The sequence below is a fragment of the Micropterus salmoides genome, unplaced genomic scaffold (assembly GCF_014851395.1).
Source record: "Micropterus salmoides isolate LMB-PRFRI ecotype aquatic unplaced genomic scaffold, ASM1485139v1 Ms_hic_scaffold_7, whole genome shotgun sequence".
Taxonomy (NCBI): domain Eukaryota; kingdom Metazoa; phylum Chordata; class Actinopteri; order Centrarchiformes; family Centrarchidae; genus Micropterus; species Micropterus salmoides.
In genome coordinates, this window is record NW_024044459.1 from 23,636,488 (window position 1) to 23,708,576 (window position 72,089).

Consider the following 72,089-nt stretch of genomic DNA (forward strand, 5'->3'; position numbering starts at 1 on the left):
AGCCTCTTTTTCCTATTTGTAGTGGAGAAGAGTGGTACCCGGTGGGGTCTTCTGCTGTTGTAGCCCATCCGCCTCAAGGTTGTGCGTGTTGTGGCTTCACAAATGCTTTGCTGCATACCTCGGTTGTAACGAGGTAACACGAGGTGTTATTTCAGTCAAAGTTGCTCTTCTATCAGCTTGAATCAGTCGGCCCATTCTCCTCTGACCTCTAGCATCAACAAGACATTTTCGCCCACAGGACTGCCGCATACTGGATGTTTTTCCCTTTTCACACCATTCTTTGCAAACCCTAGAAATGGTTGTGCGTGAAAATCCCAGTAACTGAGCAGATTGTGAAATACTCAGACCGGCCCATCTGGCACCAACAACCATGCCACACACAAAATTGCTTAAATCACCTTTCTTTCCCATTCTGACATTCAGTTTGGAGTTCAGGAGATTGTCTTGACCAGGACCACACCCCTAAATGCATTGAAGCAACTGCCATGTGATTGGTTGATTAGATAATTGCATTAATGAGAAATTGAACAGGTGTTCCTAATAATCCTTTAGGTGAGTGTATTTCTGAACTTTTAGTCCCATACACACCAGCACGTACCTTGAGATCCTCGGGCAGAGGTCTGCTATCTGTTCCAGAGTCTCGACTGGAAACTAAAGGGGACAGAGCGTTTGCTGTCAGGGCCCCGAGGCTCTGGAACAGCCTGCCTGAGGAAATCAGGTCGGCTGAGTCAGTGAACTCTTTTAAATTCCTTCTTAAAACATACTTTTATAGGAGTGCCTTTCCCGATTTTATTTGACTTTATTTTATCCCTTTTATTTTATTCTATTTTACTTATTTTATATTTATCTTAAACGTGTATTTTAGTCTTTTCAATGTTTTCTTGCTTTTATCTTGTATTGTTTTTGTATTATTGTTTTTGGGGTATTATTGTCTTTACACTTGTTAAAGCACTTTGTAACTTGTTTTTGAAAAGTGCTCTACAAATAAAGATTATTATTATTATTATTATTATTATTATTTTCATTCACAAACTATGCATGCTGTGCCCTGATCACCCACCCTGACTGCCGAACCACTCAACTGACTGCTCAGCTGACTATGTCTGCCAAAACTGTCAGGCACAATATTTACTGTATTTAACACTCTGCTAACAGCATGCTTTCAGAAGTTAGGCTGCTGTATATCTGAATATAAAATGCCAATCCAAATTTTTTCAGCAGCAGTGCTATTATGTACATGAGCAAGTGATGCATATCAGAATAGCTTAAAATGTCAGTGACAATGACAATTTCACATCATTTAGGACCATTATTTTTACCATATCTATGAACAAATATTTGAAAAAGTTAGAGCAGATAATAAATAAACAACAACCAGAAAAGATAATGACTAAATTTGTTAAAGACATTGTCTGGGTAGGGACTATAACCATTGGATTTTGGAAAAGTTGTTAAGTTTTAGTTTCTATCCTCTCTCCATAGTGATTTTACCTTCACTGAACAGCACCCAAGCTGTTTTGGGGCTTACCTTAAGCCTTTACCTGCAGGGAAAACTTGTTAATATGACCTCATAATCATTATAGATTAGATTTTTCATGTTTGTCTTTTGTGTCTTCATTTACAGCTTTTGACATTTAGCCTATCTGTAGAAATTAATATGAAAAATAGGCAACATGAGAACCGCGTCCCTTAATTACCAAGCATTTCATTTGCACAATAAAATCCAAAAGAAACGTCTCCGCATTACCTTAAAAGAGACAAATTTGCATCACTGACTTGCTTTACTAACCTCAGCTCCTTCACAGTCACCACCATCCTTTCACAACAAAACTGGAAATAGTTAACTCTTAGGATGTAGGCTACACCATTTTAGTCTAAGCTTGTAATGTTGTCAATACACTGTACATTTACTGGCAGAATATTTTCCTCCGCTCGCGTTCACCATCACTTGCCGCTTGGACAAACACTCGCTACACACCTCCCGATTCATTACAGGAGTCAAGCTGCTCTTTTGACAGCACCTTTCACGTAGATGTTCTTTGAAGAAAGAGGAGAGGAAGTTAGCCAAGCATTGAGTGTTACTGTGCTTGTACAGTGTGCGACTGAAAACATTAGTAGCATATAGTTTAATGGGAAATTTTAGCAGTGGCGCTCCTGAATGAATGTAGGGGAAACACTGGACAGTCAGCATATCAAACCCCATGGGAAACTTAGCAAAATAGTGTTTGCTTTAATTATCTATTTATTTTAATTTCTTGTTTTATTTATTTATATAAATAAGTTTTTTGTACTGAAGTGTTCAATGCAGTCAACTGCATCTTAATTGTCGGCAGCTGACTTAAACATCATACTGTGCCTTCAACTGAATTACCACACAATCAATCAACATAACGTTGGTAAAAAAAATTAAACCTGTAAGTTCTCTTTATTTGTAGAGCACTTTTCAAAAACAAGTTACAAAGTGCTTTAACAAGTGTAAAGACAATAATACCCAAAAGACAATAATACAGAAACAATACAAGATAAAAGCAAGAAAACATTGAAAAGACTAAAATACACGTTTAAGATAAATATAAAATTTGTAAAATAGAATAAAATAAAAGGGATATAATAAAGTCAAATAAGATCGGGAAAGGCTCTCCTATAAAAGTATGTTTTAAGAAGGGACTTAAAAGAGTTCACTGACTCAGCCGACCTGATTTCCTCGGGCAGGCTGTTCCAGAGCCTCAGGGCCCTGACAGCAAACGCTCTGTCCCCTTTAGTTTTCAGTCGAGACAGACCTCTGCCCGAGGATCTCAAGGTACGTGCTGGTGTGTATGGGACTAAAAGTTCAGAAATATAACAAGGCGAGAGGCCATGAAGAGCTTTAAAAGTGATCAATAAAATTTTAAAGTCAATTCTAAAACACACTAGTAGGCTGGTAGTAGTAGGCTTGGGTGGTATCTATTGTTTCATAACAACATACCTTCCTGAAATTTCACCAGGGTATATACGGTATACGACGGTATTTGTTTAAAAAAAGAAGCTGAGAAGCTGGTGATAGAAGTCACTGTAGCATATATGACATTGCCTAGCCTACAATGATGTGTGTCTAATATGTAGTTAGCCTACTTAGACAAGTCGCCAGGTGAATGTAGCGGAGAACAGGAAAAGGTGAGCAGTGAAGTTTAGCAGTAAATGCAGTGTGTCAGTTAGGTTTTCCAGCGAATAAAGGTTGCAGCAGAATGTCCTAAAAGTGTGTTATTTATAAACTAATGGAATAGTGAAGTGGGTTGTGGCATTGTAGATAATGTCAGACAGTTTCATGTGGCGTCGCCCACCTACGTTCAGGGCCTACAGTACCGTACATCAGCTCAATCCAGCATCTGCTTGTTAGCTTTATAGAAAGAGGAGTGTCTTGTTGACGGTATTGAAAGTCATACTGTCTGGATTTGTAAATACCCTGGTATATTGTGATCCAGCCCAAGCCTTTTTGTGAGTCTCTGTCAGTTTTAATACTGTAATGAAAACAACCGGGATACATATCTTAATAATAATTTTAACCTTCAAAAAAACAAATAAACAATCTCTCTGTCAGATCACATTTTGTTTGTATCTCGGTCATGTGAAACATTTACAAAGTACAGCCTCCTTTGATGTTATTTGAATTTATGTTGCACTCCTTTTCCCGGTCCCTCCCTCTGTTCATCTCTGTCTGTGTACAGTACAGTAGTGGTCATTTGCAAGGCCAAGCATCAGCACACAAGGTATTTCACCAAAGTAACACCACTGCTCCTGATAAAGACAAAATGAAAAACCTTCACGTGATAAGTCAATTCATCCTCTGCCGTTAACTGTAAACGGACTAATTTGACAAAGAAGTGATTCCCTTGCAAGCATTGATAACTTAATATTTCTTTATCTTGGCTGCATTAGTAAAGAAGCAACAGCTGTAATCAGTTGGCAGGTTGCTGAAAATGTATAATGAGAGTACAGAGAAAGAGTTAGCTGATGCTACCTCATTACCTCACAGCTTATGCTGATCTGCAAAAGCATACCTGCCAAGTTTACTTGCTTTTTTGGTTTAAGCTTTTATCTAGGGAGGGTTGACTAATATGATTTTTCCAGACTCTACATCTCTACTTGAAATAAAATCATTAAGTTGTGCACATTCACACCTGGGAGCTGAGCAGTCCAGCCACAGGTCTCTATTAGCCTCTGAATAAGTATATTGTGCTTTGGCAGTTGGGGTTGAGAGATTTAATGCTCGCTTCCACATTTTTTATTTCTGTTACATTCAGAAGACAGCACATTGCCAGCCATTCATCCCTCTCTGTCTGTGTGTTTTAAATTATTATCCCAATACATTTTGAATATAGCTTGAATCCGTGACATGAACAAAGAAAATGTGCAGGTGACTAAAATTAATTCACATACCTGTGCTTATATTAAAACACAAAATACCCATTTTCCAGCAGTTGTTGATTATAGTTAAGCAATTTTCAGAATACTCATCTTCCACATATTGATCAATGTTGGTACTAATCAATGCTGATAATAGTTTTTTTACCCTTCCTTTGCACAAAATCGATGGAAAATAGACGGCAGATCCTGCTCGAGTTCATCCATAACTGCCATGCAGAGCATTTATTCAAACGCAATAACACTCCGCCCCTATATCGAACAAGATGATTAATCTGCTTCAAATACGCTATAAAATGCCTCAATCAATAAAGGATTGATGGTATGAGAAGTTACAATTTTGCTCAAGCATTTATGGAATGAACAATTAAGCTGAACCAATTTTTAGACTGTCTGTGACATTCAGGTTCATTTTTATGTTTTTGTTTGTGTTATCATGGCTAGTACCACATACCATAACCGTTAAGAGCACATACATAATTTCAAACACGGTGCATGAAGTGCACAAACATAGTGTGTAATTACTTTCTCAATCAATGAATCGCTACAAACAAGGCTCTCAACAGGAGCAGACCTTTGCAAAAACCTAACAATCTCACCACCCAGCCACTGCTGCCTCATATAGACCACAAAGTTTTACTTTTACATACAAAACCTGTGATCAATTCATCAAAGTGAAGTCACTGGTTAGAATAAACTAACCAAAAAATATTCAAAGCCATTAAAATTTGCTCCATTTCGACCGACTACAACATTAAACTACATGTTCATGCATGCAATAATAATGATTCAATAATGTAACAATACCGTAAAACTTTGAATAATAGCCTGGGCTTTGATTTGCTAAAATCACTGAACTGACTTTTGTCCCATTGAAGAATGGGACTATTGAATCGTGGAGAATCTAACCGATCTAACGATGTGTAGCATGTTCATACGGACATTTTGATAATACGTTTAAACATTAATGTTTGTTAACGATCTAAGCAGCTTAGAAGCAGGTAAAGCAGGCGACCCTGCGGGGTTTAAGAGGTTTTATACATCCAAAGAACTTCTATAAAAACTAGACCAGGCGTTAAATTGGGGCAGGCGTTTATTTGTCAAAATGTTTTCCCACACCAGGCCAGTAAACGGGATAGTCGGCTATTTGGGACTCGGCAATTAATTGAAGTTTTACGGTATAACACTGACGGGAGCCAAGGACAGGAGTTCTGTACAATTATACAGACAAAATAGTTTTACTTTTGTCACTTTAAAGTACATTTTGTTGCTCATACCTCTATACTTTTAGTTCACTAAAATCTTGAATGCAGGATTTTTACTTTTACTAATGGACAGAAAGGTTTGGCAAAGGTGGTGTTTGGTAAAAGGTTGAGGAATTACCAAAATCAAGATATGGCGTGAACAAAATCATGCCATACAATGAATGCGTGAACGAAGAGAAAGAGTGAGTAAGAGTCAGCTGACCAAATGTCATGAATGTCTGCCCATTTTTAAGATAGGTTGACTGCGGACAAACAAACTCTGATGAAGATGATCAAATAAACCTTAAAAGGAGGTGCACAGTCAGAGTTGAGGCATGGTAAGACATCCAGTTAATTGACTAATTAGGCTCCTATTCCCGGGTAACAGAAACAGCCATGTAACCACCAATTATCCACGGACAATTAACTGTCATCTTTGACGGACTAAAGGGTGAATTACTAAAGTATGTGGAAGTTAACTGCTCTGTGGTTTGGTCAGTTGAAAGTTAGTAGTGGCATCTTTATGCTTCCAGTGTGGCAACATTTTTCTTCCAACACTCCTTGACCTGAACAGGATAGGAACAGCCCCTTCTGATTCCCTCTCACTTGAGGAGCAGCTGCTCTAATGACATATCAGTTTTAGAACCATGAATACATGGACTGTAAAATTGAAGCAAGTGCCATCACATTTATTTCCCCCGGTTTCTTCTTCAGGCTTCAAGCGTCTGTGTCCCCCTGTAGTTAATTGCGGCTCTAAGCCGAAGCAATGCCCTCCCTGTCTATTACGTCGCGCCTGGCTATGTCTGAATTGTCTGTGTTGATGTGAGTCACTCTAGGAGAGAAATTCAATTACCTCCCCTCTCTACCCAGTCATGGCCCTGCCCAGCCAAGCTGAAGTATGACTGATATCTGAACGAGAGGAGAGAGAGAGGGAGCAAAGTGAATGTGTGTGCATCTGAGAGAAAGAGAGAGGGAGAAATGAAGATAGGTAAAATACAGAGAGACTGGTAAACAGATGGATACAGTAAGAAGGAGAGACCATTTGGAAGAGTGAGATGGAGATGTATGGGGAGAAACAGGGGATGTAGAATATAAAGATGCATTTCCGTGAAAACATAATCTGACATTCACCATCCAAGCAATTTGTCCTTGATGGAGCTCTGAATGATATGGGCGTCACATCCTGGAAACACGATTATTGGAAGCCGTTTGGTTTTATGAGATATCAAATAAAATTCCAAACAAATGGATCTCCTCGTTGTGCTCTGGGTTCAGGACTCCTAAAAAGATCAAATTTCTTAGCATGTAAATCTTTTTTTTATGATTTTTACACAACATTCTATGGCTAATTGGCTAATAAAAGGTGTCTCAATATCAACACCAATCACTGTCAGACATCATTTACAACGTATGCAAAATTATTCCTGGCTATATAGTCACACCACCTATTTTTTTAAGTAATATAACACATTGTCACTGAGTTGTATTAGATTTCAGGGAAAAGTTTCGTATTCTGTTTCAAACACAAAGCCATCAAAGTTTAACAAGTCATCCCACCTTTCTCCAATATACTATAATATTCATTACTGTCCTGATGAAGACAAGACAGTCAAAAACACTTGGGGAATAAAGCACTGTATGTTGGAGAAAAGCTGTGTCCTTGTTTTAATGGACACAACCTAGAATTCCCAGTGCAATCAGGGAAAAGTACGAGATGCAATCAGGGTAGGTTTTTAAGTATGCAAATAGTTTTTTTTCGTAATTGCACATTGTATTCAAAAAGTCTTGGAGGAAAACGTAAGAGACAAGCAATAACAGAGTGTTGTTATTACTTCTGTTAAAACGCGCTCATATTTTATAAGCATTTTAAGACGATGCACCATTATAGAAAAAATGTCACAATGCTACAAATAATACTAGGGCTGGGAGATATGGACAAATGTTATAATCACTTAATATCGATAATTATCACTATAAATATCAAATCATTATTTCTATTCAATTAAAAGGTTGATTTTCGCTCCTTAGTGAAAGTTGAAGAAACCAGACAATCAATAAAGGAAAACTATATTGAGGTAATTATTTTTTTTATCGCCTAGGCCTTTACAACAATTAGCTTGTTAGCTGCACTCATTGCCTCATATTTATACCACAATAACAGTAAGTTGACAGTAGAAAGAAAGGGGCATTACAAAGTGGAATAATCACAGTTTCAATTTCATGTCATTGCAAATGAGTCGTGTAGGTGACAATATTTTCTTTCTTCTGCCAACACTGGGACAAATAATACCAAGGCGAGGGCACATATAACTGTGTGACAGTTCTTGACGTTACCTTTGACAATTAACTTTTATATGTAAACAGGCAGCAACAATTGTGTCATTTGTCATTTCTCTTGACATATAACTGATGAGGGCATCTAGCTAAGAAGTGGGAATGAAGCCTTCTAATGACCTTGGTAACAGAACTAAAGAACTAAGAGCTAAGGGAGAGGGTGTGCAAAAGAGACATATTGATACAAAGGTAGTGCACATGCCAGTACCCTCATTTCTGTATTTTCCAATTCCATGAGAGTATAACTCAGTGACCAAAAGGTCTTGATCTCATTTTTTTTTAAGACATTCAAGAGGAACAAAAGGAAATTCAAGTAGAGGAAGAGAAGATACCTGATGATAAAGATGACAAAAAGTACCACCCAGAGCACACTGAGTCATCTTCAGATAATGCAGACACCCCTGAAGACCATCAGGGTGAAGAGGGGACAGTTTGTCCAAGAATGAAAAGATAACCTGGTGCTCTTCATAGTGTGGCAGTCAGGGCCGAATGACAGATCAAGATGACCTTGGGGCCTGTTAGATTGGCAGTTTCCCATGGTCAGGGCATTGTCTCAGTATTACATCTTTCCAGCCCACCAATGTAGGGGCAAGTCCATTAGAGTTATGTGAGCAGAATGCTGATATGCCCCCACATGACCAGTGTTTTGAACAGACTCCCCATGGTGTTAACAGAGAGCAGCACTCTACCGCCTGTATAACCAGACCAATGGTCCTCATGATCTCTTCCATGGCCAGCAGACTTCCTTTGAAAATGCAACCTCCTACAGTGAGCAGCTAGCCATTTAAAATAGCTCAACTGAGCTCATTGTCCATGCTGTGGGATGATTCTCTGAGGTCCACACTAACCAGCTAGCTTGTTATTTTGTAAAAAAAAAAAAAGAAAAAAAGAAAACAAATCCATTGTGCTAGCCAAATAGTTAATGTTAATCTTAAAAGTATGAACATGTTGCACATTAAAAGTCAAATTAAGCTGTAGTTCTAAATTTGATGTGGTGCTCATGAAATTTTTAGTGGGACGCACCAGTGCTTCTTGTAAAGAAAAAAGACTTGTTTGGAGCCCCTCAATTGAGCCATTGTATCACAAACGATTTCTCAATGGAGTTTACAGTCTCACATCAGCAGACAGCCTGAGCCCCTCTAAAAACTCCCCCAAAACCTAAGCAAAAATGAAAAATGGTGAAAAAACCTCAGGAGAGGCAATTCAAAGAGAGATATCCTCTTCATGGGAGTGCAAAAGAAACAGGAAAGGCAGATATTGATATACAGAGAAGTCACAAAGTATAAGGACAGTAATGATTTTCATTGTTTAGTCTCTACCCAAGCACACTGGATTTAAAATGAAAAAGTGGCTATGGGTTTAAACTGTTGAATTTCAACTCTAAAGGTGTTCACTTCCGTACTGGGTGAGAAATATAGCCACTTTTATATATAGTACCCCGCATTCAAGATGATGCATTACAGAACTTCAAACATAGCAAGCAAAGGTTGACTGGAAGGAGAATATTCTTGGCCCTTCATGATTTTCCAATTGTTCCAGTTTGGGAAGAAAGACCAATCACAGCCCAGTGAGTGGCACATGTCTAATCAGGTATAAGAAGAGCTTGTGTTGATGAGTCAGTGAAGGAGAGATTATCAATTAAATACTTGAGATGACGTCTGTACCAAGTACCACAATAAGTACAGGTTTTAGACTGTTTACAGGCCAATTCACACCCAAGGAAAAGGCAACAAGCAACAATGCACACGTTTCCTCAGTCTGGTATGGTGCTGATCTATTCAGCTAAAGCTCAAATTTTACTCAACTTGACACACACTTTGGTGATAAGGTTTGGATAAGGTCATATTGACAAATGGGAGAGAAGTCATTACTGGACAAATACACAACAGTTACATCTCCTGTGGCTGCCAAAGAGATGTCACTTAATAGTTTTCCTCATATTTCATAGCTCTTTAGCGGTGAATTTAGATAATCAAAATGGCAGACTGCCAGCTTGTCAAAAGCTCGTCTTGGAGCAGCCTGCCATTTGCCTTGGTGTTTTTATTCATAAGTATTCCCACTAAGTGCTTTTTGTTGTATGACAAGGCTAAGCTGAGGCCCATTTTCACCCTGCTGAGAGAGCAGTTACTGGAATCAAAGCTAGATCACAGTTGTCACAATGCCATTTCACTGTGTTTTACCATAGCATGCCACTAGCTCGAACACTCACTCCTCTGTCAATGAAAGGCTCCAGCTCAAGGCTCACAATCCACACAATGAAGTGATCCATTTATTCAAGTGGGACAATGGAAAACGTGGCTAGGTATGTTTTTATTTTCAGAAAATCACCCGTTACACGAATGGGATTCATGTATTGTGTGTAAACGTGGGATGTCTGTGATTCCACATCTCACCCCAATTCAAATCAACATATTTACACTATCGGATGTGTTGTAGCCGAAGCCTATCACTCAGTCATCTAAGAGTGTCTCTTCTATCTACATTTCACTGTCACGGAAAATCCACCAGGGATACCAGTAATACAAGCAAGCTGTGCACATCTGATTGTTGTTGTCATTATGGCAAAGAATCCAATCTGGTATGTCCAATGTTTGTTGTAATAGAAAGAGCAGAGAGCAGAGATATACTGCTTTAAATACAACCTCCTATTCTGGATGTAGCTTTGTAACGTGTGCTTCAGTAATTGTAGGCTGTACTGTACTGTGTAACTGTTCTACATGGAGATTCAGCCCTACCCGTGTATTGTCACCATTATGAAAATAAAATTGAGCATTTGTCTCTTGTGTGAGTGGTGGGAGTTGTGACCCAGCAATAAGCCTCCGAGAATATGTCTTGCTGGATTATTAAAGTCTGTTGCTGTCTATATTGATTGGTCCTGATGCCCTTGAGGGAGTCAGGCTGTTTAGTGGTGTGACGGGCGCAGTGAGTCATAAACACAGCGACAGGATGTCAATGAGCCATAAACACTTCTATAAAAACTATCTCTCCCTGGTGCTGCAGAAATTTGTTTCACATCACATAAACATAGAGGTGAAGTGACAACGTTTTTCAGTGCATGTAATTTTCCATCATCCCATTTGGCTCAAATAATAACTCTACTGTATATAAGAACAGAATAAAATAGAAAAATAGAACAACCTTTTTTTAAAGTGTCACCATACAAACCAAACAATACAAAATATATAGAGGACCATTGGGACAATACAAATGTGTTGTGGAATAAAAATTTTAAAAAATACAAAGAGTACTACATGACCGTATAACCTCAGACACATTGAATGACAAGGCAGAACGCCACACCAGAACATTGGATTCAGCAAAGTTGTTCACTCATATAATATTTTCTGTGACAAGAAGTGGATACAACACTACAAACTACACCGAGTTAGCTAGCCAATGTTAAAAAGAGAGTAAGAAAGAGAGAGAGCAGGGTAGTGAGGCCAGATACCACAGCACCTGAGGTGTAGTTGGGGGATGAAGTGAGACCAACACTTGAGTAAAAAACATAAAGGTTAAGTTATCCCTAAGTTAAGCAGATATTAGTCCTGGCAGTGCTAACACCTTAACACCACACCAAACCATGTGTGCTGAGACAGGTTAGGGCAAGAACTGTATAAATTGGGGTAGTAAAAATATCAATTTTTTTGATACATATCAATTCTGAATATAATGGTTTTAATATTCATTTTCTACAGTATTGATCATGAAAATGTGCTTCTCCTCTCCCCGACAGCGAGCTGATACACACCACTGCAGCGCCCACACAGCCATCACTCACAGCACTTTCTTCTCATCTTATTCACTCCATTTGAATCGCGTTTTTTTTTCCTGCGAGAGATTTGACAAGTCCCTGTGTTGTGATTGGCTAGTACTTGTCACTTGTGATTGGATGCTGGCAAAGAATACAAGCAAGCCCATATGAAAGTGACGACACAGAGAGGTGCTAACGAAAGAGGAAAGCACCTGCAGGACCGACACGCCGTCCTCTATAAAGAACCTGCAGAGGTTGGAGATGTCTCCCCTTTCAACATCAACAAGATGGCCCAGTAAACTGTAAGATAGTTGTCCTGCTGTCTGCTTAACTGAAAATAATTCTCTAAACTCAGCTAATCCCCCACAAAGCTATCAGATCTGAGGAATCTCAGAAAGCTGAGTTTCAGTTGATAGAAAATACTTTGATTAAGGTCAGAAGTAAATTAACTTATTCTGCTTAACACACAGTACTATTAACTTTACCTACTAAGATAAGTTGATAACATAATTTAGTAATTATATTCAATGTAATTCAATCAATGTTGTGTCAATTTTCACCTGTGATATCGAAAATGGTATTGAATATGTATACTTTTCATGGTATTGTATCGAAGTTATAAATGCCAGAATTGTGACAACACTAGGGCAGGGCTCTACGCTAACCTTTTTCCCAACCTTTTTCCCAAAGTGACCATTAAGTTAAATCAAAGCACCTCTCTAAAACAGTTTCAACAAAAACAGCATTGAACTTTTACGAGTGTAAGGTTTATTGTGGGGCTTGTTATGTTACAGATTTAGCTACAAAATGGAGGATGTATATAGAAATATATGTATGTATCTATAGTTCACTACTCTACATAGGTTTTGTAAAGACACTAAATATCATAAGAAATTGCCCTAGACTGGGATCAGACACTAAGTTGCATATTCAACAAAAACTGGCATGTGTCACAATGGGCTTTGACAAACACTATTTTGGAACTGCAACTTAGCTATTTCAGCACCCTTTGATTCATTAATTTTATTAATTTACATTTCAATGACCATGAATTTTGTCACTCTTCGTACTTGGGTGTAATGATGGTTATAGAGTTGCACATTTCTTTTCATTATGTGACATTTTCTATAAAATATGTCTGAAATTCAGAAATAAAATATATCATTCATAGGCCCTAGCACAGTTCAGCCAGTTTGTATTCATGAATTTTCAGTCCAGAAGCATTAACTTAATAGGTTCATAGTAGCGCAGTATGCTTGATATTAAACAAAAATGAGCACAGTTACAGCAAAGTACTTCAACATTATAATAAAAAAAATCTACATATTCACACCAGCTGGATTGTTTTGTATGTTTCTAACCTCAGTTTTCTGCCACTTTGTAAAACAAGATTCTCTGTACACTACAGTCTTTGTCAATGTTAACTCTACTGTTGGCCTGGGAAGGCCATAGACAACCACACGCGCCTGCATGACACATGGTCTCAGCTGCTTATTTACAGCCCACTTGCCAGCCACGAGTATTACCAATGAGGGGTAATTTGAAGTTTCAATCCCTCTCTCATACAGATTCATCCCACCCGATCTGCAGGTGTACCTTCACACTATTGTAACTGACTACTTAAGCTGCTCCTTGACTCAGCATTGTGTTAGATTTGTTATTGTCTGAATAATAGCACACTATAAAAGACCAACAAGTGTTTTTAGCATCACGCCTAGCCTACTTTGTTTACCAAGTGCACTATCCCACATTACATGACCAATTGAGCGCTATGAAATGCATTAGACCCATTCAGTTCATTTAATGTGGAAACCCATTAGTAGAGTTTCAAGCTACAACATTAGCATGCACATACGTGGGGCATATTGCAATGAATTTGCTACATTTGCGCAGAGTGCTGAGCTAAACAACCTACCTCAGGCATATCTATCATGAACTGGCAAAGTTACAAGGATACCAATGGCATTAACTGTACTGTACCCAGTACTGTACCCTGGGAGAGCCGCCCATGCCCACTAAGCCAACCCTGCTGGATACAACACGTTGAATCACACTCTGTAAGAAGCCTTTTATACAGGCACCCTGACGAAACAGTAGAAGTCACCAGTGAACTTGCAAAGATAGGAACCATAGAGCTGGCGACAAGTTCAGTTGTGTTCGCTGATGAACTAGTGATGCAGACCACACATAAACCCATAAAACCTTTAAAATACACAGTATATTCTGGTTATGTCGCACCTTTCACTGTTGTGTGTTGCTGTTGGTATGTCTGAACTCCAAGTATACCTTTAAAAAAAAAAAACTAAACCCAGGCAGCCCTTTGGAAATCCATACACAAAGAAGAATTAAAAATATCAACACAGACAACATTCTGTAAGAGAAAAGACACACACATGCACATGAACAAGGAGAACAAAACAAACAGTGTGTCTTCATTTGTAATCACTGTAGAGTCACAAGTGGTGCCAAGCCTCATGCTGAGGGAGCTCCCGTAAGGATAAGGTCTTGGCAGACACAATATACTGGCAGAAGGTGTCCCAGACCTCTGTCTTAGTCTCTCCCCTTGCTCCCCATAGCTTTCCGCCTCAGTGGCAAGCAGACAAGAGTCCGAAGTCAATGTGTAATCTGCTCAGCAGCGTACAACTACCAGTGCGTCATGAATGAACATTGTGTGGTTAAAGATAGATTTTTGTTGAATTATTTCTTTAGAATCAGAAAATCAGAGGTCGATTAAAGTTCTGTGGGAAAGTAAAGGAGAGCTAAAAGCTGCAACATCTCTTACCACATCATGTTCAGTGGATTTTTTTTTTTTTGTGGTTTTAAAATGATTCCTTCCAAGTATATACTACTTCTTTTCATAGGAAATGAGGATTCCCCTCCATCTCCATTTGATTTTAAATTGCTGATAATTAGTGTATCTGATATTGTGTTTGTTGTATATGTAATAAATAAAATGAAGACAACACAAACATTACAAGAAAACCCATAGCCTTTTCTTGATCATCAAGCTAGCCTCAGACACCACAGTACCCTAATTGTCACAAATGTCATTACTGGCCTACATGACAAGCATGTCACAGACAGAAATGTTTCTGAAATAGTAAATTATGATGTAGGCCTAACACAGAATGAACAACTTGATCATTAGCTAAGCGATGTCAACCTTTGTGACTTTTGCTAAGCTTTCCATTCCAGTACTGTATTTAAAATAGGAAGCCTGCTATGTGGTATCAAATATGCACTTGATGGCAATGTAGGTCTACATGATACCATGGTACAAGACTGAAGCGAGTCTCAATTCGAATACTTCCATTAGTACACTAACATGTAAGTTACTTGCAGGGTAGTGTTGTCTGAAATCAAACACGGCCGTTGTGCACTTACTAGAAATGATAATCGCACATTTGACCGCTTCTTCTTCTTTTTAATGGCAATTTGTAATTGGGCGGATGTCACGATTCTGCCTGTTTACGCTGTCTTAGTTTGTTTCATCTGCCTGTTTTGTTGTTTTGATTTTTTTCAGTAGTTTGGTGATTCCTGTTTTTAGTCGGTTTCCCTGTCTTGTTTGGTTAGGGTATGTGTCTGCTTGTGCTTATGATTATTCTGGTATATTCTTCATTATTCCAATCTGTTCCTTTTTAATTTCATGGTCTGTCTTGCCATCCTGTCAATCACCCTGCTTGCCTGTGTCTGTGTGCTGCCCTTATTTGTATCACTGGTTTGTGCCCCCGCCCTCCTCGTTAGCCATGTTCTGTCCTTGCTGGTCCGTTGTTCATCACTCTCGTGTGAATCTTCTTGTTGTCCTGCCTGTCTGACTGATAATTATACCTCTTCCTGCCTTACTGCTTCGAGTATTTTCTGTTACTGAACTTTTGCTGCTCATTGGATTGCTTTGGTAGTTTGGTGGATTCCCTTGGTTTCGTTTGGACTGTGTTTGTTGAGTTAGGACACGGCCGTAAGTTTGGTCAATTCTTTTGTTATTAAATGCTGAGAAACAGTACCTGTTCTGCCTTTGTGTCCTGCATTTGGGTCCTGAACCTGTACCCACACAGCACTTTCTGATAGCGGATCATTATCGCCAACATTTGACCGCAATTGTCGCCTGCCAAAATAACTGCCAACTTGTTTGCTCACTTGACTTCAATTCTAATAAAAATTAATGTACTTTTACTTTCTTGTATGTGCAGTCACAACCACTGGAGCTTCCTCTACTGCCATTTCACAAGTTTGAAAATAGGTTGTAGGTCCCTCCCCCTCTGCTATGTCACCAAGGTGGTGAGAAGAGTCCAGCGACTGTCATGTGTACACTATCTGGGTATTCATAGTGCATTGCATTTTGCCATACTTGTCAGTGCACTTAATTTTGCACTCAAACTATCAAGATGGGGGTGTGAAAGGTCAATTGTTAGGTTTTTGTTTTTTTTAAACCTAATCCTACCTGAGCTGATCAGTTCAGCAGTTTTAGGTGTGCCAAATCAAAAAGTTAACTCCCCTGTCTCAACACAATGGTTGCATGTGAAAGGTCCTCGGTCAACATTAAAATAGACACTGACAGAGACACAAAATACAACAAAGCATAGACATCATGAGGCAAAAAGGTGGGACTCCAGCCAGAGCACCTGTGTCCACGGCTGGGTGTAATCACTGCATGTGACAGTGAATAAAGGAGAGGACAAACAAGCAGACAATCTGTAATTGTAATGGTGCCACAACATATTGAAAGCCCAACGCAGCTGGTTCATATCTAAAAGCATTATAACATCCAGAAGGCCTGTTTATTTAATTCCTCAAAGGGCTGGATGGATAGGTTTGTTAGCTCATCCTATGTCTGCAAGATTTAACAGAACAGTTAATAAACAATTTCCTGCCTCCAAGTGAAAATTGCCGGTAGCACATTGAGCATAATACTGGAATCCAAAACCTGTAATTTATTCACCCAATGTGGCTGCAAGGGGTTTAATCTATTTATTTTTCCCACTGAATCAAATGTAGAGGTGACTATTTTATTGTATTATCATCGTATCTATGATGTTGCATTGTACTATACTGTATGCATAATAATAAGAGGATTTATAGTAGGAACACAGGGAGGACTTAGATTGTACTTTCTACTGGAATGATAAACATAAGAAAACAAAGAAAAAACAGGTTGCCGTTGAGCTTTTGCACCTCTGAAGCATTCGTTGTAGTAATTGTTAACATAATTTCAGACATCCTATATATGGTAATAAGATTACATGCATTTTAGGGAATTAAAATGCTTTGCAGTTGCATAAGTTAACATCTACCGTATCACTGAAATGTTGCTAAACTGTAATCACCTCATTTATGTAAATTAAGCTGTTCTACACAACTTGACACACAGCTAATTCATGTATAAGGGAATGAATAGTGACAATACTGTACAAATGACTGACCTCACTGCTGAATGCTGTTTTCATGGATAAAAATAATAAATAGATGGATAGATAAATGAGTAAATTAGATATGATGGGTCCGATTCTTACTGTATGCGTTTGTATGTGTTTGCATACAGCATACATACAGATTGTTCACCCAGTGCCTCCTACTCTGAGTTAGACTGATCTGTGTGTGAATTACAATGATACATTCATGTGTTGGGAAAAATTTGCTTTCCCCATGTGAGCATTGCACTTGCCCTGAGAGGAGGGTAAACAATTTCTACTTAATGGATCCTTATAATGTTGCAGTCATTTAGGGACTCCGACAGGCACCATATTTAGAGGAAATTTTCAAGTAATTAAAGGAACCGTTTGCAATTGTGTGAAGGGGGCTGGCTTTAATGGGAAGTTCTATTAGTCTGTCATGGTGAAGCCTAATGGCTGACCACCATACTATCATTAGAAACTCTGCCTGTTTGTGTGTGTGTGTGTGTGTGTTGGCTAATCGTATAATTAAATGGACTATGATTTATCAGACAAGAAATGGGAATACAAACCTTTTCTTCCTACTTCTCCTCATTATCTATGTCCTTTTGTGTTTTCATTTCAGCTGAGCTTAGCTTCTGTCTCTTTATGATTTACACACTGACTATTGGTGCTGTTGCTCACCGCAGCACCGTTATTCCTCATTTCTTCATCCATCCGTTTCCACTTTAGTCTGGGATTCCTTGTTTCCTTCACCCCCTCTTTCATTCTGTCACTTTGCATCTCTCTCACTCCCCTCTTGTCACTTCTTCTATTCTCCTTCTATCGTTATCCTAATGCTTTCATCTTCCCTCCTCTGCCCATTCATTCAATTTGTCTTTCTCTCGAGTGCTGTCAGCAATTTCTTTTTCCCATCACTCCAACTCCCATTGTCCCCTCTCCTTTTTCAGTCCCTCTCACCTCATTTTTATCTTAGAGCAATGCTCCTCTAACGTATTTGCCAAGTATGATGTTTTCATATTCTGTTAGCATATGGTGAACTTCCTTTACTATACAGAAGTCATCAGTATTTGTATCGCCCCGTCAATCCTATAACATCTAAGCAGATGGTTTCTTACTATGAACTGCTGACAAAGGTGTTCTTGCCCAAAGGCTACAAGTGTGTTAGATAGTTTTAACTTCCTAGGCGTGTTAATGAGGAACTTTTTTTTTTACTACAGGTTTGAGGGTTATTTTTTCTCAGGCGCAAGTGTAGCATGTATATTCACCACTTCAGTACATTACCTACACTGCAGGTCTGTAATATGTTTATTTGCTTTACCAAACACGTTTGTGAAGAAGCCTGGATTTTAGCATGTTTTGTTGTGACATCGTTACACTGCACACGAGTTGTGGATATTGATTCAAGGTGACTTTTTCAATATCTAACCAGGATCCCAAACTTTCTCTAACCTTAGCCAAGTGCTCCCACTAGCCTAAACATTACCATAAAATCAGTAATCATGGCTAAGTTTTTAGAAGCTGATATTGCAGGAAAATCATATGAAATCGGTTCAGTATGTATATTTAGTGGCAGAAGTGGCAGCTCATTTGGACAAACTCATCTTAACTCTGGAAACGTGATTTAGTCATAAGAAAACACATATCATTAAGAAAATATTCTTGCATCAAAAAAGATTTAGAAAACTGACCTACATCTTCAAATAATCAAGTTAGGAACCAAGAAAAGCGTGGTGAAAGTTTTTCCCATTAACCTGAAATTTACAGGCATCCATCTTGAAATTAGGCTATACAGTGCATTTCTTGAAGTTAAAGTTAGAAAACCAGGACTAAATTTTCAGAACCGTGATTTTTACAGAATCCTGTCAGTCTGCTCCCCGCAGAGTGTTCAGTATCATCCCACAGCCATCTTGTAAAATCTGTCTGAGCAGATGGCCTCTCCTCATGAAACTCTGATGACAGCACAGTAATCTGATTCAACAAAGAAAAGGCTACCGGATTAACAACTAACTCCATTCAAGTGGAATACCAACATAGGTGCTCAGCACTAAGCTGGAATGTGCTTCCTGTGAGAGTCCCTGCGTAAAATAAAAGGTTTGACTCAAGTCTACATACTGTATGATGGGCCTTATCATTACACTTTTCCTCATTTCTTAGTTTTTGATGCAGATCACAAAGAACAAAAAAAACAAACTAAACGTTAAACTAAAGTAACGAGTGTTGAGGTTTGAAATAGTTTAAGGGACCAAAAACAATGTAGTCAGCATATGCAAACATATGCATTGGGCTGCAACGGCTGGCTAGTTGGCCAGCTGTCAAATTGGTTGCCATGGCTGTTATGAGAGCCCTGGGCAGAGGTGATTGGGTCGCAGAATCCGTAGCGACTGTGGTCAAGAGTTACACTGAAGGGCCAGATGGGGCAGCAGTGGGGGGGTGAGAGTTGCCATCCTCAGTGCTTCATCACAGCAAAACCAGAGCAGAGACAAGATGCATGTGTGAAAATGATGACTTAACTAAACCATTTTTGAAGAAAATTCAACATGACATATTATGGAAGCAAGTATGGACATAATCGATCCCGTACCACCCTGTATTCATCCATCACATTTACTGGCTTATAATGGTCATTTTCTTTTTGATATTGTGTCACCAACTATCAGACAAAACATCATGTATTGTTCAATGTATAGCATTCTCAATTCACTGTACATGGCTACTTTTTCGTCAATTAATAAAAGTCGTCAGATGAATCAGAACTCCGTTATTATTTTGAAAGTGCTTTCAAAAATCAGACAGGAGGTAGTGTGACAGTGGTCGGATGATTTTCACACACCATGTGAAACCAAGTAAATTAGTTACTTTGAGTTTTAATTTAAATAGCATTACTGACTTGTGTTAAGGACGTCTGTCACATGATTTATGTAATTTACTTACTTTAACCCAAACCATGACATTTTCCTAAGCCTAAGTAGTTTTTGTTGCCTAAACCTAATCAAACTGTGGGCGTTTCATAACATTGACCACGCATTTAATGTCATGTGACGTAGGTCACGTGAGTTACACAACGTAGTTAATGCTCATATGCGTCGTTTTAGGAGGCAAGGATAAACAAGCCTAATGTCTGCCCACAATTCAATGCGAGAGAGCAATGTTGCAACATAACAACTTAAGGCCAGAAAATCAATCTGTAATTTTGTGTAGGCCGCTAACTTCAGATTATGTACTGTCACTGCACTGATGCAAAATCTTCAGTCTGAATCGCAATGCTTCTGACAATGGAGAAATTTCGACACCTCTAGTATTGTTTCAAGCTTGTCACCAGACATTTTAGTAATAAGAGTGTGTTAGTCCATTATTACTAAAATTGCATTGCATGATAGCAATTTCTCGTCATGGCCAACAAATGCTGCATGTTAAAGTGAATAATTGATGTTCCCCCGAAAAATGGCTTTTGAAGTGCCCTTGAGCAGCCGTGGAGTTTCTCATAGGTCAACAACCCACATGGATGTAATGGGATTTGTGAGTATTTATAAGGTACACTTTTTTTACGCGTATTTTTGAGGAGGAGAAAAACAAATCTAAATGGACATCATTTATTCTACTTGTTTTCAGATTTTACCCTCATTTTCTTTCCAATTCAGATTTCCAAAGCAAATTATAACAGAAACCATTGCTGGATTTCCAACCTGTGAACACAAACACAAACTAACTGGGAGCATATAGCTACTGGGAATTGAGTCTCTGTGGAGGTGAGCGATATCCACTCTGCACCACATGTTTGCCACCTCCCGTTAATGTACTTTAAGCTTTTAGGTTGGTCCATGCTGAAAGACCTACATTAAATTCAAATATACACAAATTAAATAAATAAAGCACCTGATACATGAAGCACTTGATATTCTGTCTGTTGGGAAATAGTACTGGGACCTTAACAATGAGCTGTGGGCTCTTTGTCTCTATGGGAGCAAGATATTTTAATTAGCACAGGAGCTCAAGGCAAAATGTGTTATGTGAGTTGTATACTAACAAGTCTGAGGAACCCCTGGATCTATGGCTGTTTTGCTTTGGAGCTTTTTCATATGTCATGTCATAAACAACTGGTTTTCAACAATGTTATTCTCTTCTTTCGCACAACCTACACCTGAGTGCACTTTTTAGGCAGACAAAATAACCACCTCTAATAAAAAAAGTAAACAATCCAACAGTAATTAGTCTGCATACATTACGCTCAAGAAGTATGAGGAAGCTTTGACAACATAACAAGCCGTGTGTGTGTGTGTGTGTGACAGCATGTGAGACTTGTGCTGCACTGGCCCAGTGTGTCCTCAGTAAACCTGTCAGTCCCAGTCATCTTTACCTGAACGATGCCACCATGGCTCCATCTGTCACCAGAAACCCAGTCCAGAAGATGAAAAATGAAAAAAGGATTGAGAGAGAAGAGAGAGGAAGGAATGAAAATGGGTGTAATGAGACAGAGGGTGGAAGCAAAGTTGCTTGGAACTAAATTAACAGGATATAGAAAAATATAGGCTACAAACTTTTAAAAAATATTAGAAAAATGAGAAAAGGGTGAGAACATGATTTAGATGAAGACATATTAAAGGGAAGATGGAAGAGACACGAATGGAAATGTAAACAGACACACCAATTTTATTGCAATAGCATCCATTGGTATGAGTTGCTTATTGACTGTCTGTAAAGCTTATTTGAAGCCTATCTATTCTAAGGTAGAAAGACAGCTTTCAAATGATTTCATTTCAGATATCAAATCAGCGGTGAGCAAAGACATCTGAATGCATATGTGAAAAAAATATGCTTTTGAAAATCCCCTGCTTTGCTGTGTTGCTGACTGACACTAGCAAAGAACATGCTTTTTGAAGCACGACAGCCAAAAGCATATCATAAAATAACGTGAGACATTATTGATTTCTCTGTACATCTTTGAAAAGGTGCTATGTGTAAGAATTGATACAACTCTCCAATTGTCTAATTCATGCTCCAAAATTATAGGAGGCAGCATATCACACATCGGGTCACAACTGCTGCATAACTGCAGAGAGGCAGAGACAGTGTGTAGAGCCAGATTATCTTCACTTCTAACTCAGTGAATTAAGGGTTCATTTCCACCAAACCAGAGTTGGAGATTGTTGGAACAGGAGAAAGACTAACCGAGATGGTTTTGGTGAGTTTTACTTTGTTTCTGTTGAGTTTGAGTGAAGTGTGTTTTACGATTTGACGAGTTAACAAGGCAATTAGTCTGGTGAAAGAGAGAAACTTACATTCAGAAGGTGCATGGTTATAATTTTCGATTTGGAAAGGAAAGGAAAATAGGTGGGAGAATATTTCCTTACTTGACATTTTGTGATTTAAGAGAGCTTGTGTAACGCAGTGAACACACTGGACGGACACATATCCCAGCTGAAACTATGGGGGAGGCCTGAGCTATACTATCAGTGGTAAGTGGTAATTACGGGACAGGCTAGCTGGCTGGCATGCTGACTCCAGTACATATCTCTGGGACACAATGCATAGACGTCTTTGACATAACGTCTTCTTCTCATTCTGTTGATAATGTTAGTTAATTTTTTAATGTTTAATGTAAACTCTTAAAATATCTAAAATTCTAACACATCACACCTTTAAAGTCAAACAGTGTTCATATAAGAGACACTTCTGAATCGACTGTCAGCATTTCGATGCAGCAATGAGACCTGATCAGTGTAATGTGATCAATAAAGAATGAAATAAATATTTCTCTGTAAAAAAAAACAGGTACTGACAAAAGTACAATATGTCATACCTTTGTGACCACCATGTTGTCTCAGAGTATCTCTATAGAAGTTCACATGCAAATGTGACCTCACTAGTGATCCTGAGTGAATCCTTTAGTTCTTAGAAGCTTTGCACACACACAGGCCCAGATTTTCTGTACCGTCTAAATCCCGCCTGGGCTCCCTTGTCTGTAGATCTTAGACAGAATCTCAAGGATCTGGCTGTGAAGCTCAAAAGCTGAGCTCACTGATGTGAATCAGCACCATCTGGATAATGTGGGTCATGGCATTCAGTCAGTATTATGTTACTATAAATGAGAAGATATACTCATGTTACACATGCACTCACAATCACGCTGAATGTACACAAACGACCTATCCTACCTTCTCATAATGCAGGAGGCTACGTAAAAAGATAAGCACACTTTTTAGAATTATTGTAGCAAGGTTCAGTGACCTGAAAAGTTCACCAGAACACACACCATTTGTTCTTTTTCATCACACTTTCTCTCAAATACAAACACATTGCTTAATATGTAATTTACTCACAAATGTTTTGACCTTTGTGAAAGCAGAGTTCATGGTTGTTACACTCAGTATTTTTATGGAAGCAGGGGAGGGTGAAATTAATTTGGCGGGGTTAATGACAGGAAGAGTTATGAAGTCACTTAACTTAGCTCTTTCCTCTTTCTTAGCAACAATAATCAATAAAAGAGTAAAAAGATACCACTGCTACCTATGCTTAATAGTTATAATAACATCCAATGAATACACACATTCTATACCTAGTCAGATCTGAAACATCGTCAAAGCAATGCCATCTAAATAAAGTACCATCTATCTTCTTCATTCCGTACCACACTTTGAAGTGAAAACACAAAAATGGCATGTCTCTGTGTCGAGTACAGGAAAAAGGATGTGTGAGTGTTCCTTCAGTCTCAAAGTCAAAGAAAGTAATAAAAGAAGAGTAGAGAGTAAAGTAGAAGTATAAAGAACAAAACCTCACCCTGCATGGAAGTCTGTCAATCACTGACCTATTAAACCTTTAAGAATATTACAGGGTCACAAAAATGACAAAATGACATCACAAAATTATCAGAAGCACGGGGTAATTAGCAGAGCAACCGTGTCAGTCATTCCTGTGAGTCTGTCTCACTCCATCTCCAAGCTTTAAATGGTGCCATTTTCTTGATAACACCACTTAAAAAGAAGAGGAACAGAAATGTCAACATCATTTTCTATTTCTCTTTCATCTATCCTTTTTTTCAGTTATTGTTCTCTCAGAAATGAGATGCAAACTCTAGCACAAAGTAAAAACTGAAGTAAAGGAAGATAGCAATAGTTTCAGCTCACTGTTTAGCTGTCCAGCTTGCAACTGTTTCCTCAGCGGACTCATATTTTTGGCGGCAGCAGGTAGCTGTTTTCAGCTCTAAAAACTAGTGTTGCACGGTATACCGATACTAGAAAGGTATTGGGTTCCCCTTCGAGGGAACTCGAACTGCGTCGGTTACGACACTATGGGAACGCCTCTAGGCGTAGCAGGTCTGAACGTGAATGAAATCACTCCAATCCTATTGGCTTGTTGCTAGAACGGTAAGGTGTGACGGAATAACCGGAGGAGTATAAAGCACAGCTGTACACACTCATCATTAGCTTTTTTCTATTCAGCAGGCGCTCTGTATGTTGTTTGAAGAAAGCTCCAGCCCTACAAGCAGTGTGTCTTACCTGAAGAAGAAGTCTACCAGAATGTCCGGCAACCAGATGTACAGAAGGTGTGTTTTTCCTTGCCCTCGGTACATCACGGATGGAGATTCTCATGAGATGTGTGTCTCATGTTTGGGAGCATGCCCGGGCAGCTCTCGAGGGGGCTGCCTGCGCCCGTTGCAAAGCCCTTTCCATGCGGGTACTGAGGTACAGCATGGCTCTCTTTTCCGAGGATGGCCGTATGTGTTCTCCCTGTGGCGCGGGCCCTGCGGCCGCTGAGGCAACCCGGCGGCTTCACTCATGGGGTTCACAGCGTGATCTGTCGGAGGATTTCGGGACGGCTGAGGTTTTTTCCTGACCTTCATCCGCTGGCTCCGACGCTTCCTTTCCTCGTTCGGGTGCCCGTTCTCGGCTTCTCCCGCTTGCGGTTTGGATCCGGAGACGCTGCAACAATCCGACTCCGAGGAGGCGGACGTGCTCAGCGTAGTGGACGAAGACTTCCAGGTGCCGGGGCGGCGTCATCAGGCATCAACTGGCCACAGGAGGAGCAGACACCACAGGCTAGTGGTAAGCTTGATGAAAGGTTTCTTAAGCACCACGCGCCACCTCCACGCCGGTCTCTGCCATTCTTTCCTGATTTACATGATGAACTGAGTAAATCATGGGGCAGACCCTTCTCTACATGGCTTTCCACACCCCGATCACTGAACTACAGTAATGTGAGGTTAGGGACCGTGGTTATGGGAGGATGCATCGGGTGGAGGATGCACTTGCGAGCTATCTCTCCCCTCGACTTGCGTCCTCCCTGGAGAAGCCGGCGTTACCCTCCAAGCCATGTCGCACCACATCTACGCTCGTGGGGAAGGCGTACATGGCAGCGGGCCAGGCAGGTGCGAGCTTGCACACCATGGCGGTGCTTCAAGCCTACCAAGCCGACCTGCTACAGGAGATGGTTCAGAGGGGGGGTCCCTCTGAGGAAGATCTGGCGGAGCTTCGCAGAACCAGGGAGCGTTAGACGCAGGGCGAAGCGTTCCGCCAGTACCTCCCTCGCCGGTCTGGACCCAAGGCAGCTGAGGCTGCCAGGCGTAGGTCCCTTCCCTCTACGAGCTCCTACGGAGAGGGAAGGGCCGTCTCGCTGCCCCCCCGAGGAGCTGGGGCAGCGAGACGGCGCTCTCACCCTCAGCCTTCTGCGAGACGCGATCTGAGGACCGTCATCCAGTCCCGATGGAGCTCAGGGAAGACCGGGTAGGGGAGTCTTTCTCCCCTCCCGCCTCCGCCCGGAGCAAGGTCCGATGTTGGGACAGCAAGTTCTTACTCTGCTGAGGAAAGGGGCCGTGGAACGTGTCTCCCCCCCAGACAGAGACACCGGTTCTACAGCTGGTACTTCATAGTCCCCAAGAAGGACGGAGGGCTGCGCCCTATTTTGGATCTGCGGGTTCTAACCGGTCTCTGAGGAGATTCAGGTTCAAGATGCTCATCATCCCCGCCATCGTGACGCACATCCAATCCGAGGATTGGTTCGTCACGATAGATCTAAAGGACGCCTATTTCCACGTCTCCATCCGTCCTTCTCACAGGAAGTTCCTGAGGTTCGCCTTCGGGGTGTGGCTTACCAGTATCGGGTTCTTCCATTCGGCCTGGCACTTTCCCCTCGCACATTCACCAAGTGTATGGATGCAGCACTGGCCCCGCTGAGGCTCCAGGGCATCCGGATTTTCAACTACATCGACGACTGGCTCATCCTAGCCCAGTCTCGAGAGTTGGCGGTTCAGCATCGAGATGTCGTTCTGGCTCATCTGCTGCGTTTAGGGCTGAGGCTCAACGCAAAGAAGAGTGTGCTGGCGCCCACCCAACGGACTACGTTCCTAGGGGTAGTATGGGATTCGACAACGATGCGGGCACAATTGTCTCCGGCACGTGTCGACACCATATTGGCTGCCGTGAAAGGGGTGAAGTTAGGCCACGCCATCACTATAAAACACTTTCAACGAGTGTTGGGTCTCCTGGCGGCTGCTTCCAGCGTAATACCATCTGGACTGCTGCACATGAGACCCCTGCAGTGGTGGCTAAGGACCAAGGGTTTTTCCCCGAGGGGAAATCCTTTCCGTCTGATTTGGGTTACGCGCAAGTGTCTTCGTTCCCTATCAGTTTGGAAGGAAACTTGGTTCCTGTCCCAGGGGCCCGTGCTGGGAGGGTCTTGTCGCCGGCTGGTCATTTCGACAGACGCCTCCCTCACGGGCTGGGGCGTGGTCATGGGCGGCCACTAGTCCATTTAAGCTAATTAGGAGATGTTTCTTTTGGATTTTAATGCGCAAATTAAATGCTTAGTAATTATCCAGGGATCCTGTAGAGAAACAATGATGCATCAAGATGCATCGATAATCGTTTCATAATTGAATCACAACTCTCTAAATCGTAATCAAATCAAATTGTAAGGTGCCCGGAGATTCCCACCCCTAATGTTGATCAACAACAGCAGTTTTAAGTGATAGCCTACATTTATACTCAAATCAGTATTAGTAATGGTGATCATGGCATGGTCATTCTTGTCAATTATTGCTCTTAATAGATGCTCTCAGCAGAGTGCAGACCTCTGGCAAGAAGCTGCATTTAGTCATGACGCTGTTTAATAAGTGATATCTGGTTGCAAATGTAAAGTGGTCAAAGAAATCACATAAAATCAAGATCATCAGATTACTACATACCATGTAAAAGCTTTACTAACAGTAACATAACAGTGACATCACAATAACAGTTATTTACTTATTTACATTAACCTTATTATTAATGTTCCCATTCATTGTCAAAAATACACCTAGGCCTACATGTATGAAAAAAAAAAAACAATAAAACATGTCATCAGAAGTACAACTTTATTTAGCATGAAAATAATGAACATAAATTACATTAACTTTAAATCTGGCACTTGGTGGCCATGGTGATTATTACTAATAATCCTGGGTTTGAGCTTCATCACCTCATAATTTATTAGCCTGCTCGCTACAGTAGTGCACTAAAATAGACTGAACACATGACTCAATACACCTCGTCAGTGGAGGTCTGGGCTCTACAGAGCACATTTTCTAGTTTTCTATTTCGTCAAATTAGTTTTAAAAAGGACAATGGGAACAGTCTGTGTTGTAAAGTTGTTTACAATCTATTGTAGATAGATATGTTCTGTTCAATAAAAAACTAAACTTTAAGTTCCATGTTCTGTCATTTATAATTCTATTTCTTTTTCTGATGATTTAGATTTTTGCTGTGGTATCGTTTCAGTATCGGTATTAAGATATTTAGGCAGGTATCATATTGAAGTCATTATTTTGTTATCTTGACAACACTACCAAAAACCCACTCTACACCACCTGCTCAGCAATCAACAGCAGACAGAGACTAGCTGAGGAGCACAGTATAGCATTTAGCAGCTACAGAGCAAGATTTTTCCTTCAGGAGTAAGAAGAGACCAAAAACAGAAATAAAATTGAGTGAATATTTAGACTTCTTTTTACATATATTCATCAGGTTCAGAAACAAACTCTAAATGAATGATAATGCTGCTCTGTAACTGATGGATGCTTAACTAAGCAAGTGTGTGCTTACAAGTTCGCCATATCAACTTCAAAAGGTTGTTTCTACGGTCTACAACTGGGAAAAAAAATAATCAGTTATTGCCGTTGAAAATGGTGGGCTACCCCCAAACAACTTTACTTACTTTTCACTTTCATTTTCACTGCAGCTTAAATGAAACTTAAAATGTGTTTTAATGGAATGCTTGGTGAAAAAATCATAAGTAAAATAAAATATGCTTCAAGTCATATTTACTCCAAAAACCTATGACCTAAGGCCCATGTTCTGAACACTTTAAATATGATCCGTGAAGTGAAATATCAGCAATGGAAATACTATAGAAATACAATATTTATCCACAATATAGAAACTCACATGAATTTGCTGTTCAACCAGAGTCAGGTAATGTTATTTGTGATTGTGTTGTGTCTGTTTCCAGAGGTAAAAGTAACTTCTTGCTGCAGATTTATTTGACAGTAGAGCAAAAACAAATGCAGTAGATGCGTAAGAACATAAAGTGTTGGTATAAAATGAAATCATGTACACACAGTTTTGTTATTAAATTAAAGGAAAACAGATAACCCTTTTTTATTCTTGACAACATTAATTACGCCCCATCAGCCTTTGTTCAATGTTGATGGTGAATATAATTGTTATATTTTCTTATGTTTCTAGCTAAATGTGTTTAGCTATATTGTGAAAGCTGCAACGATTCATTTAATGATCAATTAAATGTTTCATTAAATGTTAAAGAAGAAAAGCCAAATGTTTGCTGTTTCCAGCTTCTCATATCTAAGGATTTGTATGCCAAAACCAACATATTAATAACAAAAAGAATAGTTGTAGTTGTAGCTCTAAAAACAAAAAGGTTTAACGTTAATAAGAGGATTTTTCTTTCAATATTCAAGAGTCTCATGTTCTGAGCCCGAAACGATCTCTCCCTCTCTCTCTTTCTCTCTCGCTTCCTCCTTCCATCTCTCATCGCTACTGTATAGATCACAATAATGTTAGTGGTGACACTCCCTTCCATGGTCATTCATCTGAAACAGAATTACATAAGCCATTTACCACCCGGTCTCCATGATGGATGGCAGGGCCCCCAGCCAAAGCACCCGGGCCTGATCGCTCCGCTTTTCTCAGTGACAAATGTCACCAGAAAGACATACGACATATTCCGATTTCCTACAGTTTTAAATGAGAATATGTTTGTGATAGGAAAGGTGAGACAAAAAGATAAAAAAAAAATTCCTATGGCTTTGTCATATTGAATTACAAGAGTGGCAATATTTCTGCTTTGTGCTGAAATATTTTTCCATTCCCTGAGTGGTCTGGATGATTGTCACATTTTGATTGATTGATTTATCTGTACAAGGAAATGATCGTCATGCTGTGATGATGTGTGAGTGGGAGGCACTAATTTAGTGAATCAAGATCTAAAGCAGAAATTGCAGTTAAGTACACAATGTAAACAAGGTGGATCATTCTATTATATATTATCACTCAAACACATCTGCTGCTTGTATAAAAGCTGAACACACTGATCACTCCTAATGATCTGACTTTTTTATTGTTTGTAGTTTTTTGCTACACAATTAACTATGACATTAAACTGACAGCCATGACTAAGCTCTATGTCTCTAGGTGTAGTTTTTTAGTGCACCACAGTTCAACCTCTATCACAATTAAAAATGTGATGCCTCAGGCATCATGGACAGAATTGGTCAGAAGAAGTGGTCCGGAGGGGTTTTAAAAAGGAGAGACAAGTTTTAATCACAATATGACTTTTGGAACTAAGTGTGCTGTTTGTCCAATGTGTCCTGAGGATGTCCTGGTCTTTATCACTTGCATCATTTTTACTCCATAAACTGGAAGGCAGTGCAGGATATCAAATTATAGCCCAGTAGTTTTTTGTGGACAACAGTATGAAAGCAAGTTGTTTTTGCAACAACCTGATGATGTCTGTGTAAGATTTAATCAAGATAACCACGTAATTTGGCAATGCTTTGGTAATGCACGTCACTCAAATTACAGACCACAAAATACAACAAAAATCTGATGACTTCAGATGCTTGTCTGAGAGTTAATCAGATAAATTATAAGGCTTTTCTGCATAGAAGCTGTTGTTGCTGAGAGATGCTGGTAAAAATCTGACACTTTCCTCTGCCTCCCAAGCATTACTCTCATTATCAGAATATAACTAACAGTATTTTCTTTGGTGAAGTCGAATGTCTGTAGAGTTGAAGAATGTGTAATATTTAGAAGTCTTTGTCACAGGTACAAAGTGAGAGCAATAAACAACAGAAAAGGAAGCATACACTGCTGTTCTCCAATACAATGGAATAAAACAGAGCAGTGTGACTGTAGTGTTTACACCCAAGCAAACCATAAGGGTTTTGGTGTGGTTTAGACTGTGTGACTGATAGAAACAAAGTCAAAAATGCTTTTGAACTGGTACAAACAGGTTAGTGTCTCATGACGCAAAACACTGTAAATCTTGATACACCCCCTACTGTGCATGTCCTCCTATGATGGTTTGCGAAGAGTCACAGAAACGCTGAACAGGCTCAGGTAAGGAAAAACACCACTACACTGCAGCTTTGTGCCTGCTGGAAAATGGAGCCCAGAGTTTATGTGTTTATGAGAGGGAATTTGTCAGTGTAGTGGGCCCAATATCACAGACAGATCCATCCAGGAATATGAGTGTGTGTGTGTTTGGGCGGGTGTGTGTGGCTATGGGGACAGATTTGACTGCATGTATGGCTGGCAGATAGAATTTAGACCCGGCTGACAAATGATTTATAGGTGCAATTTTACCCAGCTGTCATTGCGCTTTATTCAGCTTGACATGATGCTTGTGTGGCTGTGTTTGTGTGCACGAGTGCATGTTCTTTTGCACCCGTGCTTATCTGTATAAATGCACATAGGCGTGCTCTATGTATGTGTGTGTGTGTACGTCACCTGGAACTATATCACTGGAACTGTGATATGACCAGAGGCACATTTACTAAACTGATCATTGCTTTACTTTAACAGGCAGAAATGATTCGTGTCATGTACAGCAGATCTCTATTAACTAAGATGCTTCCCACTTTATCTGTTTTTCATCTTCCCTCTGTTACTCATCCTTATTTCTAGGAAAATCTCATTCACTTAATTTAATGTGATGCTGTTATGTGCAATTTCCCTTCTCATCACCATGGCTTCCTCTGTAGCTGTCAATACAGTAGAGCCATGGATAGACAGAGCCAGGAGACAAGTAGAGTAACTTAAATAAACACATGTAAGACTTGCAAGTAATGCTTTCACCAACAATAAATTTGTACTCAAGTGACATAAACATATAGAGAAGAATAAAAAAAATGATTTGCAGTTGGGTTGGTGAAGTCAGACAAAAGAGATTTTATTAACATTTTTATTTTATGAATTACATTTTTGTCTCATCATTTTTCGTCAACAATATTGCATGTAAAGACAGTCACAGTCTGTTTAAGTACATTGTCGCCATCTCGTTTTAGTCACGGGAAAAAAGGTCGTTGACAAATATCTTTCGTTTAGTTTCGTCTGACCAAAGTAACACTATTCAGGACTCTACAGTGCGACCATTTCACTCCCATATGCCCCTAAAAATAGATAGGTACGTGCTTACGGGAAAAATAATTTAAGAGCACAATGTGCGAGTATGGACTACAACCTACATGTAAAGAATGACACGGGTCCTTCGTGCATTCAAACATGCATGTAATGTTTTTGTTTAAATATATTGAACATTGAATGACAACATTATTTACATTAAATGATGCCTAAATGAGATGAATGTTATTCCTTAATTTAGTGCACACATGGCAGATAACATTGCTGACTGACTTAGCATTAGTACTTAGCATTAACAAGAGACCAACCACAGTGTAGACTCTTTCATGCACAAGGATATTAAGAAAAAAAGCAACCTAGAAAATTGAAACAGCCGTAACTGGAAATAATATTATCCTAGGAGTAAGCTATAAAGATTACTATTATATGAAATTATTATAAAACTTAAAATTTACCATAAAACTTCAATAATATTGTTCAATAATTTTGTTTACATAAAGTGTGGCGTGGGTTGTGTGGGTGGTAGATAAGATATTTTTATTGTCTGTCACAGGATAACAAAAATTTTCCTTTCACAGGTCTCAGCATTAAAACAATAATACACATTTAAACTAGGGCTGAATGATTTGGGGGGGAAATCTAATTGTGATTTTTATGCCAGATATTGCGATTATGATTCGATTTGCGAGGGTTTTTTTAAGTTTAGCTTAAGTTCAATATTCACTGCTAAGTCTATTTTTGATGGAACCTGTGTCAAGCAGCACAGAGCAGATGAACCGGGAAGGAAATCAGACACAGAACATATAGAATCCTGTCGATTTTCAAAATAAAACATCCTGTGCACACTCCCGATCACATATCGACAAAAAACACAATTAAAACAGACAAAAAAGAAACAATTTAACTACCTAGCCTACTTAACCATAGTACAAGCACAAAAAGCAAGGACACCTGAACAAATTTACAAAATCTGAACAAGTCAGCAAAATCAGGCAGGCGAAATACTCTCTGTAGCCGAGCAGAGCGAAACGTGCTCACAGAAAGCTGTTATCGGTAGTTGGAGCACACAGAATGACAAATTAACAACACGTCCACAACAAAGGGCAGGCTAAACATCCACTGCTGAAACACTTTAGTGTGAGTTGACACCGGACAAAAGCGCGGCAGTCTGTCGCGATTCAGCTGGCGCCATTATCCCACGTTTTCCTCTACTTTCGTTTGTTGTTGTAAAATGTAGGCTACACGCCCTGTGCCCACTCTGATTGGTGAGTAGGATCGTAACAGGAGGCGTATGGCGCTTGTGATTGGTTAGCAAGTCTGTCACACAAAGATGACAACGGAATGTATCTGTAACTGCATGACGGGTCAGATCCGCTGTTTAATTACCTACATTCACAATTCCTAATTGCAAAACGATTAATCATTCAGCCCTAATTTAAACCAATCTACAAACACACAGGCACACACACAAACACGACAAAACTAAAACACATTGCCATTGTTGAACAGATTATAGTACAGTGCCTCTTTTTGTTTGTTCAGGGTGATGATTGCAGAGGGAATAAAAGATTAAATAAAACACTTGGTGCTGGTGTATGGTGTATAGTCCCTTGTTCAAAAACTACAGGTCCCCATTCCACAAACCACAGTGCACCAATCGCAGTAGAATTTTCTGTGATGAGTGATCAGTGTTTTAAAGGCCCATGCAGAGTGTCCAGACACCAGAGACTACACTTACATAGTCCTCCACTGGTTTCACACAAGGAGAAGTAGCACACACACGCAGTATAAATATGTAGGTAATTAACAGTTTCTTAATAAACTCTTTTTTTCATTTAGGAGCACACAGAGTTAGCGTACAGCCCTGTGCCTAAGATGCAAATATTTAGTTTGAACTGGAAAGTTTGTGAATCACGAGATGTTCCACCTAACTGTTCCACTTATTGTAACTTATATTAGGTGCCTGTACCATCTACTGCACGTTCAAATTGGCAGTCTCACTCAAATCAGAATATGCATGTCTCACTCACACTCTTCCAACAGCTTGAACAGTGATTTAATTTCGCTGTGCCACTGCTGCAGTGCTCTTGGCTTTTAGTCACAGGTTAGAGCATTAATCAGCAGAGCAGCTAATAGCCTGAGCTACAGTAGTGTAATGAAGCTTGAGAAAACCAAGTGCTCTTTATTTTTACACCAGCCTGTGGAGGCCAGTGTACTATTCCTTCCTAGAGTGAGACAAGAGACAAAATTTTACAGATTTGCTCTCTTGGATGTTCATATATTGTTTTATTACTGTAGATTGTTTTTCAAAATGTGTCAAGCTGCAAACACCATCTTCTGTCACCATGGCAAGTTACATATTGACTGTGCAAACTGACTGAGAACAAACTACAATTTAGGAAAGGTTGAGTTTCACAAGGGATTTGAAAGCCTTGAAAACAGGTCTTTGTTTACTGCACTGTTTCTCTGCCTCTCCCTCTCTCTGCAAACAAACAGACACAACACACACACACACACACACACACATATATATATATATATATATATTCCTGTAGGACTGTCATCTCTGTGAAGCTCAGCTGGCAAAACTGATATCGCTGTAGGCAAGGACATAAGCACAAGTCTAGCAAATGGTGGTGGGCAACAGGTCCCTCCTCTGAGTGTGTGTCTGCATCAGCAAGTTTCTATTTGTGTGTGTGGGTTTATTTGTACAATTCATTTGACTCACTGCATAAAAAACATTAGCCTCTCAATACAAATATCTGCTGTAAAGTTTCAATGTGCCTCATCTTATGATAAGGAACAATTTGATGAATTTTTCTCTCTAACCTCATCTCACATGTTTTTGCAGCTACACTTGGTTCCGAACAACTGAGATATGTGTTCAATTTTATTGAGTGAGAGATTGAGTGGGTGATGGAGAGAGAGAGAGTGTGTTAAAGTGTCAGACAATATGTTAATGATGCAGGGTCAGTATCATAAAGATCTTTCTCAGAATATGAATATGAGATTGTGTGTGTGAATGTATTTGCTCACTGTGGGTGTGTACTGTATTGACCAAGAGAATCAGAGTCAACAAAGTGCATGTGTGGGTGCCACGTGAACAATCCTGCTACGTGCAAAGTTCAATGCAAATTAATGCATTTCTTACTGCCCATCTTTCCTCATCATCGTATCCAAAACAGTTTTGCGTACTGTATACTACCACAGATGTCTACAAGTACATCAACTTGTTTGACAGTACCTCTTTGTGAGAGATGCTGAGATTATCGGTGTCAGTGTGCTAAAATGTGCCAATGGTGACACACCAGTGTAACATGATAATGTCACACGATCATAAAATGCATCAGATCAACTTGTGAAAGACAAGTTCAAGCCGAAAGCACAAAAACCCACACACGTGTACATATATTGGATTGATTCAAAAATGTAACTTCAGTAACATGTTATTTACAATATGACAATATGTGTTTGTGGATTGCTTGGGGCCTGTAAGATCTATTTTGTTGTAGCTGAATTGAGAACATCTGATTTCAAAATGAACGGTGTACCTCTAACATCCCATCTTACATGCTGCGAGCAAAATTAGGCAGCCAGACCCAGCATCTTTACCTACTGTACGTGTTAGCCTGTCTCTGTGTGTGTAACCATCATTTCACGCGTGTGTTTGTTAAAGTGTGAGAAGCTCTGTCGGTTGAGTGGACAGCATCCAGGATGATGAATTAAAAAAAACACCTTTTAGAATTTGAAAGCTACGGAAGGAGAAAATTGGCAACGTTGTCTAAGACAGAATCCTTCACACACTCTATTCATCATCTGAAGATAAAAGGTTAGATGGGTAGCTTCGTGAGTGTGAGAGTGTGCGTGTTTCTGTGTGAGGCTGGTCACAGTGGCAAGGAGGCATATTTGCTCTTTAATTATTAAACACTTCAGTTTAATTTAGGGTAATTTGTGTGTGTGCATTGGTGTGTGCTTGTGCATGTACAGCTGGATGACTGAAATGACAAGTGTGGGTCTGCTGACCTGCATTGGCTCTGTAGTTATCAGTCACCTCATAATTTATTTTGAGGACATTTGTGTTCAGCTAGCTCTGTATGTGTGTGAATTTGTGGAAGCAGGCCTGTGTTTTGTGTACTGTGGGGGTTTTAAAATTCTAACTGAGTATGTGTAATTTGTAGCAAACAGGATGTGTGTGTGTGAGTGGGGTGGGGGGGGGGTACATACAGTGAGTGTCCAGCATTTCTGGCCTACTTCATAAACATTCGGCAACACAGTCTTATAGCAGGTGGTTCATTACACGGCCTGTAATTAGGCTGACTTGACTTTCTTCTGCTTGTGATTACAGATACATATTGGTGTCAGTGGAGCATGGAAGCGACTTTTTTTTTTTTTTAAATGACTCCTACTTCAAAAAAGGATGTGTTGCTTTAGTTCACTGTGGCATGTGTAAGTTTCTATTTTCCCCATGAAATCAGTTTTGTAAACAAAATGAAAGAGGAGGTAACACATTTGAATTTAGGATTATGCTTCTTGTTCTTAGGCTATTGCATAACTACATATAAGCTGACTTTGCAGCATCCTATGTCTTCATTTAGCACCAGTTATGTTAGTGTGGATGCTGCACTATTTCTCTGATATCACTTCTCTCCCGGCTTTTGTATGAGTCTCCAGCATTTACTGTTCATTGGGGCAGAGGGGTGTCAAAATAATTATATTTCAAATAATTTCTGAAACCTTTATGCTAATGCCAGCCACAAGCAGAGCATGCTCTTCTGCTCTGGTACTTCGGTGTTTAAAATAAAAAAAACCCAAAAATACGATTTTACCTTATTATTATTATTCTGTCCTTAGTAGAAATTGACTTTATCTAACTTAAAGCAAAGCATAACTGCCCCATTACTTCAACATGAGTGCTACAGTGTTTGTGTTAGTTTTACATTAACCATAAAAGCCGTAACATCATGTCAGGTTGTTGTTTTAACATTACCAAGCTGAGCATTATGCTATACAATAAAAGCTGCGGAACAGTGTATGGGTAGCAGTAGGATTACGATGCCAGTACCAAAATCACTACCCTTAAAAGTGATACAGATACCAATAGAGTACTTCATTCGATACCTCGCGTAAAATGCCACCTGTTGAAGCCATAGTAGTTGATTTTTATTATTTTTATTGTTGTTATGGACAAGTAAAGTGATCTATTTTCAAATAACTGTTTTATCTGCAAGTGCTTTCTTCTTTAGCGAAGAGTCGCAAACCTCCTCCACAAGAACGACAGTAAGACGTAGAAAACGAGTAAGGAGTCGGCTTAAACAAGTCTAAACTACTGTTACAACCTGGCTCCTGTGGGCAAGGAAGATAACAAACCAGATGGATTTGATAAAGAAAAGTTATTGATTTGTAGGTGTAAGGCAGCTGCCTGTATAAGCCCCTAGGTGTCCCTGTTGCGCTGTCTATTCCTCAGTACGTCCAGCAGTTTGTGCGGTTTGTACCTTGCAGGACACCATAGTTTTAAATTACGTTCTGGCGGGCCGCCATGTTTCTTTATGTTTACTTTCCTGCCCTGTAAGGTAAGCAGTGTTAATAGCAATCTGAATAATCTTTAATATCAGCGGTAAAACCACTCATCCACTTAAATTGTGCGTTGATACTGTTTATTTACATTCTAAAATACATTGAGGCATGAGTTTGAGCAATTATTATGTGTGTTTTATGCCATTTGTGAGACTTGGTAAATGCTGCTAGCCTACAGTTAACTCGCCATGTGTGATTTAATCTGAGTAAAATAAATGTACAATGGGGCGTTGTTTTCTGTACCTTGCATTTAGAGTTTGTGTTTTGTATTAAGCTCTTTTTAGAGATGTATTTCATTTGACTGTACATTAACCTTTATTTAATTTCTCTTTATTTTTGGTACTAATATATTATTATAAGTAAGAGATTAATTTATTTTTGCAAGAAGATAAATGCTTTATGTTTACTTTCCGTGCCCTGTAAGGTATTGGCTGTGTATCAGAGAGAGAGGATTGTTGCAGTGGAGCAATAAAGAGCAGCCAAGGTCTCAACCACAATCCCGAATCCAGTGTCTGGTGCCTCCTTCCCTCCATATGACACCACACAACACCTACCAAAACACACGAGTCCAGGGGAGGCTCAGATGCTGTGGGTTACATCTTTAGTACCGTGATTGTGGCATTCTGAGACTGTAAGCTGAGCCTGGCAGCTGCCTTTCGCTGCCACCCCTTGTTTCAGAGACTTTCGTTCGGGAAGAACATATACCTTCAGCGATATATCCTGTCTAAGTGTTGAGTGAAATCATAATGTGTTTACAATATCTGTATTTGTTGTGTTTACTGTGAGGAAAAGAAGAAAAAAAAAACATTTAATTTATACATCGTAAATTTCAGTTAACAGTGTGATGTTTGAGGTTCACATGTTTTAGTACATCATGCCATACAAGATACAAGCCTCTAACATACACATAGTCTCACATACCACATTAACACTGAAATAATTATTTTACTCCAGCTGTGTGGACTGAACAAAAACAAAACAAAATGCTAATGAGATTCTCTCTTAGACTGGGAGTCACCCTCTGCTGCAGCAGCAAGGCTGCCAGCAAGCAGCCATTACGTCCACAGTCTTGCAACAAGCCACAGCCACGACCCACACAAGGTACCCTCCTGCCCCGCGAGTGAGCGAACAGTGGCAGATGATGGCTCTGCGACCAGACAGCAAGTGGTGAGACCTAAGCCTGCTGAACACACCACCAAGTTTGCTGCACCCCACTTTCAGTATCTCACCCAAGACCATCAGACCTACCAGCAACACCCAGGGTCTGAGGTAGACCCACATCTTTCCCCACCACCCCAGGACCCAGGAGCCCATGCTAAGACATCAGTCCCCACCAATATTCGGCCAGGTGAACACCACTTTCTCTGCTGGACCCAGCCCGCACATGCAGGCAGCACCAGCCCCCGTTTATGACTCGCCAGCACTTGCAGCCCCATACCCCCACCAGTCAACTGCACAAACTCAACAACGCTCAGCCCTTCAAACGTGGCAAGCGCAACCTCTAGTCACGCAGCCCCTCACCACACAACCATCCTGATTCACGCCCGAAGATCTGCATCTAACCCTCAAACCTCCACGCACTTCGGTGTTCCCTCATACCACATGCCTCAGCCCCAATCCACTATCCCACACATCCATTCATACCCACCTGCCCCACCTCCAGAGAACCCTGCCATAACCACTGCCAACCCAGTTGTTCCACAGATGACCTACAGTGGGTTCATACAGACTCATCAGGTCAAAAATGTCCAAGTGTTCACAGGTAATGCAGATAGCAGGATGCTGGTTGATGACTGGGTACGAGATATGCAGTACCTCCTCGAAGCAATAGAGCTGCCCGCACACCTCCGCTTTTCAACCATTGTACGATACTTGAGTGGCGAGGCCAGAAAACCCCCATGATCAGACCCCAGAGAAGGCTTTTGAGGAACTCAAGGCAGAGTATGGTGATGCACAAGGCTCATTGGACCCACTGGCTGATTTCTATGAGCGGTGTCAGCGGCCAGGAGAGTCTCCATGTTCTTACGCTATTGCACTAGAGTCCACATTGCGGGCTGTGGAGGAAAGTCAGAGAGCGGGTGAACCCTTTCCAGATCGTGACAGTAAACTCACCCAACAGTTTCTAAGAGGACTCAGTGATGAGGAGGTGTATGCAAGAATTGCACCCAATAGGAATACATGGCCAAGCTGTCTCACCTTGAGTCGAAAATCACTGCTCCACCCCCCATCCATACACCAAGGCCCCAGCTGCCACCTGTAAGGCCCACCCATAGCGTAAGCTTACATGCTACAGATGTGGGAAGCTGTCACACTCTGCCTGTCAGCCATACCTTGTTTTGCACTTTTGAGTTTAGTTTATTATCTGTTTTATAGTATGTTGAGTTTTGGGTTCTGTCCTGTCTAGTGCCTGGTGTCCAGTATCTGTTATATAGTCCGTGTTTTGAGTTTCAGATATTCCTTGTGTCCAGTTACTCTGTGCGCTTGTGCTGGTTGGTCTGTGTGTCTGGTTGTGGGGTTATTATCTGTCCGCTGGTGTTTAGTAGTGGTTTGATATTTTCCTGATTTCAGTTCTGTTTCAGTCTCATGTATTAGTTCTGTACCTTCATGCTTGAGTTCTGTCTGCTTGTCTATTTATGTTCTCTGCCTGCTTCATTAATTAATCTGATTTTGTTCATTCTGCTCCAGTCTCTGTGTAGCCTTTATTATTCATCCACATCGTACTTGGTATCTGTCTGGTCTCGTATCTTAGTTCTTTGTCCTGTACCCTTGCTCATGTCTTAGTGTTCACTCCTGGTCTGTGTACTCCTGTGTTTTGCCAGTGTCTATCTGAGTTCTGTTTTACCTTAGCTTCTGTCTGTTTTTCCTGTTGGTGTTAGTTTTGTGGTGATCGGTCTGCTTGTGTCTTTATTAGTTTATATTTCTTCCTCTGGTCTGTTATGTGTTCAGTAACCTGTGTTCTGTCTGTTACCCCAGTGATCCCTCCGCATGTCTGTCTCTCTGTTTTCCCCCACTCTCTCTCTGCCTACCTGTGCCTCGTTAGCCTCATGTCTGTCACCTGTGTTGCTCCCACCCTGCTCGTTAGTCCCTGTGTATATATACTTAGTGTTTCTGTCTTGTCTTTGTCGGGTCATTGTTCGTTGTCACCCAGTGCTGCAGTATGTTCCCTTGTGGTTTGCCTCACTCGCCATGTCTCCCTGTTTCCCTGCTCATTTTGGATTTGGATTTCTGTTGGACAACCTTTGTTTTTGGACTCTGTTAATCAGCCACTCAGTCTGTAAGTGTGCTCGCCTTTTGTTGCCTTAAATAAACCACTGAACTGCACCTGCTAGCCTTCGTGTCCTGCGTTTGGGTCCTCCAACCTGCTCAACCCTGCCTTCATCACAAATTGTGACAGAAGCAAGAACATGTAGCCCGGTTATGCAGAGTAGCTTTTCCAGATTCTCAGCCAGCCTGGACACGGCGGCCTCAGCCGGTAATTCCTGCAGAGGGCAACATGCCCAAGCACCTCATCCTTTAAACGCATAGAGCCCATGGTTACCGGGGCAACTATGGGCAAGCAGCAAGGTCCCCTAAAGCAGGAAGAAGACAACACTGATGGAGGAGAGGGTCCATCCATAGTGGGCCCCAGGAACAAGGGAGAGGTGGAGGTTGAGGGAATGAAATGCAGGGCCCTCATAGACTCTGGCTTTCAAATGACCAGTATCACCCACAGCTACTGGCTTAACCATCCCACCCTCAAAGAGCAAAAGCTTCAGTCCTCTAAAATCCCCATTGAAGGTGCTGGAGGGCAGAGCGTACCCTATTATGGCGTCCTGCGCATCACACTGAAGGTGCTAGGAAAAGAGTTCAAGAATGTTCCAGCTTTTGTTGTTCCAGATTCGGATTATCGCTCCTCTGTTCCCCTGTTGGTAGGAATCAATGTCATTTGTGCCTCCAGAAAATACCTCCAAGCAACCTATGGCCAGCAGTACCTCCACCGGATCAATGAAAGCCATCCAGAGTGGTATACTGCTCTACAGGAGACCCGAGGAACAGAACAAAGTGAACCAGATGACATGGTGGGCCCTGCTGTGTACATTGGCCGTAAGATTTACATTCCCGCAGGGAAAGAGATGGATTTATGGTGTGAGATTAAAGCTGGCCCTCAGAGAAAGACTTACCTTGATTGAAGGCCACCCCTCCCTACAACTTCCCCAAGGTCTCACAGTGGCCAAAGTACTTGCTGATGTGGCAAGAGGACGTGCCCCTGTCAGAGTAATGAACGTGTCCCAGCGAGCTATTACAATCAAGCGGCAAACACCCCTGGCCATGGCCTTCCTGGTGGAAGATATCGTGGAGTTTACCAAGGAGAAACAGGGAGAAGTTAACATGGTCAAGGACAATGAGGTGTGCCTGAGCTTTGGTCAGGTGGTGACACACTGTGCTGTGGACCTCAGTGAGGCAGCGGTGGAGGATGAGCGCCAGCGCTCTCACCTTAGAGAGCTGGTGGGTAATAACACAGGCGTGTTGTCACAGTATCCCATGGACTATGGCCACACAAAAACAATACAGCATGAAATCCCCCTGGTTGACTCAAAGCCCTTTCGCCTCCCATATCGCAAAATCCCCCCCCTCTCAATGGTAGGATGTCAGGAGGTTGTTGACAGAGATGGAGGCTGCAGGTGTCATCCGGCCTAGTAAGAGCCCATATGCTTCGCCTGTGGTTGTGGTAACAAAGAAAGATGGCTCACTCAGGCTGTGCATCGACTATAGGAAGCTCAACTCCTGTAGCACAAGGGATGCATTTCCACTGCCAAGAATAGAGGAGGCTCTGGAGGCTCTAGGGCAGTCAAAGTACTTCTCCACTCTCTACCTCACATCTGGTTATTGGCAGGTGGAAGAGTCAGAGCATGACAGACACAAGACGGCTTTCAAAACTCCCATGGGGCGTTTTGAGGCTGATGCCGTTTGGGCTGCAAAATGCTCCATCCACCTTTCAGAGACTGATGACCTGCTGCTTTGGTGATTTCAATTTCACCCATCTTCTGATTTTACTGGATGACCTCATCATTTTCTCTAAAACCTTTGATGAGCAACTGGAAAGGTTGCAGCTGGTGTTTGATTGGCTCCGGCAGCATGGCCTGAAGTTAAAGCCATCCAAGTGCCAGCTTGTAAGGAAGGAAGTGTACTATTTGGGTCACTTGGTGTCTCCAGAGGGAGTCAGAACCGAACCTGAGAAGATCTGCAGGGACTGGCTACGACCCATCAATCGTAAGGAAGTGCTGCAGTTCTTGGGATTTGCAGGGTACTACAAGCGGTATGTCAAAGGCTACTCCACCATAGCTGCCCCGCTACATCGCCTTACCAGTGGTGACCCCAGAAAGAAAAAAGAGGGGGCAAGACAAGTGTAAATCCACACCCGCCCTTCCTGTGGACTAGTGAATGTGAGGAAGCATTTCAGTCCCTTAAAGCGAAGCTGATAACTGCACCGGTTCTCGGCTGTCCTGACGATAGCCTGCCATTTGTTCTCCAGACCGACGCTTCAGGGGGAAGGGGAGGCGCAGTCTTGGCCCAAGTGCAGAATGGGGCTGAGAGGGTCATAGCTTCTGCCAGCAAGGGCCTGAGCCCGGCAGAGATAAGATATCCTGCTCACAAACTTGAGTTTCTTGCCCTGCAATGGGCTGTGACAAGTTCTATAACCATCTCTACGGCCACAGATTCTGATGCCCTCTCCCGTCTGTCAAATCAGGAAGTCAACCAGGTCCTGCAAACTTGCCCCCAGTGGGTGAGCTCGTGTGAAATGCAAGAACCGGAAAGTCACCCAGCTGAGTGTGCAACAGCCTCCGAGGAGCCTGACCCCACTCTCTGGAGCTAAGTGAGCCATATGGTGATGTGGGGACAGAGGTGCTGCGGTCCATGACAAGACAGGAGATTCGTGCAGAACAGAGAGGAGAACCCGTTATCAGCCCAGTCTTGCACTTCAAAAGCCGTAACCGGAAACCAAGCCACAGTCAGAGAGTTGAAGGTGGTAGGCAGGTCTGCCTTCTCATAAAGGAGTGGAGGAGGTTGGTGATAAGAGATGGTATCATGTTCCCCTGTATTAGAGATCGTCAGAGGGGTGCAGTAGAGAAGCTAGTACTGCCAGAGACACTTCGCACATCAGTCAAAACTGCTCTGCATGATGATGCTGGACACTTTGGATTTCAGAGGACATTACAGATGATAAGAGAGAGATTTTACTGGCCAGGAATGTTCCAGGAGATCAAAGCTTGGTGTGAGCAGTGCGAGACGTGCTGCCTCAGGAAGACCTCTACTGCGGGCCTCAGGGCTCCCCTGGTCAGCATCCACAGCAGTGGCCCAATGGAGCTGGTATGTATCGCTTCACTAAGACCCACACTACTACCTACCACCCCCAGGGCAACAGGACCACCGAGAGGTTCAACAGAACATGCTGGGGACATTAGAGCCTCACCTGAAGCCCCGCTGGCATGAATATGTGGATGCTATAACTCACATAACGCCTACAACTGCACACAACACGACTCGACTGGTTACACGCCATACTATCTCATGTTCGGCAGTCATCCCCGGCTGCCTGTTGATCTCATCTTTGGGCTCTCTACCAGGACTGAGCCATCTGAGTACAGTGAGTATGTCCAAACTCTGCATGACTGTCTGTCACGGGTTTATGCTCAGGCAACCAGATGTCTCGGCATGCTAAGAGCCTGCAGAAGAAATACTCTGACCAAAAGGCAAGGACTCAGGCCTTCAGTCCAGGGGACAGAGTCCTGGTCAAAGTGTGTCACGTGAAGGGACGGCAGAAGCTTGTAGACAGATGGAAGCCTCGACCATATATTGTGGTGACAAAGCAACCTGGCATGCCGGTATATGTTCTGTGACGGGAGGATGGTGAAGCAGAAAGGATGGTCCACCATAACCTCGTCACACAGAGCATGTTTCTTCCAGTTGACCAGGTGTATGAAGCAAGACGGGTGGTCGAGCAGGATTTGGATGCAGGAGATGCTGGCACGGAGCCGGATGCAGCCAAGGACTTAGTAGTGGGTGATATGGAGGATAAGGTGGAGAGAGGACGACTGGAGACATCAAATTGACAGGATGGTGCAGGCGATATGGATGTGGACACGGAGGCAAGGCAGATGAGTGATGAGGAGGCAGATGGAACTGTCAACGGTGCTGGTGCATCTCAAGGTCTCATTCCTCCTAGGAGAAATCCCCCAAGAAATCGGCATCCCAAAGAAGCTGTCTTATGACTCACAGGTCAAGAGGCCAGAGAGCAACCAGAAGAAGCTGGAGGGGGGATGGAAGTTGGGGCAGAGAGTGAAAGCAAGAAGAGCAGCAGGAATTGCATAGCACAACACATTATTGCTGCAAACACTAAGTCACAGTTACATGTGTACGCCGTTAACACAATATGTTCATTCATTCATGTGAATACTCATTGACTCTATTCTTTTTGTTTGTCCTGTACTTATGGGTGTTGGGTGGTTTTAGTTGCAATTAATTTGTTCTGATGGCTGGGTCGCCATCAATCAAAGAAGGAGTGAATGTAAGGCAGCTGCCTGTATAAGCCCCTAGGTGTCCCTGTCTATTCCTCAGTACGTCCAGCAGTTCGTGCAGTTTGTACCTTGCAGGACACTGTAGTTAATCATGTTCCGGCGGGGCCGCCATGTTTCTTTATGTTTACTTTCTGTGCCCTGTAAGGTAAGCAGTGTTAATAGCGATCTGAATAATCTTTAAATATCAGCGCTAAAACCACTCATCCACTTAAATTGTGCGTTGATACTGTTTATTTACATTCTAAAATACATTGAGGCATGAGTTTGAGCAATTATTATGTGTGTTTTATGCCGTTTGTGAGACTTGGTAAATGCTGCTAACCTACAGTTAACTGTGTTTCTTGCTGTTGGTGACTCTTGGTTAAACTGACTAGTGGACCGTAAGTCATTAGGTGATTTAATCTGAGTAAAATAAATGTACGATGGGGCGTTTGCTGTTTTCTGTAGCTTGCATTTAGAGTTTGTGTTTTGTACTAAACTCTTTTTAGAGATGTATTTCATTTGACTGTACATTAACTTTTATTTAATTTCTCTTTATTTTTGGTACTAAATATTATTTAAGTAAGAGATTAATTTTTTTTTGCAAGAAGATAAATGCTTTATGTTTACTTTCCGTGCCCTGTAAGGTATTGGCTGTGTATCAGAGAGAGAGGATTGTTGCAGTGGAGCAATAAAGAGCAGCCAAGGTCTCAATCACAATCCCGAATCCAGTGTCTGGTGCCTCCTTCCCTCCATATGACACCACACAACACCTACAAAAACACACGAGTCCAGGGGAGGCCTAGAAAGGCCGTGACAGTCTGCACTGACTCAGATGCTGTGGGTTACATAGGGTAAGAACTGACACGCAGTAAACTAACAGAAAAAAGGCCAATTGGATGCTGCGTAAACCAACGAAAACCATATAACCAAAAAGACATCTCTACTGAGAAAGTTAGCTAGTTAACCTACGCAATGTAGTAAAAACAACAGTTTCAAAACCAAAACACAAAGAGCAGCACCCTTAGACCTAGTGAGACTAACACAGAACAACTACACAGATGTTGCAAAATCAGTACAAAGCTAAATCTGGGCCCTATTTCCAAAGTTAACATCAACTGTTCCAAATAACACATAACACACACTTTCGGCAAAAAAGTATTCACAGACACAACCTGACATAGCAAGGCAAACCGACCAATGAAAATCACAAAAATCACACCGGCCGCGCCAATCGTCATTGAGCCCAGCCAGACAGCCGGTGGAGTCTACGTCATTTGGTCCAATCCTGGACGGGCAATCCTACAGCTTATTAGCATACAGCAACCCGTACACCTTTCACTCAGAACACAGTAAACAGACCGCTACTAATACCCAGGGGCCATAACAACTACACTAAAGCAAACAGAAGAAAACAAACCATACAAACAGTCCCCCCCGCCGATCTGGTTACAACAAATCGAATGCAGTACTCAACGTTTCGATACTACTTGATAATGGGCTATTTCTGTCAATACCTTAAAGGTATCGAGTAGTAAAAACCATCCCTAGTCAACAGTGGTCAAATCATTTGAAACAAGACACTATGCATGCAATAAAAACATGCATTGGTTATGATGTATCTGTGTGTATGTCTCCAACTAAGTGAAAAATCCAGACTTTAATATTTGACCTGAAGCTAATATATTTCCTACTCTTGTGCAGGACTGGCTCCCATCAGCTCTGATAGTTCCATGTGATGGGTTGAGGGAAATGAGGATGGTGATCAGTCACCTCTTTCCTCTGGCGATCACAGTCATGAGGTGACTTACTATGTGCCACCTGACCTAGATACAGTTATAGGTGAGCAGTTGGCGATGAAGTGGTGAAGTGGACTGAAGGCCATTGCTAGGCTATACAAGCATACTTAAGTGATGTTTGCACTTCTCAAATATCTGTGGAGCAACAGTGACTATCCAACATGAAGATGATGTTTAAAACAAGACTAATTTAATATGCGAGTGCATTATCAAACGTAAATGTGACTAGATTAAGAAGGACCCTGCCTTTTGGTTTGCTGATAGAATTAATCAGTGGTGGAAAATGAAAATAAAATTGAAAAGGATTCACAGGACTCGCACCATTTCCCAGGGCCCCAGAGGTTCAGCACCTTGGAGAGCGACAGCAGCCAATGAACATAGATTGTTACATAGATATTTCTTGAGCTGACTGGTGGCTGGGTGTGTGAGACACAGGCACTGATCGCCACAATACGCTTACCTTACTACATGTGTCTTTCTGTTGGTTGTGGTGTGCACATGCAGCTCAGGATCTTGATGACAGTGGTTTCACTAACACCAAGAACTACAGATTGGAATTCGCACAGACTTTGGTTCCATTGTAGGCAAAAACACATGGCTCTTGGCTTGTGACTTCAAAACAATGAGTGGTGTGTAAGAAGTTCGTTGCTCAGTAGTGGAAGGAAAAACTGCAGTTGTTCCTTGAATGACTCTAATGGGATCATATATCAGCATGATTGTCTATGAGCTGTCTAATCAGAAAGAGTTGTGTGTCAATTTGGCTCCAGTTACTTCGACTGACAAAAGGCTCACAGCCTTGGGATGAAGGAGATTAAGCAAATCAGAGTTATTGTTAAGCAATGGCTTGATATTTAAAACTCTACACAAAACACTCCTTGGGCACAAATATCTCTCTGATTATTTCAAAAAGAGAGATTCCAAGTTGAAAAGAAAATATCATCGACAGTTAACAAAACCTGAAGGATGGCAAAACAGTGATGAAACATGGACATATATTTCATTTGGATGTATTTTTCTTTTTTTCCTCCCGAGGGGCTGTTACATAAATTCCTGTGTCCCTTGAAGATAATGCTCAGTGGCGTAGTTTAATCACATATAACTGATTATCCATGCCCAACAGTTGTAAATATTTCTTGAAAGAAAAGAAGTATTGCCATTATTCAGGGAAAACTAAGTCAATCTGTGTCTTTGAATTCTGGGAAAACACAGTTTTTCCTAGAGTTTAATAAGCAATTACATGGCATTAGAGTCTGCTATTATATATTCACCACATTTACACTAATACAGAACCTTATTGTATTGCTTTTGCCATTGTCCTATTTTCTCTCACTGCAGTTTTTCCACCCTCTTGACATTTAAGGCATTAGGCACAAAAGGCACACACTGATTATGTACTTGCTGCATTTTGCTTAAACCGTGGCCTTTAATGATTTTGTTTCCTCTTACCGGTCGATGAAACTCCGGAAAAAGCAGACATATTGCGGCTTAGTGGGTAGACAGACAGAGAGGGGAAAGGAGACAGTGAGAGAAATTGAGAAAATGAGGGAGAGAGAGAGAGAGAGAAAGAAAGAGGGGAAGATAATGAGGCAGAGTGAGAAAGATTGAGTGACAGAAGAGTGAGTCAAAAGACATGTGTTCAGGAATTTAATGATACCAGATAATACATGAGATGAGATATTCCGGGAAGAGTACCACAGATACCCACAAGAAACATCCATTTGTAACAGTCAGAATGGAGGAAGCATGATTCAGCCAAAAAACTTAATCCTTTTTTGTAACACTAATTCTAACACTAACTCACATAACCTTTGTTTAGAGATGTAGTCAACCACTTTCCATATACTAATTTTAGCATTTCAGGCAGATATATGACCATGGGGTGACGCCCCGAACACCTTAATGTTTCTGTAAAGTCTTTAATAAATAGTGTCAGTTCAGAACAACTACTGCTGAGAAGAAATTGTCCCACCCACACATGATCAAAACAATTCATCTTCAGGGAGCTGGGGGAGGCTGACTTGCCTCTTTGTGTGTGTTAAGACGCTGTGAAGGTGGAGAAGATACTGAGCACAGGTTCTTCATGAAGCTGAGGTTTGTAGATGAGACAGTCAAACAGGGGGCCAGCTGTGGTCACTAACCGCACATTCAACACACACAATGAGCCTCATTCATAGCCCATGTATGTACAGAGAGTAGTGTAGATCTTAACTTTATTAGTGTCCAGTAGGGCTGGACCCGAATATTCGAATATTCAACTGTTGGTTACACTTTTATTGTCAATTATGAGATTCGATTATTGAGGGGGTTTTTTGCGCACCTGATCTCAGCAGTAGTGTGGAAGTTATGGTGTTGATTTTACAATTGCTTAATTTCATTACAGATCAAAAAAGTCAAATATTTAAACGCATTTAAATAGGCCTAATTATATTAGGCCTATTGTAGAAGAAGAGCATTTTGTCGCTATAATGAAACTTAAAAGTGAATTTTGCATAATAACGTGTTAGATTTAGTTCCGCTACCGGAAACACTGCTCGTCCTGTGCGCTCTCCGCCTGGACCCCCTGCTCGGATTCTGCTCTGGATCTGCTCGGATCAGACTCTCAGCTACGGTTCCCCCTGCTCTGTACAGCAGCCACCAACCTGGTTCGGCACGCATCGATTTTCACGCTGCCTGCTCTTCACCTGCTCAATATAGGCCTATGATCCTTTTAACCCCGCTCTTAATTACTATCGAAGCGTCGAAGCTCAAAAAATTACATTTGGGCCAGCCCTAGTGTCCAGGACCACATGATACCAAAAGATTCAAATCAGTGCTATGGTTTATGATAAATTCTAAACCATTAAATAATCAATTCATCAATTGCACAACAGTTGACCATACACAGTTGACTAATTACGCTTTCCACCTTAGATATCATTTGACTTACCACATTCTTGTTCTTGATGCACCTGTCATGTTACTGTTGACATTCATCACATGTACAACATGTCTGCAATGAAGGTGGTTGTTTTTAAGAGTTTCTTTTTGGTTGTTAATTGTCAGAACAGTATAATCTGATTCCCATGTTTCACTGAAATCATTGCAAAGAGTGGCTCTCTGTCTTGTTTTTCTTATTGTTTACATCCAAGCATAAAACTCCTCCTGGTGCTGTAATTTTAAGAACCAGTAAAGGGTTTTCTGTGGTCTCTCTCTCTCTCTCTCTGTATCTCCCTGTGCCAGCACACACACACACACACACACACAAAAGAAAACACCTAAGTACATGACTAACCTTCTTTCTGAAGGTGAGGACATGCAAATTTAACCCCCAAATTTAATGAGAAGGAAAGGAGTTCAGGCAAGACAGACAGCTACATTTCAGAAGGGCACGCATGTGCACATACACACACACACACACATCCTCAGAAGTGGACACACGCATCCACGCACACACTTAGAGAAAGCAAGGGAAAGCTCAGAGAGTGGGTATAAATGTGTGTCCCAGCACAAAATGCCACTAAACACAACAGGCCATGTCTGGGTGAGCATTGCCAAAGGCTCTTCTCCACTGAATACAAAATGTATTGAGCATTCAAAGCATGCAACGATGCTCTTCACGCTGAGTGTACAGGGATAATATCACTTAAGTTATCAAGACTTGTAGCACAATATGATGTCCATACATCAGCACAGGCCATTAAGCTGTCATAGGTGTGACATAAGTTATAACAGTGTAGCAGACATGACAGCAGTCATAAAGCTGTCTGCTGGTATGACTCTGTCATAAACTGTACTAGCCACTTTAGCTTGGCTGCTTTGATAGTAACATATGTCAACCTGGAACTGTAGAACAGTGTGTCAAGGCACTGTGGGTAATGACCTCCCTCGTAGTATAAAGCTGGAATAGTACAGAATTTAAGCTTTGAAAAATGTCAGATTCAACTGGGCACAGAACAGCACATTTCTGATTTAAGTACTCTGGATCAGCTAATATCAAGATTCAACATCAAACAAGTGAAATGATTAGATGAGATGAGAAAAAAACTCAGACATGTGTTAAAGGTCATGTGGCCTATTGTAAACAGCCTCTATCTGTTATAATTTGTGTTTTAAATTCAAAAGAGCTCAGAAAAGCGGGCTGCCTATTCTCCATAAATATCAATTATTCATGCTATATTTATGTGCTGTATGCACTGTGCAGAATTGGTTTGTCAAAGAGACAAGTAAAATCGAAAGCTGATGCCACATTGTTGTTGGTTTTAAGTGAGATGTCCTTTACATTTCACTTAATTATTGTCTTATTTTTGTCCTCTACTTTGTGGACAAAAACACAAATCATTGCTTTTCACTCAGTGTTGTTGAGTTAACACCACAATTAGGCTGAATATTATGAGCATAGAGTGCCTTGCGAAAGTATTCGGCCCCCTTGAACTTTTCGACCTTTTGCCACATTGCAGGCTTCAAACATAAAGATATAAAACTGTAATTTTTTGTGAAGAATCAACAACAAGTGGGACACAATTATGAAGTGGAACGAAATTTATTGGATATTTCAAACCTTTTTAACAAATAAAAACTGAAAAATTGGGCGTGCAAAATTATTCAGCCCCTTTACTTTCAGTGCAGCAAACTCTCTCCAGAAGTTCAGTGAGGATCTCTGAATGATCCAATGTTGACCTAAATGACTAATGATGATAAATAGAATCCACCTGTGTGAAATCAAGTCTCCGTATAAATGCACCTGCTCTGTGATAGTCTCAGAGGTCCGTTTAAAGTGCAGAGAGCATCATGAAGAACAAGGAACACACCAGGCAGGTCCGAGATACTGTTGTGGAGAAGTTTAAAGCCGTATTTGGATACAAAAAGATTTCCCAAGCTTTAAACATCCCAAGGAGCACTGTGCAAGCGATAATATTGAAATGGAAGGAGTATCAGACCACTGCAAATCTACGAAGACCCGGCCGTCCCTCTAAACTTTCAGCTCATACAAGGAGAAGACTGATCAGAGATGCAGCCAAGAGGCCCATGATCACTCTGGATGAACTGCAGAGATCTACAGCTGAGGTGGGAGACTCAATCAGTCGTATACTGCACAAATCTGGCCTTTATGGAAGAGTGGCAAGAAGAAAGCCATTTCTTAAAGATATACATAAAAAGTCTCGTTTAAAGTTTGCCACAAGCCACCTGGGAGACACACCAAACATGTGGAAGAAGGTGCTCTGGTCAGATGAAACCAAAATCGAACTTTTTGGCAACAATGCAAAACGTTATGTTTCGCGTAAAAGCAACACAGCTCATCACCCTGAACACACCATCCCCACTGTCAAACATGGTGGTGGCAGCATCATGGTTTGGGCCTGCTTTTCTTCAGCAGGGACAGGGAAGATGGTTAAAATTGATGTGAAGATGGATGGAGCCAAATACAGGACCATTCTGGAAGAAAACCTGATGGAGTCTGCAAAAGACCTGAGACTGGGACGGAGATTTGTCTTCCAACAAGACAATGATCCAAAACATAAAGCAAAATCTACACTGGAATGGTTCACAAATAAACATATCCAGGTGTTAGAATGGCCAAGTCAAAGTCCAGACCTGAATCCAATCGAGAATCTGTGGAAAGAACTGAAAACTGCTGTTCACAAACGCTCTCCATCCAACCTCACTGAGCTCGAGCTGTTTTGCAAGGAGGAATGGGCAAAAATTTCAGTCTCTCGATGTGCAAAACTGATAGAGACGTACCCCAAGCGACTTACAGCTGCAATCGCAGCAAAAGGTGGTGCTACAAAGTATTAACTTAAGGGGGCTGAATAATTTTGCACGCCCAATTTTTCAGTTTTTTATTTGTTAAAAAAGTTTGAAATATCCAATAAATTTCGTTCCACTTCATGATTGTGTCCCACTTGTTGTTGGTTCTTCACAAAAAATTACAGTTTTATATCTTTATGTTTGAAGCCTGCAATGTGGCAAAAGGTCGAAAAGTTCAAGGGGGCCGAATACTTTCGCAAGGCACTGTATATTTTGGTATTGAAATTAAGTTTAATATTTATTTGTTTATTATAGCTTTGGGTTGAGTTTTTTTCTTATATTATAGAGACTGGTCACATACCGCCCATCTTTTCATCATTTGGGCACAAGTAATGTCTGTGAGTTTTCAGTAAATGTCAGGAATTGAAGCTGTGGTTTAGATACAGGCTAAATACCACTATGGCATGAATGGATTTTATATTTCATTGCTTTATGAAGTGAATTTACAACAATGTTTTTGACTGTCTTAAATAAATAAATCAAATTTTCAAGTTATTGAAATTGAGTTGGAGTGACCACTTATTCAGTGCCTTTTAATGAGCTTTTAATGTTGATGCACAGCCACTGCAGCTGAAAGAAAAAGCCTAAAATGGTCATACACTCCACAAGAATACATCTAAGCAACACATTCATTTAATGGAATACATAAATGTAACTGTGGTCAGATCTGCTCATGCTCTAATGATGGGGCAGTGATATTATAAGCCTGTTAAGTTCACACATCTTTTGCCAGCTGTCCTTCCTGCATTTGGCAGCTGCAGCTGTGTTGCTTTTAGCCTGGATTATGTGTTCAAATTCTTCGCATTTGTCTAATATTATAGTTTGCTCTTCATTTGTAAAATATGATGCTCTACTGCTTGTAGACTTATCCATGACTGCGTCATATGCTCCCAACACCGCCCCTTTTATGTGAACGCGCTCAATGAATGAATAAAAGCATGAAATACAATCAAGTGGAATTTAGCAAGACTGCCTGATGATATCCTTTGACAGCTCCATTGACAAGTTTGTGTTTGACATTACACAGCTTATACTCCTCAGACATCTAACTTCTGCAAAATGTGCTCACATTTATCATCTCAATAAACTTTTAATAATAATAATAATAATCCTTATTTGTAGAGCACTTTTCAAAAACAAGTTACAAAGTGCTTTAACAAGTGTAAAGAATAATACAAAAAAGATAAGAGCATGAAAATTTAATATAAAATTAGTAAAATACAATAAAATAAAAGGGATAAAATAAAGTCAAATAAGATCGGGAAAAGCTCTCCTATAAAAGTATGTTTTAAGAAGGGACTTAAAAGAGTTCACCGACTCAGCCGACCTGATTTCCTCGGGCAGGCTCTTCCAGAGCCTCGGGGCCCTGACAGCAAACGCTCTGTCCCCTTTAGTTTTCAGTCGAGACTCTGGAACAGACAACAGACCTCTGCCCGAGGATCTCAAGGTACGTGCTGGTGCGTATGGGACTAAAAGGTCAGAAATATAACAAGGCAAGAGGCCATGAAGAGCTTTAAAAGTGATCAATAGAATTTTAAAGTCAATTCTAAAACATGCTGGGAGCCAGTGTAATGAAGCTAAAATAGGAGTAATGTGGTCATATTTCTTTGTTCTGGTTAAAAGCCTGGCAGCTGAGTTCTGGACAGTCTGGAGTCGATCAATAGATTTTTGGGTTAAACAGGTGAAAAGGCTGTTGCAATAATCCAGGCGTGATGAGATGAAGGCGTGTAAAATGGTCTCGGTGTCCTTAAAAGTTAACATAGATCGAATTTTAGCTATATTTCTAAGTTGATAAAAACATGATTGAACAAGCTTTGTGGTGTGCTGCTCGAAATTTAAATTACTATCAAACCAAACACCAAGGTTCTTTGCCACAGGCTTAATGTGAATTACTAGGGAACCAGCAGATGGCAGATGCCATCTGCTGAGACCCGATGACCAGGATTTCTGTTTTGTCTGAGTTCAGCTGGAGAAAATTATTTGACATCCATTTTTTAACTTCACAAAGGCAGTTGTTAAGTGAACTCAGCATTCCAGGGTCTGTGGATCTGACGGGCAAGTATATTTGTGTGTCATCAGCATAAATATGAAAAGAAATGCCATGTTTATGGATAATATGTCCAAGGGGAAGCAGATACAAGGAAAACAAAATGGCTCCTAAGACCGACCCCTGAGGCACACCATATTTAACTGGACAGAACGAAGAGACATAGTTGTTTACAGACACGCAAAACTTCCTATTTGACAGGTAGGATGAAAACCATTCTAGAGCAGTACCAGAGATCCCCACCCAGTGCCTCAGTCTGTCTAACATGATGTTTTGATCAATGGTGTCAAAAGCAGCGCTAAGGTCCAGGAGTACCAGGACTGAGCACATACCTTCATCAGCAGACATTAAAAGGTCATTGGTGACTTTAAGCAGGGCAGTCTCAGTGCTGTGGTACTTCCTAAAACCAGACTGAAACGCAAGCCGTTTTAAAATAATCAGGGACACAACCAGTAGATAGGGAGCTGTTGAAAACAGAGATCAAATGGGGCCCAACAGAATCTATTACTTTCAGTAAAAATTTTGTAGGTATTATATCAAGTGGGCCGGAGGACACTCTCATTTGTGATACTGTTTTTAAAAGCTCAGACAAGTCGATGGGATAAAACTGGTTAAAACTCTGTTGTTGCTGGTGAGGGACCTCTGAGTAAGAGTCCACGGGGGTAATAGAGGCTCTGATTGACACCACCTTATTGGTAAAATAAGATAAAAACAGTTCACAGTCATCATTACTTCCAGCTGAGGCACAAGGAGGGGTTGGGTTTACCAGCTGATCCACAGTCTTAAACAGAAACCTGGGATTGTGTTTATGTGTAGTAATGAGTTCAGAAAAATAGTGTTTCTCGCATCCTTAACCATTTTATTGTAGTTAATTAATAAATCCTTCAGACTGAGGTAATGGACTTGGAGACTGGATTTTTTCCATCTGCGCTCTGCTTTCCTGCATTCCCTTTTGAGGCTGCGAATGCTGTCATTTATCCAGGGTTGCTTACTAGCTTTAGACGTAGGCCTAACCTTTAGAGGAGCAGTAATATTTAGTGACGACAAGCAGATATGATTGAAGTGATCGACCAGATTGTTGGTGTTGGAATCAGACAGGTGTTGGCTTTGGCTCTGAAAGAATGCGCAAAACTTTGAAACACTTTGTTCATTAAAGATGCGACAACACACGGAGCTTGGTGAGGCGGCATGAGTAACAGGCGAATCGCAGCTAAAAACAATACATCTGTGGTCAGATATGGTCATGTCCACTAATTCCACAGAGGAAATGCTGACACCCAGGGTAAAAACCAAGTCCAGTGTATGACCACGGTTATGTGTTTGCCCTTTGACATGTTGTTTGAAGTTAAAAGAAGTGGCCATATTTAAAAAGTCAGTTGCATTAACATTGTTGGGGTCATCAACATGAATATTAAAATCGCCACAAAGAACAACTCTGTCATAATTTAAAACCAGAGTAGATAAAAATTCAGGAAGTTCTGATAAAAATCCTCCAGGTGGTTTTGGGGGGCGATAAATTATAACAAATATGATAGGTTGCAGCCCTCCAACTTTAAGAGTGAGAACTTCAAAGGAGTTAAATTCATCACAGCATACTTGATGACATTTAAAATTTTTCCTATACACGCTCACTAGCCCACCACCACGACCACTGACCCTCGGTTGACTAAAGCAATCATATTGAGGCGGACACAGTTCAGCTAGCTGGCTATAGTCATTCATTTGCAACCAGGATTCAGTTAAAAACATAAAATCTAGATTTGCAGACAAGATAAAATCATTTAAGATAAAAGTCTTACTTGAAAGTGATCTCACACTGAAGAGAGCCATTTTAAATGAGTTTGTTCTGGGTGCTGGAGTTGGTGCAGTTGTCCTAATCCTTAAGAGATTACTAATATTTCTGTGTGGGATGTGCACATTTCGGTTTACTGGTCTATGCATGATGATGACAGGAATAGAAGTCTTTGGAACAGTGCTGGGAGCAGACGGCTTTACATGCCAGCAGGTGGAGAGATCTGTTCAGTGAGCGGTGGTGTGTCCAGGTGTGCTGCATGAATGATTAGTCATTCACGTAAGTCATGTGCGCAGCTAACATTTCTGAGCCCCGTTTGTTTGGGTGAAGTCCGTCTGTCTTAAAAAGAGACATTCTTTGCCAGAAAATATTAAAATTATCCACATAAAACACACGGTGAGCCCTGCAGGCGGACTGGAGCCAGTCGTGGAGGCCAAGGAGTCTACTGAAGCGGCCAGCACCGCGACCGACTGTGGGAACGGGACCAGAGATAAAAACGGACTTTCCGCACTGCTTTAAAAAGTTAAGAAGACGGTTAAAATCTAATTTTGTCAGCTCAGACTGCCGAAGAGCTGTGTCATTTGTTCCGACATGGACTATCACTCTTGTGATGGAGGACGGGAGCGACGGCATCAGGTCCTGGAGTTTTTTTAAAATGACAGCCGTGGTGGCACCGGGGAAGCAGCGAGTGGTAGCGTTAAAGAAACGGATGTTTCTGGTTATGGAGTCACCAATTATTTGTGTGGTTGGGGAGAAAAGAGGACGAGGAGATGCTGGTTGTGGGGTTCCAGAGCAGGACTGAGCATAATCTGCTTCAACACTGTGTGCGGACTGAGGATGGAGTGTGTGAGCTGCCGAGTGTTGTGTTGGAGTAGCAGTAACAGACCTGAGAGAAGAGCTACCCGACGGTGCAGGGTAGAGACGGCCTCCGGAGCGTCTGAGCACAGCCTCCTTCAGGATCCTACGTCGGGAAGCGGAGGTTTTTGACCGGGATGACGGCCGCCGATCAGGTCCGGCGGCAGACCGGCGGCCCAGTGCAGGAGATGTAGCCGGTGAAGGAGATGCAACAGTGTCGGCAGGCACTGTGCGCCGAAAGAGATCCGTATCAGGGAGACTCGAAGCCGCAGGTGCATCCGCTGGTTGGACCGGAGTGTCGTTAGACAAGGCTGCATAGCGGTTGGAGAGGCCGATGTGCGGAGGAGAGGCAGCCCCATCTGAGCCTCTCTTGCAGCCACGGACTGATGCTTCGGAGTCGAGCAGGATGAAAGCCTGGGAAGACTAGAGGGGTCCCAAAACACGGTGTCCTGGATGTTAGCGGTTGTGCTAAGAGAAACAATCTGTTTGGCTTGTACTGAAGCTACATCCATAAAGCCAGTCAGCAGGGAATCTTTCTCTTTGAGTTCCTCTGAAAGTCGTCGGATGTCTTCCATAAGGTCAGCAATCTTTTTGTTGGCTTTCTTAAGGAGTGTGCAGTCCTCATGGGGCAGAGTTATCTCGGCTATCATAGTCACCGGAGCTTTGTTGTGGTCAGTAGCGTTGATCGCGTTTTTACGGTCATCTAGCTTAAAATCCATGTCGGATGACTAAAATCCTTAACCCACGTAAAACTTAAATAAAGTTAAGTTAAATAAAAAGGATATAAAAAATGTAACGGAAAAAAAGAGTGGATTAAAACTGGATAAGAGTCCGGTTTAAGACGGAGCTTCCGACAGGTGGCTACAGACGCCAACGCATGCGCAGAGTGCAGATTACGTCAGCAATTACGTCAGAGATCTTGTGACAAGATGATGCAAGCGAATCAACTCAAACTGTCAGAATATGGTTTAAAAACACAATGCATGTGGGTGCAAGTTACAATTACGGGCTATTCAGAGAGTTTTATTCATTGGTATTCTGCAAATTGCATTATTATAAAGAGTTGTGCCCATACTCTTACATTATATAACTTTTATGTTGTTGTTAATGATGTTTAGAATTACATTACATAATTACATGTGCTGTGAATTTCTTTGGAGACAGCTTCTATGGCTTAGCAACAACATTTTCTAATATAAAAACAACTAGGCCTAATTAAGGTCATATATAAATGGTAAATGTATTTATTGTGCTTTTCTTGCCTACCGGCCACTCAAAGCGTGTTTTTAGTACCGTGACTGTTGTAGAATTTACTTGAAGTACAAAACATTTTTCAACAATTTCAGAACTTCGACCCGGACTGTGCCTCCTGCCTCCCCGCCCTGCCTCTGACTGGCGACCTGTCCAGGTTGTATACCGCCTTTCGCCCAATATCAGCTGGGATTCGCTCCATCCCCCAAGCAAACCTGTACACAGTACATTCATCGGCGATGAGTGAGAGTGTGAGTGTGAACATAGTTTTGTGTCTATGTGAGTAATATGGACAACATTTGATTTTTGAGCAAGCCAGCGCGCTGTGGTCAGCAGCAAACAGTGCAATGTAATCCTTGCAGGCAATTACATCCACTAATGTACTTGTTTTTGCAACTCAGATTGTTATTATAAGTATCTGACAACATTATGGAATGAATCCCTACAGAGACAGACCCTTTCTTAATGAGTAAGATCCTATTTGTTTAACCCCTAACCCTAACCCAAATCCACCAGACCCACGGCTAGACAGGCACGCCTTCAAAAACAACAGTCTAGGATGTGAAGCTGGTTCGGGAACATGTAGAGCTGAACCAAAGCCGTGGTTACCGGCACATCATAACCCACCCTACTCTGCTTCTGATTAGCTAGTAGTCCTCAACTAGGTACTCCCAACAAAGATCGAATAGAAGTGACATGCTTCACTTGGTAGCTAAAATGGAGCATTCAATACACAGGGTGAAAAGAGGTGCTGCAGCAATGTACAGTTTGACAAAAATATGGTCTTTTTAAATTTATTCTAGTGCAACTTCTAAATAAAATTATGAACCTGAAAATGAACATAATATGACTACTTACATAATACTTAATAACTTTTCACTTGACGTAAAAAGTATTTTAGTAAATTTCTTTCGTGCAGAACCTTTCTGGATTGACAGGTAGATAATGTGCATTATGTAATTGCAACTGTGTGTGTGTTCATGGCATAATGGCACAGACTTTAAACCGTTACGACATCAATCATCACATCTCTTTATCCTCTCTAACCATTGTAATTCAAAACACATGTGTTTATTGGTTTCCAGCTGTTGCTAAAACACTATCGAAAGGCAGCGGGATTATGGACTGTCTGCTCACCATTAACAGAGGTATCCATATGCTTGCTCCAGATGCCCAGTGTCTCTACAACTCGCTCATTATCTGCTCTCCGTTTACGAGCTGGATGAGTGGAAATCATCTCCCATTCCAAGTACATCTGGAAACATTTGGATATTCAGCTGTCCATTTATTTTAAGTGTATTCTTTGCTTATTACAAATACTTCTGATTGTTTTATTATAGGTAATCAGATACTGTCTGTGCAGAACACTGATACACTCAATCAAGTGAAATCACATGAATCTGTTTCACAAAGAGAGAGCAAAACTATTGTCTTTTCTTTATTTTCTGTGAAACAGTAAAGCAAGGATTATACTTTCTGCATCCGTGAGAATGCGAGGGTCCACTAGGGTCCGCGTGACGAAAAAATCGTCATCAAAGGGGGTAGACGAAGGGTCTGTGCGGACGTCCACGTTCCTCCTATTTTTTTTGACCGTATGGACATGTCCGTCAACTATGCTACCAGGAAACCAATAGATCTACAGCACATGTGTGGAACAAGTCCGCCAAGCTGACTCCAGAAAGTAGTATAAACAGAAGTAGTCTGCGTCCGCGGGGTCCGCAGGTGTCCGTGTGTGGGTTCGCTCCCGAGTATACTCTAGGCTTAAGATGGAATCGGATGATATTCCATCCTCTGAATATTTGGTCACTTAACAACAACAGTTGTTAAAAAGACTGGGTTTACATATCTGCTGATACAGATTTTTAACCCCTGAGTTTGTGCATAAATATAGCTCATTCAGTATTGTGAAATATTTGAGTCAGTCAAGATGTCCAACATTATGTCACCACTGATGAAACTGAGATGCACATATGCCCATAATGCTTCACCACAATCTGATTTTGCTCTAAGAATATGTATCTTTACACACAAATACAACTGTAAACACACACAATAGTAGATAAAATCAAGCATCGTCATCGTCCTTGTAAAGGGGTGAAAATCCTATGCAGCCCAGATCAACCCATCTTATTCACTACAGATGAAAAGCCCGTTGGTTGGTGTAATTAGGGTGCTGAGCTGCTGTGCAGAGTGGCAGAGACACACTTTAATAAGGAAGGCTGATACACACACACTCACACTCATAACACTAAAAGTAAGTACAAACGGTGTCACGTCAAGGACAAATCAAAAGATTCACATTCAAAGTTGGGCGTGGGAGGTGTTAGCTCAGATCACATTCATGTAAGATAATGACATTTTCTTCAAATTAAAACCTGGCATCAATGCCTGAATGTAACAGCCGAATAATGAATTAAATTACTAGAAACAAAACAAAAGACTTGTATCTTACAATAAATTGATGGCATTTTCATATGAATAATTTGTCTCCTACACATATCCCTTGTAAATGTTACACTGATTGCCACAGTTTGGTCTGGTTTTCATTATGACTCCATTCTTCTCTTATAATGTAAACGCCTCCTGCTTGCAAAAGCCATCATCAGTCTGTTACATTTAAAGAATATTTGACCAATAACAGCACTGTGCTCAATTAAACTCTTAAGCTGATAAGTTTGACCCTGCTGTGAGAGAAATTAAAGGCCAGGACCAGTGCAGAGGGACGCAGAAGACTCGCTTTCTTTCCGCTGCCTTGCTTCTTTCCTCATATCCTTTCATCCTTGGATACACCCTATCCAAAGATCACCCGACTATTTTTGCACTCTTTGTGTCCCCTTTTCTCTCTTCTGTTTTTTCGTCTTGCGATCTTTTCTGTTTCCCTCAGTCTCTTCCCACCCTTCATCTCCCCTCCTTTCTCTTTTTCCACTGCTTCTTGTTTTGTTTTGCCTTTGAAATTTGCGATTTACAGTGGGATAATAAGCGGTCTGTCTATGCTTGCAATGTCCACCCCCCACTTTTAGAGTTTATTTGTGTGTGTGTGTGAGAGTGTGTGTGTGTGTGTGTGAGTGAGTGCATGTGAATGCAGAGTCAGTTAAGTGTTTGTGTGAGAGTCACAGTCCCAGTGTTTGTGTGCTAGTGAAGACATGTATTTGTTTGAAAATGTGTGATATTGTGTGTGGATGTGAGGGAAAGTGACAATGAGTGTGTGTGTGTGTGTGTGTTGCGTGACATCCATCAGTTTCTGTCAGACTGTGAAGGCGACCCACCGAGCAGGAAGCAGGGATAAGGCACCACACCCCCCGCTGGTGAAAGAGAGAATGAGCAGGGTAGATAATGCCTTCTTATCTACCCCACCTCCTTTTTCCCTCTAACCCGCCTCCTCTGACTCCACAACGCGAGCACGCGCACACACACACACACACACACACACACACACACACACACACACACACACACACACACACGCACACACACAAGCACAAGCTCTCTTCCCTTCCCAACACACTCTCTGCAGGGGGGGAAAGCTTTAAGTTGGATTTGGTGCAAGATGCCAACCCCAAAACTCACACAAACAAACACTTTTCGTCAATCTGCACAAAAAACAAACCCCAGTACACAAACAGACCGACATGTAATATCTCTTTTTCACATTTTTTATGATTGAAATAAACAGGAAATTTAAGTGTGTGTGCGCCAGTCAATGTACAGGAGATCAAGGTGATAGCACACGTGGTAGAGGGAGCTAGATAATATCTTACAATATAAGGAGGCAGTATAAAGACTGTTATCCTGCAACTTGTCAAGTACCCTTTCTAGGAGCTGAGGAAGTTTAGTTGCATTTTTGCTTAAAGGGTGTCTAGTCATGTCTAGTTTTCTGTGGCCTCCATCGGTGAGGTTTCACACTGCAACCACTACCACAATCTGTGCTTGTGTTCAAAACTGTGCTCCAGATTTGCTTTGTACCGTTACAACCTTTCTTGCAGGCAAAAAAAGATGTAGATGAAAGCCAACTCTGGGTTGTTTTTTATATCTAAGACAAAGTGGAGGTCTCTCCGTGACTCAAATGCCTTTTGCCATGTTGACCGTGTTTTCGCCCAAAGTCGATCTGATTCTTGTTCAGCCTGACTGGCTTCAGCACATAAAACTTTTTTGTTGTTTTTTATCTTCTTTATCTATATATATATTTTTTGGTGTTAGCGGACTCCATTTCGTTAGCTGTGGTGTAGTCGCTGTGTATAGAGTTTAGAATCAGTAGGCAAGAGGCTCGTGACCTGATTTCTTCACTCAGGAAGCAGCATAGTGGCTGTTCCAAGTGACTGAGAAAGCAGGCGTGTGGTTCATTTTTATGTGAGGCTATCTGGATGGAGTCACAATGTTGAACACTGCCCACGGATCAAACTTCAGTATCAATATTTGGACTTGGGATTTCCTACTGATTTCCTAACTACTCAAAAAGAGGGAGATAATAATAAAGTGGGCTGTGAGGAATGAACCTTCATCAGATAATTAATTTAAAAATAACAACTGGATATCACTCATTTTGTACTTTCTAAAATTCTTTCAATAATATCGTACATACATAATAGAGTACATTTCAAAAATATTTTTTATCTTATACATATAGACACTGAACACAATATCTTATTGGGTTCAAAATGTACATCTCAAGCAAAGTCATGTCAGTTAAAAAAAATGCAAACAAGAATGCAAAAAAAAAAACACAGCACTGATTCTGATTCAGTTCCTGAGTTTGGAGTTTGGGGCTATTTGGACAAAAAGGCCATAAGGCGCACTATAAACTGATTTGTAGTTCATGTAAGGTCACTGTCATCCTTAGTTGCTAACAAAATTACTAAGGCATTTAATAATATAGCCGAGTTAATATCAGGCTTCATACAATCTCTCAGACATCAGCCACACACAATGGAATTGTACTGTATCAAATCACCAATCTCTTGATAAAATTAATCGCTTCAAGTCTGGTGATGCTAATAATCTCCTGATTGTATTATCTTCACAAGCTCCCTGTGGGAATCTGTGTGTATAATAACAATCATTACTATGTTTATATCTGTGGTTGAGAGGGTGATTTTTAGAGAGTAAGAGATAGAGAGAGTATATGTGTGTGTGGTGTTTATGTGTGCGTGTGTGCATGTGTGCGTGTGGGTCTGTATCCCATTATCTTTGTCATTAACGACAATAATGGCACTCATTGTGGGCACCTCGGGCTATGTTTGAGGATCTCTTACACACACACACACACACACACACAGTGAGAGAGAGAAACTGTCTTCTGGCCTGCATCTCTGCCTAATTGGGAAGGGAACAGTCATGGTGTGGGCGATCACACCAAAGCCCCTAGCTCATTGACACAAGGTTAAAGACCCATTAACTTGACCAGTAGAAAAATTGAAGTGAGGACAAAAGGGAGTGAGTAAGGAAGAGAAAGAGAGGGTGAGTGAGTGAGTGAGTGTCATACTGGTTACTAGTGGTGAAATGGATCATAGTTGATCCATGATCAGTACGGACTGCCCCCAAGGTTTGGCATACGGATTGACTGCAAAGTTTAACCATCACACTGTCTTAATGCCACTGTTACTTTCTAAGGTAATAGTTACGTAAATCACAATGCAGAGTTGCAGTGCAAAGACAGATGCAGAGACATGCATGCTATGTTTTCCTCTGAAGCGATGAAGGTTTATAATATTATTTAAAATGGCAGTTATATTTTCACATGAATGAGGCCTGCTGAATCCCAACAAATCAATCCACAAGTTGTGTTGTAAAAAGCACGAATGAAGACAAAAAAGACAAAAAAAAGCAGATAGTCCTGGCTAGCAGAGGAGCGGAGGAACAAAAAGCCTCCCGCATCATTTAAGTCACATGTATGGGAGCATTGTGGCTTCCCTGTGAAGTTTAATGATGATGGAAGAATGGTGGTGGACAAAACTGTTACAGCGGGGGTCGTCAAATAAGTCTGGCATTGGGACTCATCTAGATGGCGGGCCAGAACATGTCAATTGATTATTTATATTCCAACATTTACTGTGTGTGTGATTAGCTCAGTTGGTAGTGCACAAGACTCTTTGGAGGGTTGGTCTGCTAGTATTTTTCTTCCTTTTTTTTGATTGTGAAGAGATCGTATTACATATCACAATTAAGCATGTGCAGGAGTGTGTACATCCCGCTGATTGGTCCACATCAGCCTATGAATGCTTATTTTCGTGTTCCCTCCAGGCAGAGGAAATTCCTGCTTTTCTTATTCAGGGAAATCCGCGATCTCACATTTTCTGACGGCTTTTTCAGAGGTGTGTCAAGCAAGCCAGAGACTCTTTTGAATTTGCTTCAGAACTTTTCAAAGTAAAAGCTCTCAATTAAACATGACATAAAGTACTGCTCGCATTTTTATTCTGTAGGCACAATCACTTAAGAGGAAGTGATTCTGTGAGTAACTTTTGCTGTCATGACAGATCTGTTTCAGCAACAGCCGCTATATATATATATATATATATATATATATATATATATATATATATATATATATATATTTTGCAGCTAAGTAATTTGGCCTTGAACCGTGAGTTTTGTGAGCCATTGCACCACTACTGGTTATGTTACATCTGCTGACATCAAAGCCTTTCTAGTAAAGATCATGGTAAGTTTCTGTCACACAGCCCAACTGAGTACACTGGTGCACTACCCAGTGACAACTCTGTGTCACCGGTTAGTGCAACAAGCAGTAGGGCTGCCCACAACCAAAGATTCTCCAAGTCGACTGGTAGTCTGTCTTCAGACTAGATTTAAAAGAACTGAGAGTTACAGCAGACCTGCAGTTTTTTTCCAGATATTTGGTCCATAAAAACTAGGGCTGCACTATTAATCTAATCGCAACCGCGATGTCGTCATGTGCGATTACACAAAAAGTGTGCTATTTAATTAAACAGTAAAAGTGTGTGTGACGGTCTCTTCTCTTTATGCGCTGCAGGCTGCTCATTATCTCCACCCACACCGGGCTCTCGCATGTGCCCCTAAAAACAGATAAGCCAACGTACAAAGAGAAAAATGATTTATGAGCAGTCTGCAAGTAACTTTTAAGACAACAACCTACCATAACCCCACTTCCCGCCCCGCCACTAATCGTTCAAAAAATAGTCGGACTCGCCACTGGAACACCGGGAGAAATGCCAGTGCGCCGGTTGCTGACAGAAGAAAACTGGGAGAAGGTACGGAAGGTTTGGGTTTAGCTCGCTGGGCATTTATCGTTAGCTGTATCGGTGCCTTTTGTTGTTCAATATGTTTAACTTTTCACAGAGCCAACGTGCTTGTCAGTCACTTTTCGTCAAACGACCAATCATAGCCTGGATGGGGCGGGACGTAAAAAAAGTTTGACGTGCTACAGCAAATCATTTAATGTTGAACAACATGATTATTGACAAGTTAGTATTTAGCATTAACAAATTAGAGACCACTGCCTGACTACAGCCTTTTGCTTGCACAATGATTAAATAAATAAAAACAACGCACAGAAATGAAACAGCTGTAACTGGATTTAATATTCGACTAGTGGTAAAACAGTATACTATTATGTGAAATTATAATGAATGTAGTATATTATTGTTATACTAACAGTAAACTATTAACTAAACATTATACTCTTTATTTAATACACACATCTACACTCATGTTCTTCTTTAGGTTGTGAATAGAGACTTTGCATTAGACAGATTAGATTACATTGAATCTGTGCGCCAATATGTGCTGCTTCTAGCCGCCTCCTCTGTAGAACAACACGCTCCCCTTGTTCTGTTTTACTAGTTATTGTATAAATATTGTTTAACTTTTGTTGAAGTTGAGAAATACACATTTGAGAATTTCAGTATTTCACGCATTCCTTGATAATTAATAGTACCATTCGTTATATTGTTCACAATAATCGCAATATGATTTTTTTCTCCAAATCGTGCAGCCCAAATAAAAACTGAACGCTGCCTCTACATGTTAGTTTTGACTCTGGGGACAGTAAGCAGACTTGTCCCAGATAACCTAAGAGGTCTGGATGGTTTATAACTAAGCAGAAGATCAGAAATGAATTCTGACCCTAAACCATTCAGCGAAATTATAATTTTAAATATATTATATTTATTTAAAAAGATGGATCCTGAAGGGGTTGGAGAGGATAATGGATTGGGCCAGGATGTCATTCAAGCTGGAAAAATCCAGAACCTTGGTTTTGGAGAAGGGCAAAGTAGTGGATAAAATTCACTTATATATCTCAGGAACACCAATCCCTACTATCACTGAGAAACCTGTCAAAAGTCTGGGGAAGTTTTTCAACAGCAGTCTCAGGGAGACAGCCTTCATTAAGAACACCTGCAATGAGCTAGAAGTGTGGTTGAGAGACGTCGACAAAACGGGCCTCCCTGGGAAATTCACCAAAGGAGTCACCAGAGGAAGGGCTGGGTTAGGAACCATCTCGTCTATGATGTCCTTCCCAGTCCGTCCAACCTGCACTGCTGGGGCTTGGTCGATACTCCAGCTTGTTCCCTGTGCCAGAGAAGGGGGACCCTCGAGCACATCTTGAGTTGCTGCCCTAAGGCACTGGGGGAAGGCCGATACCGCTGGCTTCATGATCATGTGCTCAAGACTATCTCTGAGAGCATCTGTAGTGCCATTGCCATCTGTCGGAGGTCAAAACCAAAGAAGCACACCATCAGCTTCATCAGAGCCGGAGATAAGCCAACAACAACATCTAAATCAACATCAGGACTTCTCAACATTGCACAGGACTGGCAATTGACAGTAGACTTAGGCAAGCAACTCAAGTTTCCACCGCATGTCGCCAAAACAAACCTTAGACCTGACATCATCCTGGTGTTGGAGACAGAAAAGAACATAGTCATGCTAGAGCTCACTGTGCCATGGGAAGAACGGATGGAGGAGGCCTTTGAGCGAAAGAAGGAGCGATATGAGGGACTAGTCAGCGACTGCCACAGTAAAGGCTGGAAGGCAAGGTGCTTACCAGTGGAGGTTGGGTGCAGAGGTTTTGCAGGAAAGTCTCTCTGTATTGCTTTTACGGCACTTGGGATCTCAGGGGAGAAGAGAAGAAGAGCCATCTCTAACAGCATAGAGGTTGCAGAGAAAGCCTCCAGGTGGTTCTGGATCAAGAGAGGGGATCCGTGGGAGATTGCTACTAGGGCACAAGCTGAGGCTTGATCTACCTCAGCTGGGTGATGTTCGAAAGACCCGAAACACCCTATAACCACAGGTAACATCACTGATGATGCCCTAGTTCTTCCATCAGAAGATGTTTCTTTAAAATATTATTATATATTTATTTAAATATAGATAGGGCTGGGCAATATGGCCAAAAATGTTATTACGATAAAAAAAGTTCATATCATTGTCAAATCAATATTTCTTTCAAATTTAATTGATTTTTGCTCCTAAGTGAAAGGTGAAAAAAAACAGATGGTTAATTGTGGTTTTAACACTTCCCAAACAGTAGATCACTTAACAAATCTGAGGTAGGACATTTAAAATAATAATAAAATCTTTTCACAACAAATATACATGAGTAAAATTAAGTCAAATATTTTTTCAGTTTTTTTCCTTAACAAAATAAATATCTTAATAGACAAATTAACAGCTGGTTTGTTTATACTATTCTCTGCTCCGGGACCCATGGGTCTTAGCGGTTCGGTTCTTTATAGGGAAGCACCGAATGTTTGGCCACCAAACTTAATTGGCCGAAAATAGCCAAAAAAAAGCAATTCAGCCTAATACGTCAAAATACCAAAATAAGTGTCTGAGAAAGACGCAAAAATCGCTGTTTGCAGACATTGCTAAATTGTCTTCTTAGAAAAGGCAACAAACGGTCTGACCCGCTTTGAGTGTTTGTGTCACTCGTTTCTGAGAAGGCGATTAGGCTAGCCGCACCTAAATTTGGAGTGCACACGTATTCAAGCCTATCTAATTTATGCAATGGTGAAAAAAATTGGCTAAATAAATGATAAATAAATATTTGTTTCACAAACATGCTTTAGAAGCAACATAAAACAGCTATAAACGATTCCCCCTATAAAAAACATTAAATAAATTTTTAAATCTGAGCAGGAACGACGTTCCCTCCTGACTGAATTACTGTCCAGTCCCCACCATTTCCACCTCTGCCTTCCCCATACCTTCATCTCTTCACTGCAGTTGCCAAAGGAATAGTAACTTAAAAACACTGGCATTAAATGCAAAAACATCCCGTACCAGTGTTCTGCAAGCGTTAAAAATAAACAACACAATATAGCTCTGAAAGTGTGTTCCCCTTATATGTCGTGTAATGAACAAAATAATGAATAATGAATGTCGTGTAATGAATACAATTAGATGAGAAGCTGCAACAAAGTGACATGTCCCATTTTCATGAAATAAAATGTGACACAGCGTGACCTTTGTCAGGTCTTCTCCTTGTGTGTAAAATGAATAAAATATCAGTGCTCCTTCTACCACGTGTATGTGTGTTAAATCAGTGTGCGTGGATATGTGCACTCTCACTCAGCGCTCCACACCCATCTAAACCTGACACTCAGTCACCCACAAAATGGGGTGTGCTCTTGCCTCCTAAGTGTCAAGAGAGAAAAATTCCAGTGAGCAGAGGAAGATCCATCTTTTTTTTTAATCTTCCGAGTGACACTGTGCTGTAAGCAAAGTGGTAAAGTCCAAAGGGTGAAGGGCTGGGTGAATCATTTCTTTTTGAGCTGAGCTTTTGTTGTCTAATAAGCATGCATGTTTTGCTTTTGAAATCAAATAAGAAGGCTTATAAAGGGAATATTCATGTAAAGAGAATATTTAAGAAAGGAAAAACATCAGTTTCTAAGGGAATCTTAATTTGGTCTTGTCTGTGTGCCACCTCGACTTGATAGATGTAGAGGTCAGCTGATGTTAAGTCTGTTTGATTCTTATCAGACTGAGCATATTTACACATATTTTACTAAAATCAAAACCCTTCCACAATCTGAAAAGTGCCAAGGTAAACTTTTTTTCCCCGTCAATTTTTTCCCCTTTTTACTTCTCATCCTTTCTCACAACTCTCCATTTTTTACTGTTGAATCCTCTATGACTCTACCTTCTTTTTAGTTTTCCTCTTACTCGCTAAATAACTAGATATTTTCTACAGGAGTTGATAGAGCTAAAAGAAGAGTGATTGAAGAGTGACAAATACAACTCCAAATCAGCGCTTATACTGCTCTGTAAGTGCTGGACATCTAAATAGGCAACTCTTTGCTAACAAGTTGATCATATCTACACTAGAAAGTTGTTATTTCTGCTGCCCTCAAGTGGTCAAGTCTTTTTTTACTCATTAAGTCTAACAAACTTGAATTTCCTACCTTTAGAAAAGCTACATTTTAAAAATGTTTTGAAATCTGCATTGTTTACATTGTCTAATGATCTTCTCATTGACTGGCGCATTGATTACAATGAAAAATTACAATGAAATCATGGTAAATCAAATAGCCTCTTTCAATTTGAAGACACTGTCAGATGTTGAGGTAAATGTCAGTTTAATTTACCAAGTGGCAGTCTGACATGTTTCTTCAGTTCGGTAGGCTTTGTGACCCACTCAGTTACTGTCAAAATACTGTATTTGAGTCTATCTACTTGCGCATGTGCAACACAAATTCTGGAGTGCGAGTTTTAACTGGAAAGTTTTAACAATGCACCAGTTGTTGTCTGTACGCTATTGTGCAATAAAGTCGGCGAAATGACACAGAACTCGTCTTCTGGATTTTTCCATCCGTGTTTCTGTTTACAGCAGCAGGTGCGCCGCATACAGAGGCTTGTTAACAGCGTAGCCTATGAAAATTAAACCAACGTGGTAGCTAACAAATGACATCTGCACTGGTGTGTTCACTGGTGTGTTGATCACTTTACCTGGTCCGTACTTGTAAAATATCCACTGTGTCCGTGTCTTGTAACGTATAGATAACGCTCAACGTGTTTCTCTGCAAAATGCTAAAATGGGTCAAATATATACTTAGGTGCCCGTTAATATACCTGCCGGCCCGTTCAATGAAAGTCTATGTGTAGGAAAAACTGGCGACCATCCTCAATCTTGGCGAAATCAGAATTTAAGCATATGGTCAAAGTGCCTGAGCCCACTACAATGTGGCCTCACATGTGTATTTTAGTCAGTCTGTTGTGCCTGCTCTGTACAAATAAGTGCAGGCCTCAGGAATTATTGACAGTTGTTACAATAGAGCATTACTGACGTGTCATTTATTTCTGTTATTTATTACTGACAATAAGGCAATATTTGAGTGCCTTACCTGTTAGAGTAAGAACTATGGTGAATAAGCCAAAAACGCACCGTAAGTTCGTTATTTTAAAACCTGTTTCACATATTTTGGGGTCGAAACATCTAGTAGGTACAAGAAGTTTTGGAATCCGTGCAGTAGATTGCTTCAGCTGGCAGCCACAAACCGGCTGCAGTGGCTGCAATGTATTCCTCTGGACCAATTGCACCTATCAAAATTACGTCCAACAAAAAGTGCTTCTTCTTCCCACTGACAGGCTCAAACTGTTATACAAGATGTCTAACAACATCATGGAAAGTATCCCTACGAGTGACTCCCGGTGTCGTTGAAATTGTATATCTCCAGGTGCAGAATTGAACAAATAAATGGATTACAACAAACCGTTGTCTTTTGGTATTTATTAAAGGAAGAAAAAAAACAAGTGCTACAAAAGATTCAGCTGGGGTATATCTCTACCACCTAGGGCAGTATCAGACATCTGGCCCCAAGCAGAGGACAAACATAACTGTAAACAACTATGTCTGTAAACAACTATGTCTCTTCGTTCTGTCCAGTTAAATATGGTGAGCCTCAGGGGTTGGTCTTAGGACCTATTTTGTTTTCCTTGTATCTGCCTCCCCTTGGACATATTATCCATAAACATGGTATTTCTTTTCATATTTATGCTGATGACACACAAGTGTACTTCCCCGTCAGATCCACAGATCCTGGAATGCTGAGTTCACTTAACAACTGCCTTTGTGAAGTTAAAAAATGGATGTCAAATTTCCTCCAGCTGAACTCAGACAAAACAGAAATCCTGGTCATTGGGTCCCCGCAGATGACAAAACAAATAGTGCCATCTGCTGGTTCCCTAGTAAATTACATTAAGCCTGTTGCAAAGAACCTTGGTGTCTGATTTGATAGTAATTTAAATTTTGAGCAGCACACCACAACGGTTGTTCAATCATGTTTTTATCAACTTAGAAATATAGCAAAAATTCGATATATGTTAACTTTTAAGAACACCGAGACAATTTTACACGCCTTCATCTCATCACGCCTGGATTATTGCAACAATCTTTTCACTTGTTTAACCCAAAAATCTACTGATCGACTCCAGACTGTCCAGAACTCAGCTGCCAGGCTTTTAACCAGAACAAAGAAATATGACCACATTACTCCTATTTTAGCTTAATTACACTGGCTCCCAGTGTGTTTTAGTATTGACTTTAAAATTTTATTGATCACTTTTAAAGCTCTTCATGGCCTCTTGCCTTGTTATATTTCTGACCTTTTAGTCCCATACGCACCAGCACGTACCTTGAGTCTGTTCCAGAGTCTCGACTGAAAACTAAAGGGGACAGAGCATTTAGTCTGTCTTTTCAATGTTTTCTTGCTTGTATTGTTGTATTTTG